This window comes from Chlorocebus sabaeus, chromosome 12 (assembly GCF_047675955.1).
Source record: "Chlorocebus sabaeus isolate Y175 chromosome 12, mChlSab1.0.hap1, whole genome shotgun sequence".
Classification (NCBI taxonomy): domain Eukaryota; kingdom Metazoa; phylum Chordata; class Mammalia; order Primates; family Cercopithecidae; genus Chlorocebus; species Chlorocebus sabaeus.
In genome coordinates this window covers 4,433,465-4,505,553 of record NC_132915.1, presented here as the reverse complement: position 1 = coordinate 4,505,553, position 72,089 = coordinate 4,433,465, and the positions used below count along the sequence as shown (strand labels likewise).

Sequence of the window (72,089 nt, the reverse complement as noted above, 5' to 3'; positions counted from 1 at the left end):
TTTAGTCAGCATATAGTGAATCCCACCAGGACTGGGTCTTTGCCTTCCAAGCAGCAGGTTCCCTCTGGCACAGGGTGTGCCTAGAAATGTCATCTGGGAGCTTGGGCCTGGAATGGGGGTCCCATGATTCTGCCTGGTACCCTATCCTATTGTGGTTGAGCTGGTCTCTTAGATGCGAGACAGTCTTCTTTACTCCCTCCTCTCCTCTTCTCTAGGGGAAAGGAATCACTTTTGTTGCTGTGAGCTGTGCTCCCTGGGGAAGGATGTAGGGTGGTGCCATCACTCCCTAACTAGCTGGTGTCTCTCTAGGTCGTGTGCCCCAAAATATCCACTGGCTCCGAGCCCACCACAGCACTAGGACTTGCCTAGGAATTGTAGTCCTTGCAGCCTAGACTGCCTTTCAAGTGTATTTAGGATCCCAGAGGCCTTTAGCCCGCAGTGGTGAGACTTGCTGAAACTCAGGTTCTGACCACTGGGATGGGCAGTTCCCCCTCAGCCAGGGCTGGTCCAAACTCTCCCTCTGTGAGTGAGTGTTGACTGAGTTTAGCCCCATTTTGCTTTCTGCCGTGACAGAGAAGCACTGAGTTCAATGCAGGGTCCCATAATCACTGAGCTCTCTCTCCCCTAAGTGCACAGATTCTCCATACCACATGATCACTGCCAGGGGATGGGAGAGGGGTGGCGTCGGTGATTCAAGATTGTCTTTCCAACCTTCTTCATTGTCTCTTTTAGCAATATGAAGTCAAAACCAGGTACTGTGATTATTTGCCTGATTTTGGATTCTTAAGAAGGTGTTTCTTCTGTGTATATAGTTGTTAGCTTTGGTCTTCCTGCAGGACAGACAATTGGTGAAGGTTTCTATTCAGCCATCTTGCTCCACCCTCTCCCAAACATACTTGATTTTGATGAAATCCAATTTATCTATTTTTTGGTTTTGTTACCTGAACTTTTTATGTCATCTATGAAATCTTTGCCAAAGCCAGTGTTGGGAAGATTTTTCCCTAATGTTGTTTTTTAAGAGTTTTATAGTTTTTAGCTCTTAAGCTTAGGTCTTTGATACATTTTGGATTAGTTTTTGTATATAATATAAGCTAAGAATCCAACTTCATTCTTTGGCATGTGGATATCTAGTTTTCCACACCATTTATTGAAAAGACAAATGTCTTTTCCCCAAAGACAAAAGTCATTTCCCCATTGCGTGGTATTGGCACCCTTGCCAAAAATCAAATGACTGCACATATAAGAGTTTATTTCTGGGTTCTCTATCCTATTCCACTGGGCTATGTATCTGTCCTTATGACTGTACCATCTTGTTTTAATCAGTATGTTTTAATGTTTAGAAGTTTGAATCCTCTAACTTTATTGTTCTTTTTCAAGATTACTTTGGCTATTTAGAACTGTTTCCAATTTCATATTAATTTGAGGATAAACTTTTACATGTATGCAAAAAAGGCTGTTGGAATTTTGATAAGATTGTGTTGATTCTATAGATCTCTGGGTGGTATTGACATCTTACCACAATGGAGCCTTTTTATCTATGAACATAAAATATATTTTCATTTGTTTAGATATTGTTGAATCTCTTTTAGCAATGTTTTGTAGTGTTTATATGCAAGTCTCTCACTTCCTTGCTTAAATTTACTCTAATCACTTAATTCTTTTACATATTGTATTAGTCCATTCTCACATTGCTATAAATTACCCACCTGAGACTGGGTAATTTATAAAATAAGAGGTTTAATTGACTCACAGTACCACAGGTTGTACAGGAAGCATGGTTGGTAAACTTTCAATCATGACAGAAAGCAAAGAAGTAGGCACGTCTTCACATGGTGGAGCAGGAAAGAGTGAAGAGGGGAGATGCTACCCACTTTTTAACAACCAGATCTCGTGAAAACTATACCATGAGACAGTGCTAGGGAGATGGTGCTAAACCATTGGAAACCATCCCCATGACCCAGTCACCTCCCACTGGGCCCCACCTCCAATATTGGGAATTACAATGCAACATGAGATTTGGGTGGAGACACAGAGCCAAACCGTATCAGATACTACTAAAAATATCTTATTTTTATTTTGAGTTATTCATTGCTGGTGTATAGAAATACAACTGATGTTTGTGTTTTGATTTTGTACCCTACAACTTTTCTGAATTTATTAGCTCTAGCAGCTTTCTTCTTAGTTCTTTGGGATTTTCTATATATAGAATGATGCCATTTGTGAATACAGGTAGCTTTATTTCTTCTTTTTTTCCCAATTTTGAAATCTTTTATTTCTTTTTCTTATCTAATAGCTCTGACTAGGACTTTTATGACAATGTTAGATAGTAGCAGTGAAAACAGGCATCCTTGTCTTGTTCTTGATCTTAGGGGAAAAGCTTTCAATCTTTCACCATTGAGTGTGATGTTAGCTGTGGGTTATTCATTAATATTCCTTATCATGTTGAACAATTTTCTCTATTCCTAGTCTTCTAAGAGTTTCTTTTTAATCATGAAAATCTATTGAATTTTGTCAAATGTCTTTACTACATCAATTGAGATTATCATGTGGTTTTGTTTCTTCATTCTATTAATATGATGTATCACACTGGTTGATTTTCTTATGCTGAACCACCCTTGTACTCCTGAGATAAATCTCTTTTGGTCATTGCTATAATTTGAATGTTTTCTCCTCTCAAACTCATATTAAAAGTTAATTGCTATTGTAACAACACTAGGAGATGGGACATTTAAGAAATGATTAGACAATGAGGGCTCTGCCCTCATGGATGGGTTAACACCGTTATCATGAGAATGGGTTTGTTATTGAGAGACAGGCTTCCTTATTAAAAAAAAAGAGTTCCACCCCCCTTTTCTTTGTTGCCCACTCTTTGGCCTTCTGCTATGTGTTGTTTCCATCATGTTATGACACAACAAGAAGACTCCAGATGGTGGCAGCTAGAACTGTGAGAAAATAAATGTATGTTTTTAAAAATAAATTTCCCAATCTGTGGTACTCTCTTATGGCAGCACAAAACAGACTAAGACAGCCATGGTGAATAATTCTTCCAATATGCTCTTAGATTTAATGTGCTAATATTTGGTTAAGGATTTTAGCATCTGTATTCATAAAGATTTTTGTCTGTAATTTCTGTTGAAATCTTTATGTGGCTTTGGTATCAGAGTAATGCGGACCTCATAGAATGATATAGTGTTCGCTCTTTTACTACTCTTTGGAAGACTTGGAGAAGGCTTGTATTAATTTTTCTTTAAATGTTTGGTAGAATTCACTGGTAAATCCACCTGGTCCAGAACTTTTCATTGTTGGGAGATTTTTGATTATTGATTAAATCTATTTACTTGTAGTAGGTCTGTTGAGATTTTCTATTTCTTCTTGAGTCTGCCTTATAATTTGGCATTTCTTCCAGGTTATCTGATTTGTTGGCACACAAGTGTTTGTGGCGTTCTCTTATAATTCTTTTTGCCTCTGCAAGATCAGTAGTAATAATTGATTTCAGTTATTTCCATCTTTGCTCTTTTTTTGTCAGTCTAGCTTAAGGTTTGTCAATTTTGCTGATCTTTTCAAAAAACCAGTTTCATTGATTCTTTTTTTTTAAGTATTTTGAATATTTTTTAGAGACAGGGTCTTCCTATGTTGCCCAGGCTAGTCTCAAAACTCCTGAGTTCAAGCGATCCTCCCACCTTGGCCTCTCAAAGTGCTGGGATTACAGATATGAGCCAATGCTCCTGGCCAGTTTTATTGATTTTAAATATTGTTTTTCTATTATATTATCTATTTTATCTTCACTGTAACTAGTATATTTTCTTCCTTCTGGCAGCCTTGGATTTAGTTTGTTCCTATTTTATTTTAGTTCCTTAAGATGTAATGTTAGGTTATTGATTGAAATTTTTGTCTTATGTAGGCATTATAGCTACAAATTTCCCTTTGAGTGATGCTTTCATTCTATCCCATAAGATTTGGCATGTGATATTTTCATTTTTAATAGTCTATATGCATGTTCTAAATTTTCCTTGTGATATCTTCTTTGACCCATTGGTTGTTTCAGAGTGTGTTGTTTAATTTTCACATAGTTATGAATTTTCCAGTTTTTCTTCTGTTATTGATTTCTAACTTCATCACCATGTGGTCAGAGAATATACCTTGTATGATATCTAGCTTTCCAAATCTTGAGACTTATTTTGCAGTCTATCCTGGAGAATGTTTCTTGTATACTTGAGAAAAATATATATTCAGGTGTTGTTGGGTAGATTATTCTGTATATGTCTATTAGGTCTAGTTGGTTTACTGTGTTCTTTAAGTTCTATTTTTCTTTACTTGTCTTCTATGTAGTTGTTCTACCTATTATCAAAAGTGAATTATTGAAGTCTCCAACTATTATTGTAGAAATATCTATTTCTCCCTACAATTCTGTTCATTTTTGCTTTATAAGTTTTAAGGATTTGTTATTAGCTTTGTAAATGTTTATAATTATGATATCATCTTGCTTTATTGAACATTGTATCGATACAAAATCTGCTTCTTTGTCTCCTGTAAACTTTTGGGATTTAAAAGTTGTTTTTTGTCTGATATTAGATCCCAGGTCTCTTTTGGTTATTCTTTGCATGATATATCTTTTTCCATTCTTTTACTTTCAAACTGTTTTTGTCTTTGGATCTAAAGTGACTATCTTCTAACAGTGTATAGTTGGATCATGTTTTTTTATGTGTTCTGCCAATCTCTTTCTTTTGATTGTGTAGTTTAATCTATTAGATTTAACGTGATTATCGATAAAGTGGAACTTTGCCATTTTGCTATTTGTTTTCTAAGCACCTTATGACTTTTTTCTTCCTCACTTCCAGCATTATTGCTTTCCTTTGTGCTTATTTGGTGTTTTGGTAATGATTCTTTTTTCATTTCCTTTTGTATCTATTCCTTAGCTATTTTCTTTGTTGTTATCAAAGAAACTTAATTGCACTTAACATCCTAAAGTAATAACAACCTAATTTCAATTAATACTACCAATTTTGATAGCATGCAAACAATCTCCTCCTATACACTACTTCTGTCTATCCCTTTCTAATATGATATCACAAATTACATCTTTATACATTGTGTGCCCAATATATAGATTAGTAGTCATTGTTTTAAAACATTTGTTTTTTAAATTTTTTAGGGAAAAAAGGGAACTGATCATAATCCTGAAAGACACAATCCCAAACAACATAAACCCAAATGTTGAAGTCTTGAAAGATCAAAATCCCTTAAGTCTAGAATCCCCCAAATCTCAACCCCAAAAGGTCAAAATCTTAAAAATATAATTCCAGAAAAAAATAATTAAAAAATTTATTAAAAGATATTTATTTACTTTTTGAGCCTTGTACAAAAAGGCTCAAAAAGTTGTACAAAAAGGAATTTATTTCAGAAACATAGGAAAACATGACAGAACAATTTATAGGCCACTTTACACAATAAAATAGGCAATATTAACATACACATTTTTGCAAACATAAACACTCAGGCATACTAATAACAGCCACATAAGTAAATCAGTTATGAGCAGATAAATTATATGCATAAAGAAATAGATCAGAAAGAGAAATATATAAGTGCATATAACTATGATTGGTAATTGTGTGCACTCAGCTTTACAACTGTGGTCATCTGAAATGCTGTGACGGACAACATAAACCTTTTGAGGAGATCAGTAAAAAATCATGATGGTTCTCCACAACGTATGCTGCCACTCAAAGAGCTGATATCTTGAGGTATTTTATCTTTCACACATGCAGATGTACAAAAGGACATCTCTTCATTTACTGAGGAAGTTTGAATGTTTTTATGTGCATGCATTATGCTTACACACAGTCAACACTGCGACAACACACTTTTGTGGAGTCAAATTTCTGATTTCAAGCAGCAGAAGAAAAAGCTGCCCAGCTCTCAGAGAGAGATCAACTTGCCTTTTGTATTTGTTGTCATCAGATACCTGGCTGATGGGATGGTGTCTGCCAAAATTGAGTATAGATCTTTCCCATCCAGTCTGCTCAGACTCACACGTTAATCTCCTCGGTGACATCCTCAGAGATACACCCAATAGAATACTTTACCAGGTTTATAGGTATTTCTTAATTCAGTCAAGTTGATATTGAAAATTAAGTCCAAAAGTCCATCCCTTGTCAACTTGACATCCATACATGTTTCCTTAAACTATATTTAATTTTTAGATAAAGACAATAACAATGTAATAGTTCTACCTAACATACAAATACAATTAAAAAAAAATGATGCACCGTGGGGTTGCCTGGGGTTCTTGTGTACAACTCCAAATGCACTAATACCATCCCCAGAACTCAGTTTTTTGGATTTCAACATTTGGGATTTTAATCGTTTGAGATTACAGTTTTCAGAATTTTAGACATTAGAAATTTTAGACTTTAGGAATTTAGACCAGAGATTTTTATCTTTTGGGATTTTTAAAAACTTGGAATTATGACATTTGGGATTGTGTCTTTCAGGATTATGATCCAGATGCACAACAAATGGATTTACAAAGTAAAAATAATTATCACTTTTATAATCACCCATGTATTTGCCTTTACCAAAACTCTTTATTTCTTTATACAGCTTTGAGTTACTGCCAAGTGTCCTTTCATTTTACCTTGCAGGACTTCTTTTAGCATTTCTTGAAGTGCAGATATAATGGTAACAAACTCTTTTGGCTTTTATTTATCTGGGAATGCCTTAATTACTCCTTCATTATGGAATAACGGTTTGCCAGATGTGGAATCTCAGTTGAAAAATTTTCTCTATCAATTCATTGACTATCAGCCCACTGCCTCTGGCTTCTAAGATTTCTGATGAGAAATTAGCTCACAGTCTTATTGAAGAACTTTTTATGTAATGAATTTCTCCTTTCTTGCTGCTTTCTAGATTCTTTGTCTTTTTACAGTTTAACTACAATCTGTCTCAGTTTGATTACAGTGTGGGTCTCTTTGAGTTTATCCTTCTTAAAGTTTGTTGATCTTGGATTTGTAGATTAATGTCATTCATCAAATTTGGGAAGTTGTCAGGTATTCTTTCTTCAGTACTTTCACTTGTCCTCTTTTCTCTCTTCTCCTTCTGGACTAGCTTGATAGTTTCTCAATGGGTCCCCTAGGCTCTGTTTACTTTTCTTCAGTCTTTCTGTTGTTCTTCTTCATTATCAATAATTCCAATCATCATCCTATCTTCAAGTTCACTGATTCTTTCTTTTGCCTGCTCAAATCTGCTTTTGAATACCTCAAGTAAATTTTCATTTCAACTCCAGTATTTCATTTTGGTTTATTTGTATATTTTCTATCTCTTCACTGATATTTTCATTTGTTTATGTATTTGTTTTCCTGTTTGCTCATGTCTTTCTTTAGCTCCTTGAGAGCCTTTAAAACAGTTGTTTTAAAGTCTTTGTGTAGTCAGTCCACCATCTAAGCTTCCTCAGCAATAGTGTCTGTCAATTTAGCTTCTTTGAATGGGCCATACATTCTTATTTTTATGTTTCCTTTGTGATATTTTTGTTGAAAACTGGGCAATTAAATCTTATAATGTGGCAACTCTGAAAATTATATTCTCTCCCTTCCTCAGGATTTCCTGTTTTATTTTTGTACAATGCCTCTGTACCAGGGATCATCCTGAAGTGAAAGCTTAAGGTTTTCTTAGGTCTTTTGTAAGCCTGCATTTTTTTTTTTTTTTTTTTTTTGACTGTGTTGCCCAGGCTGGAGTGCAGTGGCATAATCTCAGCTCACTGCAACCTCCGCCTCCTGGGTTCAAGCAAGTCTTGTGTCTCAGCCACCTGAGTAGCTGGGATTACAGGTGTGCACCACCACACCGGGCTAATTTTTGTATTTTTAGTAGAGACTAAACATAGTCTGTACTAAAATATAGTTTCACCATGTTGACCAGGCTGGTCTTGAACTTCTGGCCTTACGTGATCTACCCACCTCAGCCTCCTGAAGTGCTGTGATGTAGGCATGGACTACTGTGTCTAACAAAGCCTACATCTTTACCTAGGCATGTATGTTGGCTTTCTATAGTTCCCCATATATGCAATTGCTTTTGAATGTCCTAATCCTTAAATGTGTAAGTCTCAAAAGAATAAAAAGGAAAAAAAAAACCAACTCTCAGATACTGCATCTTTAAACCTCTTGGATGGTACTTCAACCGCTGGAGTTGAAACAATGGCAGCTAGCCTCTGTGCATCTGTCCCAATGATTAAAAACACCAATCAGAAATCAGAACACAAAATCCCAATATTTGAAGGATGAGATTCTTGTTTTGTACTCTAGTTCTAGCAAGCTGCACCAAGAACTAGGGAATGTGCCTGGTTGGTAGGGGACGAATGGCTGCTACCACATTAAGGGCTAAAATTGACTGAAATGAACTAGCCAAGCTTTTTTCTGGAAGCTGTAAGTGTTCAAATGGACTCCCAAGTTCCAAAATAATTACTCCAGATAGTTTCTGCCTTTATATTTGTTGTGTAGGTGGAGAGACAGATTCCCAACCTTCCTACTCGGTTGTCTTTCTTGACATCACACCTAGTTGTAGGTTTTTTTAAATAAATGCTTTGTATGGGGTTGAGAAAGTTCCATTCTTTCCCAGTTGTACTGAGAATTTTATCATTAATTGATACTGAATTTTGTCCAATACTTTTTCTGCATCAATTGGTGTAAAATGATTTTTCTTCTTTAACTTGTTGCTATGTTGGATTACACCAAATGATTTTTCTAATACTGAATCAGGTTGATGTCCCTCCAATAAATCCCCCACAGTCATAGCATGTTAGTCTTTTCATACCTTACTGAATTCAATTTGCTAATATTTTATTCAAGATTTTATGGGTCTAAGTTAGTCAGAGATATTGTTGTATTTTTCTTTTGGTGGTTTTTTTTAATTTCATTTTTTTGCCGATTTGGCATCGAGGTAATACTGGGCTTATATAATGAATTGGGAAGTGAGCCCTCTTCTTCTATTTTTATTTCCACTTAGCTTCCTTTACACTCTCCACTTTTTAAATATGATGGTTTTAAGTATGTCCTCTACATAAATTGAGCACTATATCAGACGGTGTTATAACTTTTGCTTCAACAATAAAGTACAATAGCTAGGAATGGTGGCAAATACCTGTAGTTTCAGCTACTCAAGACACTGAAGCAGGAGGATTGCTTAAGCCCAGGAGTTTGAGTACAGCCTGGGCAACATAGCGAGATCTCATCTCAAGAAAACAACAAACAAACAAACAAACAAATATACCAATAAAGTATGATTAAGATACTCAAGAAGTGAGGGATTGTCTATTATGTTTACTTCTACTTTTGCCCATTACCATGTTGTTATTTCCTTTCTGAAGGTACCCAGACTTTTGTTAATATTCTTTTTCTGTTAGAGATATGTTCCTTTACCTATTCTTTCAGGATAGGTGGGTCTTCTAGGAACAGATCCTCTTACTGTTTTTTCATTTTAAAAAATGTGTATATTTCCCCTTCAGTCTTGAAGATAGCTTCACTGGATATAGGATTTGGGGTTTCCAGGTCTTTTCTTCCAGCATTTGAACAGTGTTGTGCCACTTCCTCTGGCCTTCATGGTTTCAGGTGAAAAATCTGCTGTCATTTCATTTGAGTTGATTTTTCTTTATAGGTAATACACAACTTCTCTCTGGTGCTTTTAAAGATTTTTTTCCCCCTGTCTTTAGTTTTCAGAATTTTAATTATGATGAGTCTTCATATTATAGATGAAATGTTTTTGTCCCTCCCTCAAATTAATATATTGAAGCCCTAACCACCAATGTGATAATATTTGGAGGTAGGGACTTTGGGAGGTAATTAGGCTTAAATAAGGTCATGAGCGTGGGGCCCCCATGATAAAATTAGTGTCCTTATGAGAAGAGAAAGAGAGACCAGACCACATGCACACACACACTCTCTCTCTTTCTCTCCCTTTCTGTCTCCCACCCTCCCTCCCTCCTTCCCTTTCTCTTCTCTTTCCTCTTTCTCTTTCTTCATGTGAGGACACAGAGAGAAGGCAGTGCCTGCAAGTCAGGAAGAGGGCCCTCACTGCAAATAAAATCTGCAGGCACCTTGATCTTGTACTTTCCAGCTGCCGTAAGGGTGAGAAATATACATCCATTGCTTAAGCCACCCTGAATGTGATATTTTGTTACTGGAGCTGACTAACACACTAAGTGGAGATTTCTTTGGGCTTATTTTATTTGTGATTCACTCGGTTTTTTAAATCTGTAGGATTAGGTCTTTAACCAAATTTGAGAAGTTTCAGCCTGTCTTCCTTCCTTCCTTCCTTCCTTCCTTCCTTCCTTCCTTCCTTCCTTCCTTCCTTTCTTTCTTTCTTTCTTTCTTTCTTTCTTTCTTTCTTTCTTTCTTTCTTTCTTTCTTTCTTTCTTTCTTTCTTTCTTTCTCTCTCTCTCTCTCTCTTTCTTTCTTTCTTTCTCTTTCTTTCTCTCTTTCTTTTTCTTTCTTTCCTTCTTTCTTCTTTTTTTTTGACAGAGTCTTGCTCTGTTACCCAGGCTGCAACCTCCACCTCCTAGGTTCAAGTGATTCTCCTGCCTCAGCCTACTGAGTAGCTGGGATTACAGGTGTATGCCACCATGCCTGGTTAATGTTTTTGTATTTTTAGTAGAGACTGGATTTCACCATGTTGGCCAGGCTGGTCTTGAACTCCTGATCTCAAGTGATCTGCCTGCCTCGGTCTCTCAAAGTGCTGAGATTACAGGAGTGAGCCACCATGCCCAGCCCATTATTTCTTTAAATACATTTGCTGTCACACACTCTTTCTTCTCTCCATTTGGGACATCAATGATGAATGTTAAAACTTGTTATTCTTTCACAAACACTTGAAGCTTTATGTATTTTGTTCAGTCTAGTATCTCTTTATTATTCACATTGTGTGAATACTACTGTTGTCTTCAAGTTCTCTGATTCATTCTTCTGTCATCCCTACTTATCCATTAAGTACAGTTAACAAGTTAATTTGGCTATTGTATTTTTCAGGTTAGTTGCCTGTCCACAGAAGTGATGATAGTATTAACAAGTTTTCCAGGAGTTCTTTGGATGAAATTCAGTTCCTCATCTGTGTGTAGAGGTGATCATTGTATCTCTCAGTTCCTCATGTTGCATTGGGGTGGTAGCATGATTTGCTTTCTTTTCTCTATGTTGAGTTGATAGTAGTACCACTTCATTCATTCTCTGTACATTGGAGTGAATGCAGTATCACTTGGGATTTCATTCATATACTAGGTTAACAGTATCAATCACATCTTCATCTGTACATTGCTGTGATCACAGTATTACTCAATTCATTATCTGCTCCTTGGGGTAATAGTAGAGTCATTAAGTTCATTAGTTCTTTGGAGTGATGATAATATCGCTGTGTTCCTCATCTGTACATTGGGTTGATGGGGCAACATTTGATTGATAATCTATGCCTTGGGATAATAGTAAGATTACTTGATTTCTCATCTATACCTTGGGATGGTAATAGGATCACTCTATGTCTCATCTGTACATCAGATTTGGGAATATTTGCATTGTATACTTGCCAGTTGAGCATCTCAAATCAAAAAATCCCAAATCTGAAATGCTCCAATGAGCATTTCTTTTGAGCATCATGTTGGTGCTCAAAAAGTTTTAGATCATTTTGGATTTTAGATTTTCAGATTTGGGATGCTCAACCTGCAGTAGAACCACTAGTTTCTCATCTGTACATTGGGTTGAGTGGCATAACTTAGGTTAAGCGATATCACTGGGATCAGCATCTGTACAGTGAGGTAGTAGCAGGATCATTCATTCCCTCATCTGTATATTTGGCAGTAGTATCACTGGATACCACATCTGTGCTTAAGGATGATGATATAACTTGGCTTATCTTCTGTGCTTTGGGGTGTGTTTCACAGTGAGAAGGCCTATGCACACCTTTCCCAAAGTCAGAGGAAGCTGATAGGCCAAAGAAAGAGGCCAGTTTCTTGGAAACCCAGTTTCTTGGAAAGAAATGTTTAATAGGGTCTTACTAACAGAAACCATGTCTGTGTCTTTGACAGCAGGGAGACAAGATGGTGGATCCCAACACCATTACCTTAGATCCAGGGCTTACATACTATAAGGGAAGGGTAATTTAGCAGGGATGGGTAGAACAATTGGGGCTATGGGTTTTCAGAGCTTGAAGGCACTGGTCTGAGGCGGTGGGGTAGGAGTCCTATTGTGTACACTCAGGCATGTAATCCACTTCTATGAGCCCCACTCTTCTTCCCACTTGCTCAGGCATTCCAGGGGACAAATGTCATATTGTTCTGGGTGGGCACATCTGAGCACCATCTGTCTCTGGTTTTGAGGTCACCTCCTAAAGAAGCCTTTACCAACTGTCTTCTCTGATCCTGAAAGCCTTTTGCACACCCCAGTGTTTGGGTCTGTCTGTTTGCAGGTCTAACTCTGTCCTGGATGAGACTGGGAGCTCCGTGAAAGCCATGCTTCAGCCAGGGTCTGAGGGGTCTCATTCTCCCATGACGCAAGAAGCTGAGATGGCTGGAAGCTATCCTGCCTCCCGTGGAACCAGGCCAGCCAAGCCAAGATGGAGGCTGCTCAGGGGCCAGACACCCAGCAATCAGCAGCTGCCTCTTCCAGCTGACACCTCTTCTGAGTCAGGGAGATGCGCCAGCCAAACCCTGATCTACCCTCTCCTGATCATGTGACACCCCCACTCTGACCTTAGTCTCCCCAGCTGCAGAACAGGGTCATAATTACACGAGAGCATGCAGTGGAAGTGTTCAGCGCACAAGAAGGGCTTAATCACCATCAGCCATCATTGCGGTTGTCGTCATCCCCTTCCCAGGCAGAGACGTGCCTGGCCTCTCCTGTTGGCCCTTGGAGGGTGCAGTGGCAATGGCCTCAGGCCCGCCCTCCAGACTCGTAGTTAATGAGGAGCTGATAAATGACAGGGCCATGTGGGCTCCGCTTCCAAAGCTGTCCCTTGCAGGCTGTCAAAGCAGCGAGTGTTTACATGCTCAGAACAAGTGTCCTGAGGCCTGCACTTTGTCAGACACTTTAACATTTGTGGCAGGGCTGGATGGCCCAGCTTCATCCCCAGTCTGGCTGGCATAAAGGCGACTTACTGGGAGAAAGTACAAGGAGTGACACCTTGAACTGGTGTTACAGGGCAGGATGAAGACAGCTCTTATCTGTCTGGGTACTGGAAGTCCAGGTGTCCGGCTGCAGGGGACTCCCTGAGACAATGGCACCTGACCAGTGTGTGTGTGGAATGGGACAGTCCCAGCTCTAATGTTGGCTCTGCCACCTTGGCCGTGATCAGCCTGAGCCTCGAGGTCCTCAGCTGCACATGTGCCAGCCTCATAGTCCTTACATGGGGGTTTGCTGTGTGGTGGGGCGGGGCAGGCCTGGAAGCTCAGGGACCTCCACTTTGCCTCCATTCTGCACATGGTAATCATAGTGGTGGTAATGGCCCACCAGCCTCACACAGTAAATGCTAGGTCCCCGGCCCTGCTTTGAAGCCCTTCAATATATTATTGAATCAACACAAAATCCCATGAGGCCAAAGCACAAAATTATTGAATTTTCAGAAGAGCTCAGGGAAATGAAGTCCCTCCATGGGGTCCCACAGCTGCCACCTTTAAGCCTGGGAGGTGCACTGGTCTCCACCACCTAGTCAACTCAGGAATGGGCTTGAAGATTCAGACAATGGAAGCAAGGCTTGAAAAGGCTGAACGACTTCTCCCCAGGCAGAGATCAGACAGAAGAGGCTCGGCCAAGATCGGAGCCTAAAGCCCATTCATTCTGTGGACTCCAGGAAGAGTGGTCCCCGTGTCCAGGCTGCCCAGGCTGCTGTGGGTGTCATGCAATCAGCCCCACAGCAGCAGCAGTTGTGGTCACAGGGACAGCCCTGCCCATACCCGCTGGGTGTTGGCCTAGCCTCTGTCCTGGAGCCTCTTAGGTTTCTCTCTAGCCTCTCTTGGAGTTCATGACATCTTCCAGGGAAGAGGTTCTGCACTCTCTCCCTGTGATGGGGCCAGCTCTGAGTTCATGGTGTGACCCTGCTTGCTGGGAAAGTCTGGGATGACTGCACCATTTATGATTGGTGACTTCCTGGAACTGAAGGTCGCCTTAGTCCCACCCTCCTAGAGTCCTGGGTCCTCGGGATGCCCCTAATGCAATCCAGGCATGCCCCACCCTCCACCTGCTCACCTGGCCCTTCCCTGGCCTGCAATTTGACCGTCCCCACCCTCAGCCCCTCCATGACCTATCACTACCATTCAGGTCCCCAGCTCCTCTGATCCCTCGCCAAGCCACTGGTTCATCCCTTCCCATGCCCGGAGCTGGCAGGACCAGAAGCCTCTGCCCATCACGCCCTGTCTGTGTGACCCTGGGCAGCACCACCATCCCTGAGCCTGCAGGTCCCACTTGTATGCCAGTGATGATGTTGAAAAGACCTTGCTAAAGTCTCAGGATACAAAATCCATGGGCAAAAATCATGAGTGTTCCTTTACACCAACAATAGGCAAGCAGAGGGCCAAATCATGAACGAACTCCCATTTGCAATTGCTACAAAGAGAATAAAATACCTAGGAATACAGCTAACGAGGGATGTGAAGGACTTCTTCAAGAAGAACTGCAAACCACTGCTTGAGGAAATAAGAGAGGACACAAATAAATGGAAAAACATTCCATCCTCGTGGATAGGAACAATCAATATCATGAAAATGGCCATACTGCCCATCAAACTACCATTGACATTCTTCACAGAATTAGAAAAAACTATTTTAAATTTCATATGGAATCGAAGAAGACCCAGTATAGCCAAGACAATCCTAAGCAAAAAACCTGGAGGCATCACGCTACCTGACTTCAAACTATACTACAAGGATACAGTAACCAAAACAGCATGGTACTGGTACCAAAACAGATCTATAGACCAATGGAACAGAACAGAGGCCTCAGAAATAACACCACACATATACAATCATCTGATCTTTGACAAACCTGATAAAAATAAGCAATGGAGAAAAGATTCCCTATTTAATAAATGGTGCTGGGAAAACTGGCTAGCCATTTGCAGAAAACTGAAACTGGATCCCTTCCTTACACCTTATACAAAAATTAACTCAAGCTGGATTAAAGACTTAAATGTAAGACCTAAAACAATAAAAACCCTAGAAGAAAACCTAGGCAATACCATTCAGGACATAGGCATGGGCAAAGACTTTATGACTAAAACACCAAAAGCAATGGCAACAAAAGCCAAAATAGACAACTAGGATCTAATTAAACTAAAGAGAGTCTGCACAGCAAAAGAAACTATCATCAGAGTGAACAGGCAACCTACAGAATGGGAGAAAATTTTTGCAATCTCTCCATCTGACAAAGGATTAATATCCAGAATCTACAAAGAACTTAAACAGATTTACAAGAAAAAAGCCCATTGAAAAGTGGGCAAAGGATATGAACAGACACTTCTCAAAAGAAGACATTTATGTGGCCAAAAAACATATGAAAAAAAGCTCATCATCCCTGGTTATTAGAGAAATGCAAATCAAAACCACAATGAGATACCATCTCACGCCAGTTAGAATGGCGATCATTAAAAAGTCAGGAAACAACAGATGCTGGTGAGGCTGTGGAGAAATAGGAATGCTTTTACACTGTTGGTGGGAATGTAAATTAGTTCAACCATGGTGGAAGACAGTGTGGTGATTTCCTCAAGGACCTAGAACCAGAAATACCATTTGACCAGCAATCCCATTACTGGGTATGTACCCAAAGGATTATAAATCCTTCTACTATAAAGACACATGCAAATATATGTTTATTGTGGCACTGTTCACAATAGCAAAGACTTGGAACCAACACAAATGCCCATCAATGATAGACTGGATAAAGAAAATGTGGCACATATACACCATGGAATACTATGCAGCCATAAAAATGAATGAGTTCTTGTCCTTTGCAGGGACATGGATGAAGCTGAAAACCACCATTCTCAGCAAACTAGCACAAGAACAGAAAACCAAACACTACATGTTCTCACTCCTAAGTCGGAGTTGAACAATGACAACACATGGACACAGGGAAGTGAACATCACACCCTGGGACCTGTCAGGAGGTGTGGGTGGGTAGGGGAGGGATAGCACTAGGAGAAATACCTAATGTAGATGATGGGTTGATGGGTGCAGTAAACCACCATGGCATGTGTATACCTATGTAAAAAAACTGCACGTTCTGCACATGTATCCCAGAACTTAAAGTATAATAAAATTTTTTTTTAAATAGAGAAAGAAAATGGTCATACAGCCCATCAAACTACCATTGACATTCTTCACAGAATTAGAAAAAACTGTTTTAAATTTCATATGGAATCAAAGAAGACCCCGTATAGCCAAGACAATCCTAAGCAAAAACAACAAAGCTGGAGGCATCACACCACCTGACTTCAAACTATAATACAAGGCTACAGAAACCAAAACAGCATGGTACTGGTACCAAAACAGATATATAGACCAATGGAACAGAACAGAGGCCTCAGAAATAACACCACACATCTACAACCATCTGATCTTCAACAAACCTGATGAAAACAAGCAATGGGGAAAGAATCTCCTATTCAGTAAATGGTGCTGGAAAAACTGGCTAGCCATTTGCAGAAAACTGAAACTAGACCCCTTCTTTACACCTTATACAAAAATTAACTCAAGATAGATGAAAGATTTAAATGTAAAACCCAAAACCATAAAAAAAAAAAAAAAACCCTAGAAGAAAACCTATAAACCTAGGCAATACCATTCAGGACATAGGCATGTGCAAAGACTTCATGACAAAAATGCCAAAAGCAATTTTACAATAGCCAAAATTGACAAATGGGATCTAACTAAACTGAAGAAAGAAAGAATCATCAGAGTGAATAGGCAACCTACAGAATGGGAAAAAAGTTTTGCAGTCTACCCATCTGACAAAGGCCTAATATCCAGAATTTACAAGAACTTAAACATACTTACAAGAAAAAAAAAAAAAACATCAAAAAGTGGGCAAAGGATATGAACAGACACTTCTCAAAAGAAGACATTTATGCAGCCAACAAACATTAAAAACATTAAAAAGAGCTCAACGTCACTGATCATCAGAGAAATGCAGATCAAGACCACAGTGAAATACCATCTCACATCAGTCAGAATGGTGATTATTGAAAAATTAGGAAACAATAGATACTGGCTGGGCTAGGGAGAAATAAGAACGCTTTTACACTGTTGGTGGGAACGTAAATTGGTTCAACCATTGTGGAAAACAGTATACTGATTCTTCAAGGATCTAGAACCAGAAATACCATTTGGACCAGAAATCCCATGACTGGGTATATACCCAAAGGAATATAAGTCATTGTACCATAAAGACATATGCACATATATGTTTACTGAAGCACTATTTACATTAGCAAAGACATGGAACCAACCCAAATCCCCATCAATGATAGACTGGATAAATAAAATGTGGCACGTGGAATACTATGCAGTCATAAAAAGGAATAAGATCACATCCTTTGCAGGGACATGGATGAAGCTGGAAGCCATTATCTTCAGAAAACTAACACAGGAACAGAAACCAAACACTGCCTTTTCTCACTCATAAGTGGGAGTTGAACATTAAGAACACGGACACAGAGAGGGGAACAACACACATCAGGGCCTGTTGCAGGGGGTGGGGGGTGAGGGGAGGAAACCTAGAGGATGGACCAGTAGGTGCAGCAAACCACCATGGCACATGTATACCTGGGTAACAAACCTGCACATTCTGCACATATATTTCATTGGTTTTTTTAGAAGAAATAAATAAATATATTAAAAATTTTAAAAAAGGAAATACTAGGTTTTCCTAAAAGGAAATTGCTAGGTTTCCTTCTGCTTCATAGCAGCCTGAACTTGGCAGGGGAACGTGCTCAGTCCTGTGGCTCTGGGAAGAGGGTCAGCTCTCTGCTGAGGTGCTGTGTGACCCCTGGTAAGTTAATTAGGCTCTCTGTACCTCAGCCTCCTCTATAAAATGAGGGTGATAAGAATGCCTACCTCAAAGCTTTGTTCTGAAGGTTCAATTAGCTACTATATGTGAACAGAGTGCTGGACACACAGCAGGTGCTACGTCAGCGCTTCCTATCATTAGAGTGACTTTTAGCTGTACTTTCGGGTGTGGCTGTGATTAGTGCTAAGAAGTGGAATAGGCCTGGACTCACCTTCTCTCCCTGCATGGTGCCCATTAGGGCCCTTGTCCCAGTTTGTCACTCAGCCAGGGAGCCGGGTGCCCAGGTCTGCCTGCCTACATCCACAGAAGAGCCACCTCGGCCGGCCTCGCCCCTGAGGAATGAGCCTCGGCTGCAGGTTTATCTCCTCCTGGGTAGTGGGCATCCTGGGCCAGCCTGAGGATTCCTGGCCCCTCCTAAGCCTGCCCTGGGCAGATGCTCAGCTCACACCATGTAGAGGTTTCAGAGGGGGCAATGCCACTTTAGACTTGGAAACCTAACCTGCTTCCAGCCTGGTCCTACAGTGACCAGCAGGGCAGTGTGGCCACCCCCTTCCCCAGGGCACCAGTCTCCACCTCCCCTGCCCATGGTACCGCCAAGTCCCAGGCAGGGCAGACAGACATGCTGATGTCACACAGTAGGCGCTCAAACAGGACAGTCACCGACAGTGCGCTGCTGGAGCTTCTGAATCCTCCCCTGCCAGCTGTCCCTTCCCCTCCCATGTGTCCCCTCCCCCATCCATTGTCCCCTCCGCCTGTGGGGAGTGACTGGTGGTTGTGTTTAAGTGAGTAATTTGGCCCCCGTTTAAGAAGAGGAAGCAATAATAGCGGCCGTAATTGTCCAAATTACTGCTGCCCCTTCCAGTTTGACATCTGCCTAATGACGGCGGATGGAAACCTGACCCGTGGCCGCAGGCGGGTGGGTGGTGATGGCTGCTTGGAGCCGAGCGTCCCATCCCCAAAGCTGGCAGAGGCCCTGCTGGCCTGTGCTGGAGGCTCCAGGGCTGGGGGCTTCAGTGCGGAGTCCATGGGTTCCTCTCGACTGAGTGTGAGGGATGGGCCCAATTCATCTCAGACACTCAGAAACTAAAGCCCAGAGGGACAGCAACTGCCCCACAGCCTCAGAAGGTGGCTGGATCAGGGGATGGGATGAAGACTGTTCACTGTTTGCCATTTAGTATTTTTCAAATTTTGAACCAGATACTGCGTTATCGATCCAAAATTTAAAACAAACAAGATAGTGCCTCTTCACCTGCAGCTTGGATGGCTCCTGACAGTCAAAGACATCTGCTTTGATGTAAAAGCATCTAGTGAACAGCAAGGGGCTCTCCTGTCACCAAGGCCACTTGGCCAGGACCTCACTGTGAGGACACAGGGCATGAACCAGCCTCAGTCTGTTGACCCTCCCCTCTGAAGGCTCTTAGGGCCAGCAGGCCCAGGAGCTCCTAGTCACGGGGTTTCATGGACCTGTCACTTTTTAAAAGCTAGGAAGAAGCCTCCTCAGGGCTGCTCACTCTGTGTCATCAAGGACAGACCCAAATGGCCCTGACACGAGCCCATTGCCATTTGTTATCTCCAAGCAGCAGAGCTCTCAGCACCAAGGACTTTCTAAGAAAGGACCATGGTAATGGCTTTATGACCTGCCTGGTAAGAACCCAGCTCCACTGTGAAAGGACAGAGGGAGCTATTGGCCATGGGCTGAGAAGTCAGGGTGGGGGTGGGGTTTGCTGCAGGTGCAGCAGGTTCCAGCTACAATATCCTTGAGAAAGGCTCACTCTCCACCTCATGGTCGCATCCCGCAGGTCTTCGGCAAGCTCAGGCTGTTGGGGACGAGGAGAGGATAAGGCAGCAGGGTTTATAGAGGATTGCGGCCCTCCCAGTCCTCCTCTGCAGGAGCCAGGAGCCCCAGCTGCTCCCACTTACATAGTCGGGTTGCTTTGGGATGGCAAGGAGCTGAAACTATTGGCTTCTCGGGGTCCCTAGAGGATCAGGGCCCATTGCTGGGGACCCCTGCAGATTGGGATACCAGTACTGATCTGACTCAGTGGGATGGGGTTCGCCATCAGGATTAGGACGATACTAAAAAGCTGAAGAATATGCTGTTTCTTCCACTCCTGAGTGGCTCATAACAAATATCCCTTCAGCTGCCTTTCTGGAAAACTCTGAGCTCTGTGTAGGCCCTTGCCTGGCGTTGGGTCAGCTCTGTGCTGTGGATCGAATGCTAGACCATTTCCAATTTCCTTTTCCAAGAGGAGCTTCTTTTTTCATTCATTTAGCAGGCACTTAATGTCTGTTGGCTGAGAGTTCATGCTGTGTGGGGTGGTGCAAAGAATTCTAGATTTCGAGGCAGAGGCACACAGGTTTGAATCCACAACTCTGCCCCTTTGACATCTTGAGCAGAGCTGTTCACTTCTTGTCCCTCAGTTTACTCCTCTATAAAATGGGAATAATAATGCCAGTGTTGCGGGGTTGCCTTGAGTGCACGTTGGGTCCCCCAGCCTCGCACGGGCCTGGGGATCTTCCTGTAGGACTCTTGCCTCCAGTGGCTCCAAGCTTGAGGCCCCTCCTCTCCATGGGTTCATTCAACCCCTGCCCCGGGGTTTGTTGCACATTATCTTACCCTTACATTTTTGGGCTGCCCCAGAGCTGTAGGGTAATAGGCTGATGGACTGAGAGGATCCCAACACCAAGGTGGTCGGTGGGCTGAACAGACTTGGGTGCTGGCTGAAGAGAGAGCACCAGACCTGTGAGGATGGACGAGTCCCCTGCCCTTGACACTCAGATGGCTGGGGCCTTTGCTGATGAGAGTCCTCAGCCCCAGCGGTCCTCTCCCTACTTGTGGCCTCAGGTGGCCTGAGCCTCAGGTTCTGGCGTGTGAGCTAGAGACTCCATTCCCCATCCACTGCAGACCTGGGAGAGAGGGAGGGAGGGGCATTGAAGGGGAGAGAGCTAAAATGTTAGTGAGCACCCACTAAGTGCCAGCCCCATTGTAAGAGGGTCTCACCCACCCCTACGCCGTACCAGAATGGGCCTCCTGTCACAGGCAGGTCAGGCCCAGGCCTCCGAGCATCTGTGTTATGGGATGATGCTCAGCACCCTGAGGCTGTGACAAGCTGGGCGATCCTCAAACCTGGCTCAGGCAATTGGCCCACAGCCCTGCTAGGGGCGGCCTGAGGGGCCCACGTGGGGAACTGGGCTGGACCCGCCACTGACCTGGTCCCGCTGGCTAAGTGTGCACAGAAACCAGCTCAGAGTGCCCAAGCAAGCCAACAACGGCACCTGCAGGTGTCTCCAGAATTCCTGTAGAGGAGGGGCTTGGAGCTGACTCGGGTTGCAGAGGGGGCCCAGGCTGTGCCTCCATTCCCGCGCCTTTCTCAGGCTTCCTCAAAGCAGCCACTTTCCAGCCACTCGCTAAGAGCCCTGCGTCCTTCCTTCCGGCCTCACGGCAGTTGGGGCCTCGGAAAGAGCATAAAAATGTCTGGATGACACTCTTTCACCTTTATTATATACAGAGGCCCCTCATCTCCTGCCTTTCAGGAGCCCCCCTCCGCTGGCCCTGCAGGGGCGTCCGCAGCCCCCGCGTTTATCTGCGGGGAGGAATGTCTGCGAGGCCGGCGGGACGGAGCCTCCTCCATCCATCCATCACCGCCTGCCAAGCCCCTGACTATGCCGGGCAGGCCACGGTGCGCCTCGGAAGGCCGGGCTTGGGGGGCGCCGGAGGCCTGCTCAGCCAGTGCCCAGCCCCAGCAGGGGGGTTTGCCCAGTCTGACACCAGGGGCCCCCGGCCTTGGGCCCGGGTAGGCCCGGCCCGTCTCCTGGGTGCCGGGGGACTAGGATCCAGCACCCCAGTGGGGGCAGGGCTGCTGCAAGAAGGGGCCGACGGGAGACAGGTCTGGGGGTCCAGAGCAGGGGCAGGCTGGAGACCAGCGGGGGCCCTTTGAGAGAGACTGAGACACTGAAGGTGCAGGACTCCCAGTGCCGGGGCCAGCTCAGCGTCCTCCCCTAGACAGGGTCCCACACACACCCACCTGGGGAGAGTACACGTGGAGAGTCAGTATCCGTGCCTGCGCTCCTGTTTATACACTGTTTTATACAAAAACATGAGTGGTTTTTCCATGGTTCCCATGTACTCTGACTTTTCCAAGAATGCAATGCCTATGGGAGACGTGGAACAGCCATACCCTACTTCGTAAAGCCCTGCTGGGTCTCCTGGGAAACAACAGCTTGCCTGGCACTGTGCAAGGCCCGCACAGATGCACTGTTGTTACCCAGCCGTAATTCCCAGGTTGTACATGCCTAGAGAAGGTGTTGGCGGGACACAGTTGCGCCTCTGACTTCCTTTAATTCCGACATCTACTTGCCTCATTGTGCAGGCGTCTGAGGGCCACCTGACGTCGTCTGGGGTCTCCACGCCTTGACACTTGTCTATTGAAATACAATTTTTTTTTTTTTTTTTTTTTGAGACGGAGTCTCGCTCTGTCGCCCAGGCTGGAATGCAGTGGCGCGATCTCAGCTCATTGCAATCTGCAACCTCTGCCTCTCAGGTTCAAGCGATTCTCCTGCCTCAGCCTCCCGAGTAGCTAGGGCTGCAGGCAGTTGCCACCACACCCAGCTAATTTTTGTGTTTTTAGTAGAGATGGGGTTTCACCATATTGGCCAGACTGGTCTGGAACTCCTGACTTTGTGATCTGCCCACTTTGGCCTCCCAAAGTGCTGGGATTACAGGCATGAGTCACAGTGCCCAGCCTTGAAACGCACCTTTTAAAAAATTAAGTGTTAATTTCCTTTGCCTTCCTCAATTGTAGTTGAGGTATTATGTGGTAACAGGATGTCAAAAAATTCATCAGGAGGTGCGTGCTGGTTCTTACTGGGCAGGTGGGCAGGCTGAGGGGTCCACAAACTTCTCCCCTTTCCCTCCCACTACTTGCGGGCTTGCAGCCTCCAGGTAGTCACTGTGCTCAGCTCACAGACCTCCCTTCCCAACTCCGACAGGAACACAGGAAGCGGGAGAGCCACCTAGTGATGGTCCCACCTGAGCGCACTGTTGCAGGCACAGTACTCACTCATTCACTAAACAAATATTTGGGCACCTGCTCTATGCCAGGCGCTGCTCCAAGTAGCAGAGGTACACATGAGCAAAACAAGTGCAACCTCTGAGCCCCTGAACTGCTGTTCCAAGGAGGAAAGCCAAAAGGAGACATCTAGACAGAAAACAATCCTTTTAAAGAGAGAGCAAGTTGAAGAAAGTCACACAAGTCATGGGCCAGGAGGTCAACAACTTTGGCTCAGGTGGCCCAGGAGGGCTTCCTGGGGAGGTGATGTGGGTCAGAATCCTGTGACACGAGCCAGAGCCGGGACTCACACAGCACCGGGGGATGCAGCTATTCTCCCCATGAGGCTGCCAGGCCAGGAACTCTGAAGTACTCTTGGCCTTTCCCTCATGGGTATGAGGTGGCTGCCACAGCTCCAGACATCACATGTACACAGGACCACAGCCAAATGCAAGGACATGGAATGTGTGTATCTGAGGCTGGAGGTGGCACCTGGAACAGCCTCTTTCATCTCCTTAGGGAGGATAAATCTCTTTCAGACTCCTCCTTCACAGGGAGTTTTTTCTACATTGTCTCACTGGCCAGAACTGCCTGCCCCTCTCCCACCCTCCTTGACTGGAAATTAAAGCGAGGGTCTGGCTCTCTTGCCCTTCCAGTGAGAGTGGGGAGAGGACATGGGGCTGGCTGTGGGGGTGGGCTGGACCCATCAGAACCTGTGATGCTTACCTCCAGGCATTTCCTAAAGGTATCTCCTTTTTTCTCCAAGAGCATATGGGACCACATTCTGGGGACCTCTGCCCTGGGGAAACATTGCTCAAGGTGGTAGGAGCCTCCCGCTGGCTCTTCTCAGGGGCACAGCCCATTGGGGCCCAAGTTTGAGAAGAGTTCTCTTGAGTGCTGATGGCCTGGAGCCCAGGAGCCCAGGGAGGAGCCCAGGAGCCCAGGGAGAGGCCCAGGAGCCCAGGAGCCCAGGGAGGAACCCAGGAGTCCAGGGAGAGGCCCAGGAGCCCAGGAGCCCAGGGAGGAGCCCAGGACCCCAGGGAGGAACCCAGGAGCCCAAGGAGGTTAGGTTCCGGGAAAGAGGTGGCCCCAGCAGATTCTCCAGACGTTTTTGACACATGTAATTGTGGTTGGAGAAGAAACAAAACACTTCACAGCTCTTAGGAAAGCAGTCACAGATCTGATGGACTAGGATTGATGAAGTTCAATATTCCTATGGCTTCTAGTCAGGGCTAGCAAATTACAGGTGAAGCCAACTAAAACCACGTTTCCTATGAGATGGAATGGATGGAACGGGATCAGCCCACTAAGCCAGGAGCTTCTCCAGGGCAGGAATCGAACCCTCCCTCACTGGACTCTGGTCATGTTAGCTAGCCTTCTCACTGTTCCTTGAATCCCCCAGGCTGGTCTTTCCCCAGGGCTTTTGCATGTGCTATTCCCTGGAGCACTCTTCCCCAGATGTCCATTCACATAGCTCCTTTCCTCACCTCCTCAGGTCTTTGTTCTAAGCTCCTTGCTCAGGAAGCTCCCGCCCCATGTCAACATGTCTCCCAGCATCTTGCACCCCATCAACCACCACCTTACCGTCCAACATACAGTTCCCTGTCTTGTTTGCAGCCTCCACACAGAGCCTGGCAAATGGTACATGTTCAAGAATTCATTCGTTCCTTTATCCATTCATTCAAGAAACACTGATTAGTGCTGACGGTGGGAGGTGGAGGTCATTAAAATCCCTCAAGAACCGCTCAGTCTGGTGCGGAAGACAGACTTGTAAACAGACCATCATGAAGCCGCGCTGTAAGTGCTGGGAGTGGGGGCACAGGCTGATGAGAGACCCTGGAGGAGGCATCTGAGTGCCCCCTTGGATGGGGGGAGGACAGAGAAGCTGCCACGTGAAGCCCAGCTGAGTTGAAATGAACTGGACACCAATTTCGTGCAAAGATCTCTGCAGAGTGTTCAGACCAGGAGGTGGGAGAGGATTCGGGGCATCAGGACCCTGCAGGGTGTCCCCGCAGGCTCGGAGCCTCCATCCCAGGTGCTGACGGGAGCACAGGTGTGGTTGAATTGGTCATATATTTCTACCTGGCTCTCTCTGTGTGCAGCCACACACCCTGATGCGGCACCTGGCCTCGTCACTGTGCCCAAGTGCTGATGTGGGCAGAGCACAGACAGACCCTGGTGTGTGTTGAGGGAAGGACACCCAGCGACTGCGGCAGCTGCTGGGCCAAGCCCTCCCGGCTCAGGTGCACAGGGTGCAACCCCCACCTTCCTCGCCCCCCTTGAGCTCCCTAAGCCCTCTGTTTATACAAGCAACAGCCAGCAATACAAATCACCTGCCTCCACTAATGGACCAGCCGCCTGCCGAGGCTGGCCTTCTGACAGCTGCAGGATGCTTTCAGGAAAGGCTTTTGACTCCCGGTGACACTAGGCTACAGTCTCTTGCTTCAAGCCCCCACCCCCACCTGCAGAGTCACACAAAGGATGGCTCCGAGCAAAATGCCCTGCACGGAGGCAGGGAGAGCTCTGCTCCGCCACACTGGGGGCTTCTTCATTCTCCGGTGGGACGTGGATGTTCTCAGGAAGGGGAGCAGAGGAGCACAGCAAACATCCACACCCACAAAAGAAGTGCTTCAACTTCATGAGAGGACATGGAGGGCCCAGTTGGGTCTAGCACTGGCAGCACCTGGCATGCAGCCCTGAGTGGGTCCCCTTCCCTCTCTTTCTGGTTTCTCTGACCTCGGTGCTTCCTAGAGTAGAGAACTGATGCCCGTGACATTGCCCATCAGCCCAGAGTGCACAGACACAGGGCGTCCTAACAGTGCGGTCCCTGCGGAGGGGGCAGCACCCCCTGCCGACCCTCTGGGCCCCTCTGGGAGCAAGCCCGAAGCAGTGGATCTCTCAGGCTCCAAGCTCCGCAGTGCTAGAATTTAATCTTATCGTTTGCTTCCTGTTGTCTTCACTTTCCTGGCTATGCTTCAGTTTATGGCAAGTTCTGTTGGGTTTTATAGTAGTGGTAAACAGACTCCTTTGAAGTAAATTCGATTAAGGAAAAGAAAGAAATCCATGGAAGGGAAAAGGGGTGAATCATAGTGGAGGGTGTGGCGGAGGCTGCAGGGGCTTGTGACATGAGGCATAGACAGTGGTCGGTCACCCTGACCTCCCAAGCTCCATCAACCTGCATCCAAACCCAGTCTGGGACCCTGATTTGCACAGTGGCCCAGCAGAAGGGGTACGTTCCTCTTTCCCCTTTCCACTGGCCCATTGCCCTCGAGCCCTTCCTCACCTCCCTTCCGTGTGGGAGACGGAGGTGGAGGGGAGAAGCTGGCGGGTGTCCCTCCCTCTCATCTGTGCCCAGAGACGTGCATGGCCCAAGCACTCTGCAGTTGCCCTGGATGATCTGAACCAGTGGTGCCACTGCTCTCTGTCCTCCAGCTTTGGTGGCAGCAGCTTCCTGCTGGCACTAAGTGCAGCCCACCTTTCTCTAGGATGTTCAACCAGGTCTCTGCCTTAAATGCCCTGTATTCTAAGCACACGAGGGCTTTCTGTGACTCCCTCTGTGGGCTGAGCCCCATTCTCCAGCCCCTGCTGGCCTCAGGTATGCTGTGAGAGGCCAACGCACGGAAAACGGCTGTCCCGCTCAAGTCCTCCGTGGGCGTTTTCCTCTGCCGTAAAGCTTTCCCGTCCTACCTTTTCAAAGTTTTCATGATCTTCTGCCTAATCTGTGGGCCACCCTTGACTTTGCCACACCCCCTGGGATTTAGGCTTCCTCTAATTTCTGTGAAGCTTGTTTGACATGAAGAGGTGGACATAGCTCAGAAAGGGTTATGACACCATGGCCATCCCCAGCCACGCCACTCACCCACTGGATGTTCCCAAGCTGGCCACGACCTCTCTATACCTCGGTGCTCTGATTTGAAATGTGGAAAGGGTCTGTTGTTCCTCCAACCCTAAGATAGGTCATCATATGCATACAGCTTCTTGCTTTTTAAGTAATTATGATAAGACAAATATTCTCCAGAGGCGGATTACATTGCCAAGGACTGTGAGCACTTGGGAGGGCTGCTTCCAGTGTTTTTAATGTCTCCATTGCAAATATTGCAGCACGCTAAACTCACGTATCATTGTAGGTTCTGAGGGACAATTTTTCCCTTTATTTATTAACCACATGTGGGCTGGTCTCTCTGTTAAAAAATTCCAAATAGTCATTAATTATTCCCAATGATTGCAGGGTTTTGAAGGAGGTTTGAAACCAAATGGTGGAGGAATCCCTACTCCCCTATAAAATCCTGCAGCCCTCACCCACCTGACAGCAACTTGCAGCCAGAATGAAAAAAGCAGGAATTGTCAAAAATGGCTTTGAGGCACTGCCTAGCACCAGCTCGGATAACTACTTTTTAATAGACATAATAGCTTTATTGAGATATAATTCCCATAACATAAAATTCACTGTTTTAAAGTATACAATTCAATAGCTTTAGTATTCAGAGTTGTGCAGTCATCATCACTAATTCCAGAGCGTTTTATCCCCTTAAAAGGAAACCCCATGCCTGTTAGCAGTCACTCCTAAATCAAACCGTGTCCCCAAAGCTCCTGACAACCCCCAGTCTCCTTTCTGCCTCTATGGATTTGCCTATTCTGGACATTTTGTATACATGAATCGTATGCTATTTGTCCTTTCGTGCCTGGCTTCCTTCACTTAGCATGATGTTTTTAAGGTCCATTGATATTGCAGCATGAATCAGCACTTCATTCCTTTTTGTGGGCAAATAATATTCCATTGTATGTGTCTGCCACATTTTCTTTCTCCAGTCATCTGTTGGTTAACTCTTGGGTTGTTTTCGCCTGTTGGCTATTGTGAAGAATGCTGCTATAAACATATGTATGCATTTTTATGTGGATGTTTTCATTTCTCCTGGGCATGCACCTGGAAGTGGATTGCGGTCATACGGTAACTCTTTTTAGCATTTTGAGGAATTGCTAAACTGATTTCCGTAGCAGCTGTACCATTTTGTGTTCCCATTGGCAATAGATGAGGGTTTCACCTTATCTGCATCCTCACCAATGCTTGTTGTCATGTGTCCTTTTGATGTTAGCCACCCTCGTGGCTATGAAGTGGTATCTCAGTGTGGACTTCATTTGCACAGTGCTATTGAGCATGTTTCATGCACGTATTGGCATTTGTATTGCCAATATTTGGAAAAATATTTGAATAAATACTTATTCAGATCCTTTGCCCACTGAAAAAAATTGGGTTATTTGTCTTTACTGTTGCGTTCTTCTTATATTCTGGACAAAAGACCTTTATCAGATATATAGTTCGCAAATATTTTTTTCCCACTCTGTGAGTTCTCTTTTTACCTTCCTGATGGTGTTCTTTGAGGCACAAAAGTTTTTTATTTTGATGAAGTCCAATGTATCTGTTTCTTCTTTTGTTGCTTATGTTTCTGGTGTCATATCTAAGAATCCAAGGACATGAAGATTTACTTCTAGTTTTCTTCTAAGAGCTTTGTAGTTTTATCTCCTACGTTTAGGTCTTTGATCCATTTTGAGATAATTTTTGCATATGGTGGGTTTGTATATTGTTCTTTGTAACAAATTTCTTTCTGAAGCTGACTACCTTAAAATGGCACTTTATGAGAAACAGTTGTGGTGTCTGGCTCATGTTGTTTTTATTAGGAACAATACTTGTTGGTTTTACAAGGCAGCTCATCATGAGGAAATCAATGGTACACCCACCATCTCATTCCCCGCTCACCCAGCCCTATACATGTTAGCGACTCCACTTCACACATGGGGACATGGAGACTTGTGAGGAGGAGGTAAAATCAAAGAGACAGAGTGAGGTGAGCCTATGTTCTTTCTTTAACCCTCCTGCCCTCCTCCCCAGGAAAAAACAAGCTTTGCTATGAAGTGAGGTGACCTCTTTACTCACCAGATTCTTTCTTCCTCAGAAATCCCAATCTACTGACTTCTTTGGGCTGTTTGAGGTGTAGGTAGTGACTTTGGGCTAGATTTTCTACGCTCTCTGTTTCCTACATCAATAGCCTCATCTATCAAAAGGAAGGAGGGAGGGAGGAGGAAGGAGGGAAGGGAAGGAGGGAAAGAGGGAAGGAAGGAAGGAAGGAAATAGGAAGGAAGGAAGAAAAGAAAAGAAAGAAAGAAGGAGGGAAGGAAAGGAGGGAGGGAGGAAAAGAAAGAAGGAAGGGAGGGAGGGAGGGAAGGAAGGAAGGGAAAGAGGGAAGGAAGGAAGGAGGGAAGGAAGGAAGGGAAAGAGGGAAGGAAGAAAAAAGGAAGGAAAGAAGGGAAAGAGGGAGGGAAAGAATGAAGGAAGGAAGGGGAGGGGAGGGAAAGAAGGAAGGAAATAAGGGAAGAAGGAAAGAGGGAAGGAAGGGGGTAAGGAAAGGGAGGGAAAGAGGGAAGGAAGAAAGGAGGGAAGGAAAGGATAGAAAGAAGGAAGGAAGGGAGGGAGGGAAAGAGGAAAGGAAGGAAAGGAGGGAAGGAAGGGAGGGAGGGAGGGAAGGAAAGAAGGGAGGCAGGGAAGGAAGGAATGAAAAGAAGGAAGAAAGGAAAAGAGGGAAGAAAAAAGGAAGGAAGGAAAAGAGGGAAGGAAGGAAGGAAGGGGAGGGAAAGAAGGAAGGAAGGAAAGAAGGAAGAAAGGAAGGAAAAGAGGGAAGGAAGGGAAAGAGGGAACAAAGGAAGGGAAAGAGGGAGGGGAGGAAGGAAGGAAGGAAGGAAGGAAGGAAGGGGAGGTCATTTCCTCGAGGAAGTAAAAGTGCAGCTCCTCTCTGGGCTCCCCTGAGTAGAACATGAGAACATGACTAAATCAAAAATCCGGTATGTCTCTAGAGGGAGCTCGTATATCCAGGTGGACAAGCCCTCCATTACTACAAGTGCCGGAGACAAGCTAAGGCCTGGGTGTGTGCACAGGAGACTGGAGGGCCCTAGGAGCCCTGGCTGGAGGTGGGACCAGGTTCAAGCCCATCTTCTGCTCACAGCCTGGGTGATCCTGGCAGCCACGTGCCCTCCTTGCTGGGGCTCAGGTGCCTCATCTGTCAAGCGCCGGTGGCTGGGACGGGATCCCTCAGCCTGATAGGCTAAGACTCTAAGTGCTGCCGGAGTTAAGGCGGCAACACAATCTCCAAGCCTGTCAGGGACCCCTGGTAGCCGGGTGAGTGATGGTCCCGGGGGATTGGCCAGCTGTTTGGGTGTCCCATAAACACAGCCTTAAAGTGGCTGGTTACGCCCATCCATCTTGCCCTGGGGGCCGCGCCCTGGCGGCTTTCAGAGTGGCCCTAGTTGACATCGGCGTTGGCCCCTTCCGGGTGGCGCTGGGCCGTTGATGGGCTCTGTGATGGATGGGTCTCCACTGTGGAGGTGCCACCGCTCAGGACGCCCGGAGGGTGATGCCGGGGGCTTCAGCAGGATCATCGGGGTGGAGGCAGAGCTGTTCTGCTGTGGCTGCAGCCCTGAACGGTGGGATTCAGAGCTGAGAGTGAGGTAATGAGCCAAGTGCTTCCAGGGTCTACAGACGGAGGTGGCCCAGACACGTTGTACAGTAGATTTTCTAGAGTTTCCTTAGTTCCACAGAAACCTGCTCCCTCCCCGGGGCTGTAGGCCTTTTGTATCTCCCCTGGTCACAGATGGAACACCAGCCCAGCCAAGCACAGGGCTTTCCTTGGGGCAATAGAAAGTGGGGATACTACGGCCAGCCAGGCCACTCAGGGGTCTGCATTCAGAACGGCTGTTTTTTCTGATTCCTCCAGGGACCCCTGTACAAACAACAAAGTTATTTCTGTGCAACCTCCGGGTCTGACCACGGGTAACCGGCTGATTCCTCCTCCTGGCATTCAGGGTTGTAGCCCTGTGTTCTGGACTGAGGGCTGGAGACAGAAATGACAAACCCACCGAGCTCCACTGACTGCCTGCTGCTGGCCGCACATCACAGCCCGTGGGTAGCACCGTGGCCTGACTTTGTGCAGAGCCGCTGACATCCCCAAGGCACTCAGGACAAGACTGAAACATTCTGAGGCCATGCCCCATGGTGTTAGAAGGGATGGTGTGAGCAGCCCGTCCTCTGCTCGTCCCTGCAACATGCCTTAGGGTCTCTCAGGGGCATTGTTCATGGCGGGAAACTTGGAGGGCCTGGCCACAGACAGAGGCGACCCACAGTTACTGAGTTGGAAGGGTGGCCCCCAAGCTGGGGAGAGGTAGAGGACTGATGGAGATGGCTAAGGTCATTCCTCATTTACCCCCAATGGCCCTAGTTTTACTGCCCTTCCCACTACCTGCTTTCTCTGAACACACGCTCCCTCTCTTACCTGGCTCTCCCCCACCATTCTCACTAGAAATGTACTCTGGGAGAAAGGAAGGGCCCTTGGATCCCAGAAGTTCCTCTACAGCTTCCCTAGATGTTGGGCATCTGCTGCTCTACTTGCATGCCCTGCATGACAGGGAGCTCATCACCCATCAAGCAGCCCTCCTCATTTTTCTGTCCTTACTGCTGATCTCTGCCATGCTCCCACCCCTCCCTGGGACCCAGTTCTGCTCTCCTAGCCCTAGGACTCCATCAGCTACTCCTGCCCCAGGACTGGCCCTCAGAGACAGGGGACAGTGAGTAGATGTCACTACTTTCTACTTAGGCTGTTAGTTGAGTCTAGCAGCCCCAGTTCCCCAGGCCCCTTGTCACTTTAGCTGCCTGCTGCGGACATGCTGGCGTCCCTCCCCAGGGTCCCAGTCCCAGGCCATTCTCCTTCCCACTAATGATCATTTAGCTCACCTACCTGCCCACTTCGGCCACTTGGGGGCAGAAAGCCTTGCTGGTCTGGAATCTGTCACGTGCCAGGCCGAAGTATTACTGCTAGACCCTATGGCGCATTCCCAGCCAAACATTGGATGGACAGCTGTACAGGCTGCAAGCTTCCTTCTGTCCCTGTGGCTGTCTTTGCAGCTATTCCTAAACACCTGCTTCTCCCTTTCATTCTGGGCATGTCCCTAGTCCCTTTGAAGTTAGGTGTGGCTGTGTGACTTGCTTGGCAAATGAAATGTGGGCAGAAGAAACATGTGCAGCTTCAGGATAGAAGCCCTGTCCCCTTCCCCTGGGTGACTGATCGTGTAACCGTGAAGGCACATCATGTAACTGACTGAAAAATGCATTTTTGTATGTGCAGACATGAGATGTTGGGCTTGTTTGCTACTGCAATGGAACCCAGCCCACCCTGACTGTTAGACCCTTAAACTATAATCAGGGCAAATCTCTGCCCCTCTTCATAGCAGAACGTTCTCCATCTACCTAGTGACTGTTCCCAAAGCACTAGAAGCTCTCTCTGCACCATCACCTTTCCCAAGTAGTCCAGGACATGAGAGGGGCTCAATATATATTTGTTGAATAAGCAAAGGAGGAACTTTGTCTCACCCAGTGGCATCCCTGGGGTTATGGGCAGCCACCTATTGCCTCTATTGCACTAAGACTAAATCCCCAATTCCCCACCAGGACCTGCCTGGTCCCCACCAACATCCTCAGCATCATTGTCTCCCTGCTTCTCCTCCCCACACCACTCTGTCTCAATCACAAGCACACCCAACCTATCTTCCCACCCCAGGGCCTTTGCACATGCCATTCCCTTTCTCTGGAGCACTGGATGATTTTTTCTCATGTTGCAGGCCTCTGCCCAAATGTTTTTCCTCAGAGCATTCATCCCTGACCACTTGCATCTCAAGGCGCCCCCTACTCACATCACTTTTTAAAAAACATTTTATTTGAAAACAATATACAATTTATGGAAAATTTGCGGGGAGGAGAATGGGACCAAAAACACCTGCGTACTCCTCACCTACTATTAACTTTGTATTATTTACTGTGTGATTTGCTCTTGTTCTTTCTCTCTGTCTCTATCACTGTGTCTCTCCTCTGTGAGACACATTTTGAGGGTAAATTGCAAATGTCATAGCCCTTGACCCCGAAATACTTTGGTGTGGGTTTCCCAAAAATAGAGTTATGCTCTTATGTAACTACAGCTCTGTTCTTGACTTTGGTGACATTTAAATTAACATTAACATTGACAAAACACTTTAATCTGCCATCCATGTGCCAATTTTGTCAACTGACACAATGCTGCCCTGATGCAATGCTGCCCTTTATAGCATGTCTTTCCCCTCCATCACCCCATCTGATCCGTGGTCAGGTATTGTATTCAGTTGTTTTGTCTCTTTGGTCTCCTTCAGCCTGAAATGGTGTCCATAATCTTTTGTCGTCTTATATTGCATTGACATTTTTGAAGAATACAGTGTTTTTAGTGAAATGTTTCTCACTTGGAGTTTGTCTGCATTTCCTTCTGTTTGGGTGTGGGCTGTGCCTTCTAACCTGGTGTCAGTGGTGTTAGGGATGTGCACTTCTAGGGCATCACAACTGGTGGCCCCCGATGCCCACCTGCCCCCCCCCCCATGGTGGTCAGTGGTCAATTTTTGTCACCCTGTCAGGGTGGGTCCTGATTTCTCCACTGTATAACTTTTCCCCGCTCCTTGCATTGAATACCCGGTCTATGAGGAGACACTTACAGAGCGTGCAAACACCCAACTCCTTGTCGAAGCTTTCTACCAGATTTATCAGCCATTTATGACTTTTGCCTGAGCCAATCTTTGCCACAATGCCTGCAAAATGTTGATTTTCCTACCCAAATCCTCCCCCAACATTTCCCAGCTGGCTCTCAACTGGGAAACAGAGGGGTAGAGAGTCTTTTTTTTAGAGCCACAAGCCTGCCACACTTTTGTCAAGTGACACAATGTTGCCCTGATGCAATGCAGCCCTTTATTGCATATCTTTCCCCTTCACCACCACATCTGGTCCAGGGTCAGGTATTATATGCCTGTATAAACAGTGTATAATCTTCCTTTTTTAGTGTATAACAACATGTTCCAGGCTAATAACATATTGTTCCTGCCCCAAGTTTGGAATCAGCCATTTCTCCAAGGAACCCTGGATCTCATTCCCACGGATGGTATTAGAGACCAACATCGGGGTACAGGGTGTGCTCACTGCCACTGAGGTGTCTGCTTCAGAGCTCTCTCAGCAGACAGAGCCAGATATACAAGATGTGTGCATGCATTCAAGACCTTACATACACACAACACATCATATTCTATAATAGCTTGTCATTCCATCATGCTTTTTTGTAGGTTGAGCTGGAGTGATCTGGGTGACTAATCTGACACCTGTTTATCCTCCCTCTCCCTGATCCACTCCTAAGTGCCCTAGAAGTGGGGATTGGCCTCCTGTCTTTTCTTTTGCTGTGTGCCCAGCTTGGAGATCTTGAAGAACATTCAAATGAGTGAACCCACCTCTGTAGGCCCCATAAGGCTTTGCCTGAGGCTCTCAGGTTTCCAGCAATGGTCAATGGAACAAGTTAGCTTGTTGGACCATGTGGTCTCAGGCCCTGGCTTGTGGCAGCAGGCAACAGCCCTGTGACCCTGCTACCTGTCTGCAGCCCTCCTCATGCCATCCCTCTAGGGACAGAGCTGCTCCCAGGCCCCTCTGTGCCCATTCCTTGACCCTCCACACTAGCTACAGGTGCAAGGCAGCACCTGGAGTCCTCATAGCAGCCCTGCTCTTTCAGGAATCAGAGCCCCATTTTGCAGATTAGGAAACCAAGGCTCAAAGAGGCTCTGGCATCTCTTTGGAAAGAGACTGTGGAGCAGATTTCTGCCCAAGAAAATCATGAACTGCCCACATGAACCAAAGGTTTTGTGTGTGCAGAGTGGAACATCTGAGTCTGTCCATTTCTTGGTTGGACATGTGAATAATGTTTTCAAAAGAATTTTTGATTTGATGTCCTGGCCTAGCAGGGCTGCTGTGGGTGAGCCGCATTCCACCTGACTCACCTGGTCCCAATTCCAACAGTGTGAGAATTCCCCAGGACTGCCTTCCTGCTCCCTCTCCGGCACCCAGACTGAAGCAGAAAAAGCTCGGGGCTGACTCATGCTGCCTCACATCATTCCTTGGTGACCTTCAGCACATCCCTCCGAGCCTCAGTTTCCTAATCTGTCACTGGGGCTAAGTATCCTCCCCCTTGCAGAGTTGTTGAGGAGGAAGAGTCTCACCTCCCCCAGAGGCCTTGGGAATGCACCCCACGGAGGTCCCATTGCTGTCCTGCAACTTCACAGGCTGTGTGACCAGCAGACACGAGAAAGGGGAGGGCAGCTCATTTTTCAAACAAAACGGTATCAGATGTGTGATTTGGTTAAAAAAATATATATTTCTGGCAATGGCTTCAGCTTTGCTCAAGAGAGAACTGGGGTTGGGGGAGGAGGTGGAGGGGAGGCCGTTCCAGTGGCTTAAAAAACCCCAGATAAGTGTACGGTGATTAAGCGCAACCATTAGCTCTAATGGGCAATAATTGGTGATGAGAAATAATTTTCTAGGGCACAACTACCCCTGGTGCCCCCACGCCCGGCCCCAGCAAGGGGACGGCCAAAGGGCTGATTAACTCCCAGGCTGGAGGAAATGTCGGAGGCACAAAAAGTTTCCAGATTCGAGGGTAATTGGGAGAAGTTATTTCACTTTCCACATCAGGCTGATGAGGGGCCACCCACCTGCCGGCGAGGGAGGGGCTCGGCCGGCTTCCTGCCCAGGAATGGAGGGCCACTGTGCAAGGGGCAGGGGTGGCCAGCATGGTTAGAGGGTGGGGGCAATTCCCACCTGTGTCACTGCTGGCCCTGTGACCCAAGGCATGTCACCACAGGGTCCCTTCTCTGTCCTGACTTGCTCCCCAAGCAATATTTGCACAGGCCCTGGTCCTTTTTGCCTCAAAATTCACAGACAGACAAACCCACCAGCCAGCAGTTCAGTCTTCCCGAGTGCCCTCCCTTCCCCCAGAGCCTGCCCAAGGACCTGCTAGCGTTAGGGTACCTTTGTGGGATTCAGGGGAAGATGCCCCTCTTGGCCGCAGGCTACAGCCTTCCCTGAGTGTGTCCAGCAGGAGCTGGCTGGACTCCTTGGAGCTCCTGTGTGCAGTGCACAACCTGCCCAATAACCCTCTGCAGCCTGGCAGTGCTCATGTCTTTATCTCCTTCCTCCTCACTCTGTCCACTCAGCCTGTCCCCAGAAAGAGCTCTTGGTCACTTCAAATGGGTGAAGCCAAAGGCCCCAACTCTCTGCCCCCCATCTGCCTGCTCCTTCCTTCTTCAGCTCTGCTGCTTCCAAGACCTGCCTTCCTGTCTGCCTCAGCCTCACTCCCCTCTTCCCCAGCCCAAAGCACAAATTCTCCCAACTCCAACCCAATCTCTCTGAAAGCCCTTTGCCCTGGGGACTTACTGCACACCCTGATCATCTCCCTCCCAGATCTGCACCTTTCCCCGGGTCCATGAGTGGGCCTCTCTCTTCTCTGTCTTACTTTCTCTTCCTCTCCCTCCTCCTCTCCACGTGTGTGTGTGTATGTGTGTTCAGTGTGTTCTTCACAGTGATTGACCCAAGTGAGTGAGACAAGCATGGTTCCTGAAGCTAAGGAGACTTTGTGCAATAGGAAGTCCTTTCCCTCCCCTGACTCAGGGCTGCAGTGCTCTCCCAGGCATGAGACTGAACTCCCCGTCACAGGAGGCATGTAACCAGGCCCTGTATGGCTGCACCCCTAGGATGCTGCAGAGAGGAGTCCTGCCCTTTGAGGGCCCAGGTGGGATAATCGAAGGAGGTGCTGGCCTAGGATGAGCTGAGGCCTCTAGGCTGACCCCAAGGCAGCCACCTCTAGCTGTCCTCTCTGCCCTCTGCAGGCCAGGGCCTCAGCTCCCAAGCTGCAGGTGAGGCCAGCCTCAGGATACCTCCAACACTGACCAGCTGCCAAACCTCTCTGGGCCACAATGTCCTCCTCTGAAAATGAAACTCGTGGTGTTACCAACCTCGCGGGACTGACTGAGGATGAAGGCGCTGGCCACAGAGGTGCTTCCAGGACTGACTGGCGCCCAGAAGCCTCCAGGACAGCAGCTGCTGGGATCACCGCGTGGGGCAGTGAGACATGGGGGCTGTTCCGGCTGCAGGACTGCCCCGTCCCAGGTTGTTGCCCACAAAGTCCCCTCTTTATGCGCTGCGCCCCCAGAATTGCACAGCATCAGTTATAAACGTAATACTCTGTGGCCGGTGCCGTTGTAAGCACTGTAGATGAGTGTGTTTATTCTGTTTCTCCACACCTCTGTGAGGTGGGCATTCTTGTGACCCCTATTCCATCGGCGAGAATCGGGGGCAGCCAGATCCAGTAACTTGCCCCAGGCTAGGTGGGCACTGAGTGCTGCGCCTCCTCTGAGCCTAGCACTCTGGCCTCACAGTCGGTGCTCGTAGCACTTCAGCTGTATGACTCTAACAGCAATTACAGTCATGGCCTTCGCCGCCGCCACCATCCCCGTTCGGGTTGGAGAACACAATGCACCGCGCACAGGCTGTGCCAAAGCCCACACGCACCCTTTGGCCTCCATCGTGCCCTCTTCACAGATGAGCAAACGGAGGCCAGACGTCACCGGCAGGCGGCGCTGCGGAGCGCGGGGCCTCGCACCTGCGCGCGGAACGGCGGAGGAGACGCAGGTAAGGTAAAGCCGGACCTGGACGCGCACCTGCAGGGAGGGGGTCTGCGGGAGAGGGGGTCTGCGCGGGGCGGGTTGCAGCCCCTCCCGGCGGTGCGGGCGGAGGCAGGGGCGGGCGGGGGCTTTCAGCAGCTCGTCCGCGGAACATTTGCATGTAATTTGGGAGCGGGTCACATGTGGGAGTCATCAGGCGGAGGAAAGGCTCAATCAGGGCCTAATCACTGTCTGTTTGGAGGGGTCTGGGCCCAAGTGAAAAATGAAAACGGGGCTATTTTGCTTGAGTGACAGCCATCAGTGGCCACCTTTGACCTCCCCACTCGGGCTGGGTCTGCCCGAGCTTTAAAAACCAATCATCAGGGAAAGGGTAGGAGGGGCTCCCTCTCCTCGGCTCTCCCCTCCCCCATCCTTTTCCCTCCCTGGACCTGGGTTTGTAAAATTCATTCATTCACTACTCTCATTCATTCTTTCCACAACCCATCCTGGGGCAGCAGGACTCCCTGGTCAGGGCCCCTGGGACAAACGCCGGATTTGAGTTCTGACTCTGTCATTTGCCAGCCGGCAGCCTTGGTGAGGTGACTGTCAAGCGTCAGTGTTCCCATCTGCGAAATGGATGCAGGGCGCACGCAGAGAACGGTTTATGTTGTTGAGGAGCTGAGGGAGGCGGGGCCACAGCGGCAGGGGGCGAGCCCTCCTTCAGCCCTCCTGCTAAGGGACAGGAGCTTTGCAGAGGAGGGCCAAGAGATCAGGTAGGGTGCAGTGGCTCTGCTTTTTGCATGAATGCATACCCTTCCTCCCCACACCCTGTGCACAAGGCGCAACCTGGTTCCCAACGTACAGAAGAGGGACCTCTGCCAGGTGAACAGAAGAGAGTGCACACGCAGGCCAGGGAGACCGAGAGAGCAGGGAGGTGCCGGACTGCCCACGGGCAGTGAAGGGCAGTGACTACTCTCTAAAGCAGCCATGAGCCCGGACTTGGTTCACCCCGGCATGGAGGGACTCAACCCACTCTCCCAGAATGGTCTCCAGATCCCCAGAGACCCAAGGGCCTGGACCGGGTGGTATAGAGTGATCAGTGCAATGGCGGCCTGCAGGCCACTGGGGGCAGCAGAGAGGAGCCGCGACTGGCTCAGGCGGGACAAGCTCAGCCAGCAAGCTTCTGCCAGCACAGCCTGTGGGGGCCAGCTGCGCCCCGCTGCACCGGCTGCCGGGCCACTGTGCCTCTGCCCTCCCTGCCACGCAGTGGAACCCTTTTGCCCCAAAGGGGCCCTAGGAGTCGTCCTCCCACGGCCGAGGCGGGGAATTCCAGGCAGCCGGTGCAGCTGCGGGTCGGTGGCCCTTTCAGGCCTGAGGAATTGCTCCGGGGGCCGGGGGGCGGGCTGGGCGCCCGGTACATTAGCGCCTGCTTTGCTCGCTGATGGTGTTTATAGGGATGTGGAACGGGCCTCCAGGAAACCGTCTGGCAGGCTGGGCTTCAGCAAATGGATTGCCAATTAATCAGCATCTATTTATGAGAACGTTTAAACCATTATTAATGTAGTGTAAATACGGAACCGCTGGCGGCCCAGGGCGGGCGGGCGGGCAGGGGGCCATCTGCCGAGGCTGCCATCACATTCCTGGGGCGTGTTCCCGCTCCCACCCTCCTGGGGAGGGGTCCCACCCCTTGCCCTCATCCCCGGCCAAGCCTACTCCAGGTGCCGGCTTCCTCCTGCTGGGCCCTGCTGGTTCTGAGACCCGCGGCTGCAGCCTGCCAGGTTCTCAAGTTTTTCACCCAAGAGGCTGAAGAGGGGCGTGAAGGTTGAGTCCCGCCTCAGTCACTCAGCGGGGGTCCGCGGCAGCCCCTGGCAGGCCGTGGGGGGCTCTTTTCCACCCAGGGGAAGACTGGGCAGGTGTCCCACGCTGGGCCTGGCCGCCTCTTCCCCTCCTCCTTCCTGCTCTGGACAGCGGATCTCAGCCTCACTCCGACAAGGCTCAGCCCCTGGAGGCAGGGGAGGAGCAGTTGGGGCACTTTCTCAGCCCCTCCCTCACCTATGGGTCCCAGTTCCCAAGGCTTCCCCCACCCTCAAGACCTAGGGGCTCTCAACTTTCCCCCCAGGCTATCCCAAGGACAAAACAAGGTGATTTGTGCACCCTGCTGGCACCTCCACTTCTCTCCAAAGATACCAGCTGAGCCGTCTGCCTCCTCCCTGACCCGTCTGGCCCTCCAGCATACATTAAGCCAAGCTGGGTGGCCTCTCGGAGAGCTGGTGCTGACCAAGACACCAGAGCCAGCCTGTGCCGTGGACTGGGGGGCTCCAGGGCTTTCAGCCTGCTCACCTCAATGTCCTGATGATCCTTCTTCCTCAGTGTCACCTCAGATGGCTTTTTCTTTACCAACTGTACCCATTTTACAGATGAGAGACTAAGGTTTAAAATGGAGAAGGAGCTGCCTGAGGCCACAGAGACAGGGAGCCAGAACTGAAGCGAAGCACCCCCACCCACTACCCACTACCCGCCACCCACCGTGTCCTGTTCCTCTGCAGGCCTCTGAGTTTCCTAAACTACATGACCACGTATTTTGAGACCTCTGAGTTTTTACGAATGCTCCCCAGAGTTTTCCAATCTCTATGTTTCATTAGCTGCGCTCACCTGGGCCTGCCTCCTTTCTCTGAACGCTTTGCATGGAGGTGGCCACACACCTTAATCCTGGATGCCAAGCAAGAGCAGTTAGCTTGAGAGTTCACTCTGCAAAAAAGGAAACAAATAATGAGTCTGAGCTTTGATGCTGGCTGTTATCAAACATCTTTAGCAATTCCGAGGACTTTCCCTGCTCTGGGAAATTGAGGTGTTGGTCTAATGGGAGCCCTTGACAAGGAATGCCATGAGGAGGTGGCAGCACAGTGCTGAGGAGAGGGCCAAGCCCTCCAAGGCAAGTGAGCTGCTACCTCCTCTCCCCACCCTGGGAACAAGGCCCTCCCTCCCCAGGCGTGTGCCCTGTGCCATGCTGCTAACACTTACGGTTGGTGTGTTGATTTCTTCACTCAACTCTGTGCCCCTTGAGGATGGGGACAGCATTTTCACCCCCATTACATCCTGGTGCCTCGAGAAGATGCCAACCAATGTTTGTTGACTGACCTACCACTTGGGAAATTTCTGCTTGGCACCGCTTCCCCAGGCTCTCCTCTTTTCTCTCTGGCACCGGCCCATCTGCCTTGCTGGCTTCAGCCCTGGTCACTCCACCAAATTCCAGAGCCAGCCTAATGCCCAGAAGCATGGAGGGGTTCAAGGAGCTGGGACTAGACCAGACAGCCTTTAAGATAGACGCCGCATCTATCCCAACCCACCCCTGTGGGAACACCAGGCCTCAGGACAGCCACCTGCCTGTGGTCACTCGGCACGCCAGGAAGCTGAGGTTTCTGATGTCCTGAGGGGCCCCCAGAGCTGCCCCACGCCCGGGTCCCGGGCCCCCCAGCCCTGCTGCACTGGCATGCTGGGAGGAAAGAGAACAAAGACGAGGCGTGTGCCCCTATTTCCCGGCCCCGCTCCCTGCCCCCCATTAGCCTAGTGAGGCTTGTTTATATTACAGCAGGAATTATTCCAGCCCTAATCAGAGGCCCTGCGAGGTTTCGGCATTCGAGGTATTTCTTTACCCAAGGACACTCTCCAATCCTATAATTTCCATTTCCCCAGACGCCCCTGATTGAAAGCAAACATTTTATATTTGGAAAGGAAAAGGGCTGTGTGCTATTCATAGACCAGCCTGGCTGTCCAGAGCTAGGTCCTGGGGGGCTGAAGGCCTGAAGGGATGGACAGATCTGGGAGGTTGGCAGGGGGCATGGCTAGGTCCCAGGCAGGAGAGGTGTGGGGAGATCACAGCCCAGGGGTGGGGAGACCAAGGGACAGAGAGAGAGCCCCTTGCCACCGACTGCCAGGCCAGGGATGTCTGGCACTGCACATCCTCCCTGGTTGAGGGGCAATATGTGGGAAGGGGGTACTATAGTAGCAGAGCCTTGGGCTGGGAAGACAGTGGGTGGGGGTGCAACTTGAACCTCTTCCTCCTCTGCACCCCCTTGCCAGGTAGCTTCACTGCCTCTTGCAGGTGAGGATAGGAGGCGCGTTGCAGCGATGGGACAGAATACATTACTAACAGTGGGCCTGGGGACAGAGGCCAGCGTTTGCCCGAAGGGACTTTGAGAAGTCTACTGTCCAGGGGACTCTGTCTCCACTTCGGGCCCCTCCGTTGTCTAATATTCAGCTCCCCCTTCTCCTCCAGGTGCTGCCTATCCCTCTCGAGTCACACTCACCCATCGCTCCACAACTTCTTAGGGGCTGAGAAGCACATGGACTCCACACCAATCCCAGGCCAGTCTGCTTCCCTCGCCCTTCCCTTCTGAGTTCTCTCCTCCCTCCCTCGATATGGAAGTCCAGGCGAGGACCATGTGCCCTTCACGGGAGGACATCGGACCCCCACTTACTCGAAGCTTACTAAGCAAGCGTTTTGGAAAGATGCCTCCATCAATCCTTAGAAGCAGATATGATTATTCCCATTTCATAGATAAAGAAACCAAGGCTTGTTGAGCTTGAGTTGCCATTGTCCCATCTATGTCCCTTGAATCTCAGTGCCTCAGCACTCCCTCCTGAGACCAGCGTAAATAAACTCAGACATGGTGTACTGGAGGTCACAGCCTGCTGACACGCGCTGAGTGGGGCACACACTATTCTTATTGGAATGAATGGATTTCAGGGAAGCAGGGAAATGAAAAGCGACTGCAAGTTTCTGCACTGTATCAATCTGTATGATTGGAATGATTAAGGGACTGCATTTGGAATTTAATTTTTTCCTTACAATCTAATTTTTATTTTTATCAAAGTCATGCATTGTAGCATTTTGTTAACTGCTTTATTGAAGCATAACTGATATGTAGTAAAATGCAAACATGTAAAGTAGGAAAGTTGATGAATTCTTAAAACAGTTTTTTTGAGATATAATTCACATACCGTACAATTCACCCATTTAAAGTGTAAAATTCAGTGATTTTTGGTATATTACATTATTAATTGTTTTAAATTGTGGTAGAGTATATGTAACACAAAATTTGCCATTTTAGCTATTTTAAGTGTATAATTCAGTGGCATTAAGTAATACACATTGTTGTACAACCACCACCCCAAACAGAAGTTGTACCCATGAAAGAGTAACTCTCCATTTCCCCTCCCCTCTAGCCCCTGGTAAACTCTAATTTTTGTCTCTATGATTTTGCCTATTATAGCTATTTCATGTAAGTGGAATCAGAGTATGTGTCCTTTTCTGTCTGGCTTATTCCACTTAGCATGTTTTCAAAGTTCATCTGTGCTGTAGTATGTATCAGAATTTCCTTCCTTTTTCTTGTGGAAGAATATTCCATTGTATGGATAAACCACATTCCTCTGTTGATAAAAGGGCGAGCTGTTTCCACCCTTTGACTAATTGTGAATAGTGTTACAATAAACACTGGCAAACAAGTATCTGTTCAAGCTCCTGTTGTCAATTTTTTTAGGTATATAGCTAAGACTGAAATTGCTGGGTTATATGATAACTTTTATGTTTAATTCTTTGAGGAACTTCAAAACTTTTCCATGGTGCTGGTACCATTTTACATTCTCACCAGGCATGTATGAGGGTTTAATTTCACCACCTCTTTGTCAACACTTGTTACTTTCTGTTTTTTAGGTTATAGCCATCCTAGTAAGTGTAAAGTGGTATCTCATTCTGGTTTTGATTTGTATTTTTCTAATGACTGAGGATGTCAAGCATGTTTTCATGTCTTGTTGGCTATTTGCCCATTATTTAATTGGATTATCTTTTTGTTGTTGAGTTGTAAGGGTTTTTATGTATTCTGGATATTAAACCCTTATCAGATATGTGGCTTGCAAATAACTTTATTCCATCCTGTAATTTGTCTTTTCACTTTCTTAATAAAATTGATATGCTTCTGTACATATGTGTGGGTGTTTGTGTCTATCTATCTATCTATCTATCTATCTATCAATCAATCATCTATCTATGGAACCCTCACCACAATGAAAATACTGAACATATAAATCACCCCCCAAAATTTTTCATGTGTAGCTTTTTTTCACTCAGCCTAATTGCATGGAAATTTATCCATGCTGTTGCATGTATCAATACTTTATTCTTTTTTATTGATGAGTAGGATTCCATGGTATGACTACACCACACAGTAGTTTGATCATTCACCTGCTAAAGGATACTTGGGTTGGTTCCAGTTTGGGGCTCTTAATTCCGGTTATTAAATAGTTTCTCTGAACACTCATACGCAAGTCTTCATTTCTCTTGGGTGTATACCTAGGTATATAATTGCCGGGTAATATGGAAACTCTAATATCTTGAGGAACTGCTAAACAGTTTTCCAAAGCAATTGCACAATTTTGCTTTCCCACCACCTGTGCATAAGGGTTATAATTTCTCTACAAACTTACTATTGTCTTTTAAATTCTGGTCATTTTGGTGGATGTGAAGTGGTATAGCTCATGATTTTGACTGGCATTTGTCTGATGACTAATGATGGCAAACATCTTTTTATATTCTTAATGTCTATTGTATATCTTCCTTAAAGAAATGTCTATTTAAACCCTTTGCCCGTCTATAAATTGGGTTATTTGTCTTTTTGTTATTTAGTAGTAATTTTTTTTATATTCTGGATGCAAATCTCTTATACAATATACGATTTGCAAATATTTTATCTCACTTTGTGTGTGTGTATTTTTTTACTTTCTTGATGGTGTCTTTTGAACTGTAAAAAGTTTTAATTTTGATGATGTTCAGCCTATTTTTTTTTTTTTTTGCTGTTTGTGCTTTTGATGTCATATCTAAGAAACTATTTCCCATTAAGATTCTGAAGATCTACACCTGTGTTTTCTTCTAAGACATATAGTTTTAGCTTTTACATTTAGTCTTTGATTCATTTTGAGGTAATTTTGGTATATGGTGCAAGCTAGGGATACTCCTTCATTCTTTTGCATGTGGATATTCAGTTGTCCTAGCACCATTTGCTAAGAAGACTATTCTTCCTCCATTGAATCATCTTGATACCCTCATCATAAATCAATTGACTATAAAAGTGAGAGCTCATTTCTGGACTCACAGTTCTATTCCATTTAAATAAAGATCTTTCCTATACCACTGCCAAACTGTCTTGATCACTATTGCTTTGTAGTAAGTTTTGAAATAGGAAAAGAATGACTCTTCCAACTTTGTCCTTTTTCCAAGATTATTGTGACAATTTCAGGTCCTTTGAATTTCTTTATAAATTTTAGGATCAGCTTGTCAGTTTCCAAAAATAAATCAGCTGAAATTTTGATAGGTATTGCATTGAATCTGCACATCATTTTGGATAACATTGCCTTCATGACAATGTTAAGTCTTTGGTCCATGAATATGGGATGAATATGGGATATTTTTCCATTTATTTGGCTCTTTAATTTCTTTCAACAATATTTTGTAGTTTTGAAAGTAAAAGTTTTGCACTTCTTTTGTTAAACTTATTCTCAAGTATTTTATTATTGTTCATGTTATTGTAAATAGAGTTGTTTAGAAATACATTTGATTTTTATATATCAATCCTATATTCTGTAACTGTGTTGAACTTGTTTATTAGTTCTAATAATAGATTTTTAGTGAATTCCTTAGGAGTCTATGTATAAAAGTTTATTTCTTCTTCAAATAGAGATAATTTTATTTCTTACTTTTCAATCTAGATACATTTTATTTTTTCTTACTCAATTTCTCTGGTTAGAACCTCCAGCAAAAGTTGAATAGAAGTGGTGAGAACAGACATCCTTGTTTTTTCCTTGATCTTAAGAAAAAATAATTCAGCTTTTCATTATTATATATGAAGTTAACTTCATGGAGTTTTCATTGGTTTCCTTCTCTTCCCAGTTTGTTGAGTGTTTTTTATCATAAAAAGGTGTTAGATTTTGTCAACTGTCTTTTTTTCATCAATTGAGATGAAAATATGGGTTTTCCCTTCATTCTGTTGATGTAGTATATTACTTTAACTGATTTTCAGATAATAAGGCAACATTGCATTCCTGAGATGAATCTCATTTGGTCATAGTGTATAATTCTTTTTGTACATTGCTGGATTCTATTTGATAGTGTTTTGTTGAGGATTTTGGTGTCTACACATAAAAGTGAGAATGAATGAAACATGGTTTTCCTGTGGTGTATCTGTCTGGTTTTGAAATAAGGGCAATACTGGTCTCATAGAATGGGGTAGAAAGTACTCCAACCTCTTTTATTTTTGCAAGAGTTTGAGAAAAAATAATATCAATTCTTCTTTAAGTGCTTGGCAGAATTAACCAGTGAAGCCATTTGGTCTTGGGCTTTTTTGGCAGAAGTTTCTCTGATTACTAAGCCAGACTCTTTACTTGTATAAGTATATTCAGATTTTCTATTTCTTCTCAACTCAGCTTCAGTTGCTCTCTTTTCTAGTAATTTGTCCATTTCATCTAAGTTATATAATTTTTGGCACACAGTTTTTCATAGTATTCCATTGTAATTGCGTTTATTTCTGTAAAGTCAGTAGTTATATCTCCTGTTTCACTTCTGATATTGGTATTTTGAGTCATCTCTTTTTTTCTTAGTCAGTCTAGATGTAGTCATTAGTGTAAAAATGATTTATACTAGTCCTTAGTGTAAAAAGGAATTTACACTACTCCTTAGTGTAAAAGGATTCATGACTAAGTGTAAATTTTGTTGTCTGTTAATTTTGTTAACTTTTTTTGAGAACCAATGCTTGATTTATTTGATTTTCTCTATTATTTTTGTATTCTCTGATTCATTAGTTTTCACTGTAATCATTATTTCCTTTCTGCTGCTTACTTTGGGCTCAGTTTGCACTTCTTATTCCAGGTTCTTAAGGTGGAAGGATATTGATTTGAGATCTTTATTTTTATTTCATGTAATTCACATCTATAAATCTCTCTCTAAGCAATATGTTAGCTGCATTCCAGAAATTTTCATGTGTTGTGTCTTCATTTTTACCTATCTCAAAGTATTTTCCTAATTTCCTTTGGGATTTTTTTGACCCATTGGTATTTCATAGTATGTTGTTTAATTCTCACATATTTATGAATTTCTCACATTTCTTTTTGTTATTAAGTTTCAATTTCACTCCATCGTAATTGGAGGTCCTAATTTATACAATTTCAATTATTTTAAATTTAAAATTTATTTAGGCTTGCTTGGTGATCTGCCCTGTTGTCTGTCCTGTAGAATGTTTCATTTGTGCTTCAGAATAATGTGATTCTGCTCTCGATAGGCACAGTGTTCTATACATATCTGTTAAGTCTAGTTTGTGTATATTGCTGTTCAAGTCTTCTATGTCCTTGTTGACCTTTTGCCAACTTGTTCTATCTATTATATAGAGTATTGAAGTTTCTAATTATTATTGTTGAATTGTCTATTTCCACCTTCAATTCTGTTAGCATTTGCTTCATATATCATAGGGCTTTGTTGTTAGGTGCACATACGTTTATAATTGTTACAACTTCCTGATGGATTGACACTTTTATCATTATAAAATATCCCTATTTATCTTCAGGGAAAAAAGTTAAAGCTATTTTATATGGTATTAATATAGCTACTCCAGCTTTCTTATGGTTGCTATACGCATGATATATCTTTTCCATCCTTTCACTTTCAACCCATTTGTATCTTTGAATCAAACATATCTCCTAAAGTCAACATATAATTGGATCATGCGTTTTATTCAGTATGACAATTCTGCTTTTTGATTGGATTATTTAATCCATTCTAAGTTAATGTTGTTATTGATATCGTTGGACTTACCTCTGACATTTCATTTTTGTTTACTATATGTCTCCTTTATTTTGTTCCTCTATTCCTCCTTGATTTCTTTCTTTTGTGTGGAGTTAATATTTTCTAGTATAACATTTTAATTCCTTTAATGATTTTTTCTCTATGTTAAAAAATTTGTTGACACATAATAGATGTATATATTTTGAGGATATATGTGATAAATTAATACATTTATATAATTTATAAAGATGAATTTAGTATAACTGGAATATTCACCACCTTGAATATTTGTTTTTTCATTACGCTAGAAACATTTGAATTATTCTCTTCTAGTTATTTTGAAATATGCAATAGATTATTAGAAACTACTGTCACCCTACCAACCTGTCAAACATTAGATCTTCTTTCTTCTGTCAGATTGTATATTTAGACTCATTAATTAAACCCTTTTCTCCCGCCTCCACCTTCCCAGCCTCTGATAATCACCAATGTACTTTTTATATTTATGAGACCCACATTTTTTGACTCCCATATATGAGTGAGAACATGTGACATTTGTCTTTCTGTGCTTAGCTTATTTCACTTAACATAGTGACCTCCAGTTCCATCCATGTTGCTGCAAATGACTGGATTTTGTTCTTTTTTTATGGCTGAATATATTCCATTGTGTATATATACACCACATTTTCTTTATCCATTCATCCATTGATGGGCACTTAGGTCGGTTCCATGTTTTGGCTATTGTGAACAGTGCTATTGTGAATGTGGGAGTTCAGATGTCTTTTTGATATATTAATTTCCTTTCTTTTGGATATATACCCAGTAGTGAAATTGCTGGATCATGTGATAGTTCCATTTTTAGTTTTTTGAGAAACCTTCATACAGTTTTCAGTAGTGGCTGTACTAATTTACATTCCCACCAACAGTGTAGAAGGGCTCTCCTTTCTCCACATTCTTGCCAGCATCTGTTAATCCCTGTCTTCTTTATAAAAGCCATTTTAGCTGGGGTGAGATGATCTCTCACTGTGATTTTGATTTGAATTTCTCTGACAGCGAAGTTGAGCATTTTCTTCATATACTGTTGGTCATTTGTATGACTCCTTTTGAGAAATGTCTTTTCAGATATTTGGCCCATTTTAAAATTGGATTATTTGGAGTTTTTTGCTATTGAGATATTTGAGCTCCTTATGTATTCTGGTTATTAATTTCTTGTATGATGAGTAGTTTGCAAATATTTTCTTCCATTTTGTAGGTTGTCTTTTCACTTTGTTGATTGTTTCCTTTCCTGTGCAGAGCTTTTTAGCTTGATGTAATCCCATTTGTCTATTTTTCTTTGATTGTGCTTTTGCTTTGATTGTGCTTTTGAGATCTTACACACAGAAAAATCTTTGCCCAGACCAATATCCTGGAGCAGTTGCCCAGTGTTTTCTTCTAGTAGTTTCTTAGTTTCAGGTCTTAGGTTTAAGCCTTTAATCCATTTTGATTTGATTTTTGGATATGGTGAGAGATAGGGATCTAGTTTCATTCTTCTGCATATGATTATCCAGTTTTCCAGAACCATTTATGGAAGAGGATGCCCCTTCCCCAGTGTATGTTCTTTGTGCCTTTGTTAAAAATAATAGACATATATGTGGGTTCTCTGTGCTGTTCCATTGTTCTATGTGTCTTTTTTAAATGCCAGTACCATGCTGATTTGGTGGCATATTTTGCTCTATATACTACCATGCTGATTGTAGTATGTTTCAAAGGCCATATGATGCCTCCAGCTTTGTTCTTTTTGCTCAAAATTTCTTCATTGAATAGATGTGGCTCCATGTACATTTTAGTATTTTAAACATTTCTATGAAGTACGTCAATGCTATTTTATAGGGATTGCATTGAATCTGTAGGTTGCTTTGAGTTGTATTGTCATTTTAACAATATTAATACTTCCAGTCCATGAGTATGGAATATCTTTCAATTTGTGTGTGTGTGTGTGTGTGTCCTCTCCAATTTCCTTCATCAGTGTTTTATAGATGTCCTTATATAGATCTTTCACTTCTTTGGTTAAATTGATTCCTGTGTTTTCTTTCTTTTTTTTTTTTTTTTTTTTTTTTTGAGACGAAGTCTGGCTCTGCTGCCCAGGCTGGAGTGCAGTGGCCGGATCTCAGCTCACTGCAAGCTCCGCCTCCCGGGTTTACGCCATTCTTCTGCCTCAGCCTCCCTAGTAGCTGGGACTACAGGCGCCCGCCACCTCTCCCGGCTAGTTTTTTGTATTTTTTAGTAGAGACAGGGTTTCACTGGGCTAGCCAGGATGGTCTCGATCTCCTGACCTCGTGATCCACCCATCTCGGCCTCCCAAAGTGCTGGGATTACAGGCTTGAGCCTCCGCGCCCGGCCAGATTCCTATGTATTTTATATTTCTGTAGCTATTGTAAGTAGAATTGCTTTCTTTTGTTTGTTTTCAGATTGTTCACTGTTAGCGTATATAAGTTCTACCAATTTTTGCATATTGATTTTGTATCCTACAGCTTTACTGAGTTTATCAGTTCTAGAAGTTTTTTGGTGGCATCTTTAGGTTTTTCTAAGTATAAGATCATGTCATCTGTGAACAAGGATAATTTGACTTCTTACTTTCTAATTTGGACCTCTTTTCTATATTTCTTTTAGCTAATTGCTCTGGCCAGGACTTCAAGTATTATGTTGGATAAAAGTGGTGAAAGTGGGACTCTGCCTTGTTCCAAATCTTAGAGGAAAGGCTTTCAATTTTTCCTGATTCAGTATGAGGTTAGTTGTGGGTTTGTCATATATGGCCTTTATTATTTTCAAACATGTGTCTTTAATACCCAGTTTGTTGAGAGTTTTTAACATAAAAATTCTTAACTCTTAACTTTTTAACATAAAAACTTAGCATAAAGGGATGCTGAATTTTATTGAATGCTTTTCAGCATCACTGAAATGATCATATGGTTTTTATTCTTGGTTTTGTCAATGTGACGTAACGTGTTTATTGATTTGAATATGTTAAACATCCTTGCATACCCAGGATAAATCCCAGTTAATCATGGTGAACAATCTTTTTAATGTGTTGTTGAATTTTGTTTGCTAGTATTTTGTTGAGAATTTTTGCATCTATATCCATCAGTGATATTGACCTGTTATGTTCTTTTTCGTTGTATTGTCTGGTTTTGGTATCAGGGTAATTCTGGCCTCAGAGAATGAGTTTGGAAGTATCCTCCTGTTTAATCTTTTGGTGAGTTTGAGTAGAATTGGTATTAGTTCTTCTTTAAATGTTTGGTAGAATTCAGCAGTAAAGCCATCAGGTCCTGGGTTTTTCTCTAATGCGAGACTTTTTATCACATCTTCAATCTTGTTACTTGTTCTCGGTCTGTTGAGGTTTTCTATTTCTTCATGGTTCAATCTTAGTATATTGTATGTGTCCAGGAATTTTCCATTTCTTCTAGGTTTTCCAATGTGTTGGCGTATAGTTATTTATAATAGCCTCTAATGATTCTTTGTAATTCTGTGGTCTCAGTTGTTATGACTTCTTTTTTGTTTCTGATTTTATTTATTTAAGACTTCTCTCTCTTTTAGTCTAGCTAAAAGTTTGTTGATTTCATTTACCTTTTCAAAGAATCAACTTTTCATTTCATTGATATCCTGTATTTTTTTAACTTAGATGTTTCTTTGCTAATTATCCGTCTGGATAATCGGCCCATTACTAAGAGTAGGGTGTTAAAATCCCCTACCATTATTCTATTGCAATCCATCTCTTCCTTTAGATCTATTAATGTTTGCTTTATATACGTGGAAGCTAGAGTTAATTTGGTGCATATATATTTATAATTATTATATTATCTTACTTAATTGATCCCTTTATCATCATATGGTGACCTTCCTAATCTCTTTTCACAGTCTCTGATTTGTAGTCTATTCAATCTAATATAACTGTAGATATTCCTGCCCTTTTTTGGTTAGCATGTAGTAGCTTTTTTGGTTAGCATAAAACATCTTTTCCCATTTCTTTGCTTTCGGTCTATGTGTGTTTTTATATGTGAGGTGAGTTTCTTGTAGGTAGCATATAGTTAGGAATTATTTCTTTATCCATTCAGCCACACTATGTCTTTTAATTGGAGAATTGAGTACATTGACATTCCATGTTATTATTGATTAAATGTGGACTTATTGCTGCCATTTTGTTGCTTGTTTCCCGGTTGTTTTGTAACTCTGCATCCTTTCTTCCTTTCCTATAGTCTTCCTTTGTGGCTAAGTGATCTTCTTTGGCATTATGTTTTAATTCTTTTTTTATTTTTAGTGCATCTATTATAGGTTTTTGCATTCTGGTTACCATGAGGCTTACAAAAAAATCGTATATATAAAACAAATTATTTTGAAGAGATGACAACTGCTGTGCACAGTGGTTTTTGCCTGTAATCGCAATACTTCAGAAGTCTGAGGTGGGAGGATTGCTTAAGTCCAGGAGTTTGAGACCAGTCTGGGCAACATAATAAGACCCTGTCTCTACAAAAAATGTTTTTTTAAAAAACTAGCCAGGCATGGTGGTGTGTGCCTGTAATCCAGCTACTTGGGAGGTTGAAGTAGGAGGATCACTTGAGCCCTGGAATTTAAAGCTGCAGTGAGTCATGATCACACCACTGCACTGCAGCCTGGGTGCCACAATAAGACCCTATTGAGAGAGAGAGAGAGAGAGAAAGAGAGAGAGAGAGAGAGAGAGAACACAGAGAAGAATAGAAACAAAGAAAACATTTTTTAAAAAACTCTACAAATTAACTCCATTCTCTCAACATTTTGACTTTATGTTGTCTCAATTTACATATAATGCCTATCTCTTAATAGGTTTCTATAGCTGTTGTTTTTTTTGATAGATTTGTCTTTTGGGCTTTATACTAGGGTTAAGAGTGCATTGCACACCACAATTAGAGTATTAGAGTATTCTGGGTTTGTATGTGTACTTAATTTTACAAGTGAATTTTATACATCAAAATGTTTTCATTCTGTTCATTAGTGTTTTTCTTCTTTCAAATTGAAGAACTCTCATTAGCATTTCTTGGAAGATGGATCTGATGGTGGTGAATTCTGTTTTTGTTTGTCTGAGGATGACTTTATCTCTCCTTCATACTTGAAGGGCAGCTTTGCTGGGTACAGTATTATTAGCTGACAGTAATTTTTTTTCTTTCAGCACTTTGAAAATGTTATACCATTCCCTCCTGGCCTGTATGGTTCCTTTTGAGAAATCTGTTGCCAGACAAATTGGAGTTTCTTTATATGTTATTTGCTTCTTTTATGTTGTTATTTTTTGGATCCTCTCTTTGTCCTTGACCTTTGAGAGTTTGATTACACATTGGAGTAGTTTTATTTAGGTCTTGCTCTGTCACCCAGGCTGCAGTGCAGGGGCATGATCATAGCTCACTCTATCTTTGACTTTGCAGGCTTAAGCAATCCTCCTACCTTAGCCTTCTGAGTAACTGGAATCACAGGTATGTGTCACCACATTCAGCTAATTTTTTAAATATTTTGTAGAGACGAGTCTCACTATGTTGCCTAGGCTGGTCTCAAATTCCTGGGTTCAAGTGATCCTCCCACTTTGGTCTCCCAAAGTGCTGAGATTATAGGGGTGAGCCACTGTACCTGGCCTATTTTGAACTTTTGATCAGAAATTTCACATATTGCCATCTCATTAGGGTCAGTTTCTTGTTTCTTGCTTTGTACATCTAGAGAAATCATGGGTCCCTGTTGGCTGTTGTTTCTTGTTGATGTATGTCTATATCTTTGCATTGAAGGCTTAGTTATTTGTTTCAGTCTTATCTGGCTTGTTTGGTTGTTTATTGGATATGTTTCCTCAGAGATTCTTTGTAGTTTACCCATTGATTTTCTTTCTTGTTTTCTCTGCTAGGTTTCTGCCTCCTTCTTTGCACTAGATGGTACCTTAAGCCCAGGTTTGCCTCAGTTCTAATAAACAAGTAGTGTCATGCGTCTCAAATAGGGGAGGTCTCAAAAGGGATGACTCAGTGGTGTGGGACTGCTGTCTATAGGCTCATGCCCAGGGGACCTGTGGATGAACCTCCTACAGCATGGTGCTGGTGAACAGCCCCTGTGATTTGGTGTCTCCTTTGACCAAGTTACAGGGTTAAGTTTCCAGGGCTGGGGTTGGTAGTCTAGCCTCCCTCTTTTGTCTCTGGCTATCCTCAGGAATCTTTCTCCTTTCAGGCACTCCTGATACCTCCCATGGTTGAAACAGGAATGGGTCATCTGCCAGTGAACCCAAGAGGATAAGGAAGTTGGCTTACCACCTTGATCTTATTTTTTCCAGTATTTTTCCAACTGTGAGTTGGGGAAAATTTTCTATGCACTAGGTGCTGGATGGATTGTGGGGAGGGACATTGTGGATATGAAAATCCAATTTCCTTACTGTCTGCTCAGAGTTTGTTCACTTCTCTGCGGCTAAGGGAACCACATATATTCTCCTGATATTTGAGTTCTGGAATATTGCTGGTGATAATGTCAATGCTGTCTATTTGTTTCTAGTTTTCTGTGGGAGGAGGTAAAGCCAGCTTGCTTCTATACCACGATTTTGGAACCAGAAGTACTCCAAATCTCTATATTTTCTGAGTTATTTCTTTGGTGGTTGCTCTAGGGCTTCCAAAGAGTCTAAATGTATCAGAATCTACTTAGAGTTCTTCTAATTTAATTTCAGTGAACTATAGAAATGTTGCTTCTAGAAAACTCTGTGCCCTCTTTTCCTTTTTGTGCTACTATTGTTACATATATTACATCAGAATATGTCATAAACCTACCAATACACTGTTATAATTATTACTTTATATATGGACACTTCTGTATAGAGAACAAGTAAATTTTTTTAGCTTATTATATTTGCCTTTTTATTTATCATTTCTGGTTCTCTTTATTGGTTCCTGTGGGTTTGAGTTACCATCTGGGATCATTTCCTTACTCCAGTACCTGCCCACCTCCTTTGTGCTGTTATTGCCAAACAGATCACATGTATAGGCCTAACAATACCTATATGTTAATGTCATACATATGTATACATGTATATACATATGTATGCATATATACATTCTGTTTCATACAATTGCTTTTAAAATCAGGTAAGAGAAGAAAGCAGAAAATATGCATTTGTTTATTTATTAATATTTGCATAACTACCTTTAACAGGGCTCTTTTTTTAATGTGGGTTCAAATTTTCATCTGGGTTTACTTGCTTTTAGCCTGACTGATTTCCTTTAATATTTCTTGTAAGGTGAACCTGACAGCAGTAAATTCTCTCAAGTTTTGTTTATCTGGGAATGGTTGTATTTCACCTTCATTTTTGAAAGATGCATTTGCTGAATATAAGATTCATGGTTAATATTTTTCTTTGAGTACTTTAAATATGTCATACTACTAAGCAGTCAACTGTTCATCTTATTGGGGTTCCTTTGTATGTAATTTTTTCTTCTTGCTGTCAAGATTTTATCTTTGGTTTTGGCTTTCAGCATTTTTACTATGTGTCTAGGTGTGGCTGTCTTTGTATTCATCCTAATCAGATTTTGCTGAGCTTCCTGGATATGCAGATTAATGTTTTTCAGCAACTGGAAGTTTTCAGCTATTATATTATCTCTTTTCTTTCTTTCTTTCTTTTTTTTTTTTTTTTTTTTTTTTTTGAGACAGAGTCTTGCTTTGTCACCCAGGCTGGAGTGTAGTAATGTGATCTTGGCTCATTGCAACCTCTGCCTCCCGGGGTCAAGTGATTCTCCTGCCTCAGCCTCCTGAGTAGCTGGGATTACAGCTACCGCTACCACACCTGGCTAATTCTTGTGTGTGTGTGTGTGTGTGTGTGTATGTGTGTTTTTTTTTAGTAGAGACAGGGTTTCACCGTGTTGGCCAGGCTGGTCTCGATCTCCTGACCTCATGTGATCCGTCTGCCTTGGCCTCCCAAAGTGCTGGGATTACAGACATAAGCCACCACACATGGCCTCAACCATTATTTCATCTAATATTATTTCTGTTCATTTCTTCTCTCCACCCAGTATTTCTGTTATATGTGTATTTGTGTGTCTAAAGGTGTCCCACATTACTCTGAGGCTCTGCTCATTTTTTTCAGTCTGTTTTTACTCTGTTCTTCAGATTGTATGGTCTCTATTGATCTATTTTTAAGTTCACTGTGTATTTCTTTTGCTAGTTAAAATCTACTGTTGAGCCCCTCTAATGAATTTTTCATTTTATTTATTACACTTCTACATCACAGAACTTTTGTTTTTTTATAGTTCCTATCTCTATTAATATTCTCCATTTGATGAAACATGATCTTCCTAGCTTTCTTAACTTCTTTAAGCATGCCTTCCTTTAGTTTTCCAAACATATTCCTAATGCATACTTTGAAGACTTTGTCTGTAAAGTATAGCATCTGGAGTTTCTCACAGGCAGTTTCTGTTGCCTACATTTTTCCTGTGTATGGGTCCATGTTCCTGGTTTTTTGTTTTGTTTTGTTTTGTTTTGCATGTCTTATAATATTTTGTTGGAAATGAAAACATTTCTGGTAATATAGCAACCTTGGAGACTGATTGCCCTTCTCCCTCTCTGAAGCCTAATTTTGTTTGCTTATGTGTTTTATGACTTGGCTAGACTATCTTAGTGAAGTCCATTTCACTCACAGAATGAAGTCTTTGGTGTTGCTCATCAAAAGGCACAGCCTGGGACATGCACACAGTTATCTTGGGATGAGGATGGTTTTAGCACACTCTCTTTGTCTCTTTTCTGATCTCTCTGTTAAGCTGTCTGTTTCATTTGATATTACTCTCCATCCTTTAAACCAACTGATTGCTTTATGTCTTTTTTGACAATGCCCGGAAACATTGATTTCTGAGCAGCCTAATCCAATTAAATTTGGAGAGGGCTAGATTTTGAGCTCAGTCTTTAAGGTTTCTTCTGTACCCAGGGGAAGTCTTCTTAGCTATCCTTTCCCAGATTCTCCCCGGTGACATAGATGGCCTATGGTTTAGCTTGTTCCTCTTAATTAAGAGCAACTATTGATTTTGAGAGCATCCTTAGGCTTAAACTTCTCCAGTCTCTTTCAAATAATGTCAGGTCCTTTGTGGAGAGAGTTTTTTCTATGTGCTGCCTCTCCCCTGGCACAGTCTCTGAGCCTTGAATGGGCCTATGACCTCTGTCTTCATTGCTTTCCTATTTTGGTGTAAACACTGCCTTCAGCTGAGGCAACGGTGGTTAGGGTGCCAGTATCCTTGGCCTGATGTGCTAGGGTAGAACTTCTGTCCTATTGGTAGAGGAAGGAAGCTCCGTATCTCTCAGCCACATTCACCAGGAATTCTTCAACTTGGAATTGAAGGGGATTAGAAATGCAGGTGGTCTGCCCTTCTCAGTAAGGCATGGAATGACTTGGTTGGGAGGAAGAGGGAGAGGGAGCACCATATTTTGATCACACTCACTCAGAGTGGAGCTTCTGTGAAGCTGAATAGAGAGGAAGCGGGAAGGGGAGGGAATGGGTCATGGCTCAATGCCACAGATTCTTGCTATTCTTACTGAGTTTTAATATGTTTTCTTGAATAAATATTTCTTCATTTGCTGTATGCTGCAGGACAATTTCCAGAGACTTTCAATGACTTCTTAAAGAAATGTTTTTTTAAAAAGTAGCTGTTGACAGTCTTCCTTTTCTGGTGATGGGGTTTTGTGATGTTGCCAGGCTGGAGTAAAGTGGCTATTCACAGGTACAATCATAGTGCACTACAGGCCTGAATTCCTGGGCTCAGATGATCCTCCTGCCTCAGCCTCCCAAGTAGCTGGGAATTCAGGCGTGTGCCACCATACATGGTCTAGTTTTGCTTTTTCCACTGGAAGTGAGTCTGCAAAGATTCGTATTCTAACATCCCACTATCGCTTCTCAGTAAACTGACAAATTGTTTTCCTAAGTGTTTGTACCCTGTTACATTCCCACAGTTCTAGTTTCTCCTCATTCTTACCAACATTTCATATGGTCAGCCTCTTTCCTTTTAGCCATCCTAATAGACATGTAATCTGACAAGGAATTAATAACCAGAATATATAAAGAGCTCAAACAACTCAAGAGGAAAACATACAATAATCTGATTTAAAATGGGCAAAAGATCTCAATAGACATTTCTCAAAAGAAGACACAAATGGAAAACAGGTATATGAAAAGGTGCTCAACATTGTTGATCATCAGAGAAATGCAAATCAAATGCAATGAGATATCATCTCCCCCCACTTAAAATGGCTTTTATCCAAAAAACGTACAATAGCAAATGCTGGTAAGAATGTGGAGAAAAGGGAACCCCCACACACTGTTGGTGGGAATGTAAATTAATACAATCACTATGGAGAACAGTTAAATAGAGCTACCATATGATCCAGCAATCCCACTGCTAAGTATAGACCCAAAAGAGAAGAAACCAGTTTATCAAAGAGATATCTGTACTCCCATGTTTATTGCAGCAATGTTCACAATAGCCAAGATTTGAAAGCAACCTATGTGTCCATCAAGAGATGAATGGATAAAGAAAATGTGGTACATATACACAATGGAGTCTATTCAGCTGATAGATATGTAGTAGTAGTATCTCATTGTGTGTGTGTGTGTTTGTTTTGTTTGTTTGTTTTTTGAGACAGAGTCTCTCTCTGTCGCTGGGCTGGAGCACAGTGGCACAATCTCGGCTCACTGCAACCTCTGCCTCCCAGGTTCAAGTGATTCTCCTGCCTCAGCCTCCTGAGTAACTGGGAGTACAGGCACATGCCACCACACCCGGCTAATTTTTGTATTTTTGGTAGAGACGGGGTTTCACCATGTTGGCCAAGACGGTCTCGATCTCTTGACCTTGTGATCCACCCGCCTCGGGCTCCCAAAATGTTAGGATTACAGGCATGAACCACCATGCCCGACCTTCGTTGTGTTTTTGATTTACATCTCTTGATGATTTCGATGTTGGGCACCTTTTCATGTGCCTATTTGCTATCCATATATATTCATGGGTGAACGGCCTGTTCAAAGCTCTTGCCTATTTTTAAATTCGAATTTTTCTTATTTTTTAGTTTTGAGAGATGCTTTGCAAAGTTTTTTCCCCCCCAATCAGTGGCTTATGTTTTCATTCTATTAACAGTGTCTATTGCACTGCAAAGGTTTTTAATTTTGATGAAGTTGAATTTAGCAATGTGTTATTTTATGTATGGTGCTCTTGCTGTCGTAGCTGGTAAGTCTTTGCCTAGTCCAAGGTCACAAGGTTTTCTGCCATGTTTTCTTCTAGACATTTTATAATTTGGAGGTTTACATTTCAGTATATTTTATATGAGGACTAAATTTGGGGTATAAATTTTGGGTTGAATTTTGGGTTGAATTACTTGATCCAATTTTTCCAGCGCCATTTTTTGAAAGACTGTCCTTTCTCCACGGAATTGCCTTTATCTGTAGTCAAAATTCAGCTAAATACATTTGTGAGAATTTGTTTCTGGATGTTTTCTGTTCCACTGATGTATTTTCTATCTTTGTGCCAGTGACACAGTTTCTGATTACTGTGGACTTTATGATGAGTTTTGTAATCAGATAGTGTTTGTCCCCCAATTTTTTCTTTTTTAGAAAAAAGTTTGATTTGGTGTCTTTCTTATATTTTCCATGTCTTTACTTAAACTTTTGAACATACAGAATACAATTACAATAACTGTTTTTGTATTCTTTGCTAATTCTAGCATTTGTGTCCCTTCTAGGTCAGTTTTGACTGATCAACTTTTCTCCTCATGACAGGTTGTATATTCCTGCTTTTTTCATGCCTGGTAATTTTTTATTGGGTGATAGTCATTGTGAATTTTACTTTGTTGGATGCTGAATGATTTTTTATTCCTGCAAAGATGAAGCTTTGCTCTGAAACACAGTAAAGTTACTTGGAAGCAGTGTGACAATTGGGGTCTTGCTTTTAAGCATTCTTAGGTGGAGACAGGGCAGTGTTCAGTCTGTAGCATATTATTCCCTACTAATGAGGCAAGACTTTCCTGCATAGTCTGCGTAATGCCCTGTTCATTGGCATTTTCCAATCTGCCTGGTGGGTACAGGCACTATTCCTGGTCCTGTGTGAGTACTGGATATTGTTATTGCTAATCCTTTCAGGTGATTCTTTTTCCATCCTTCAGTAGTTTCTTCATGTGCATGTGCTGATCCAGACTCTATTAAATACTTCAGAGAGACTCTCCGCAGTTCTCTGGAGTTCTCTATCTGTGCAGCTTTCTACTCTCTACTACTGTGTCTTACAAACTGTAGCCACCTAGTCTCTGCAGACTCTTAGCTCTGTCTCTCAAGTCAGTGAGACCTCAAGACTCCATGCAGTTCCCTCTTTCTATACCATGGCCTGGAAACTCTCAAGGACAGTGATCTGGAGTAATTGTAGAGTTTGCCTCCTTTATTTCCTGGCTCCTATAGATCACTGTCCTTCAATGCCTGATGTCCTGTGTCTTGAAAAACCATTGTTTCATACATCCTGTTTATTCTTTTGGTTGTTTCAGGGAGAAAGGTAAATCTGTACTATCACTCCATCTTGGCCAGAAGCTGAAGGCTTTTTATATAATTTCATAAGTTTATTTGTATAAAGAATGATTGCCTTGGAGAGGTATGGGGGTGTGGACTGGAAGGCTAGAGTTTGAGGGAGCAGGACCAGACGTAGAGGATTTCATGGTCACTGCTACAGCCCTGTGGCCCAGGGTGGTTGGAGACCTGGCAGGAAGGGCTCTGCATAGGGCTCTGGCTGCCTCCTCCCTGGGGTAGGGCATCTGTGACTCCTCTCAGACCTTTTTGGTGTCCAAACAAGGCTCTGTCCTAGGCATATCCTGTCCCATGTGTCTGTGCCCACTTCCTACCTGCTCACCTGCAGGTGGGCAGGAGCACCTGAGGTCTGGTATATGATATAGCTGTAGCTGGGTATTACCAGCACACCCCAGCAGTCACTGGAGGCTGCCAGCATGATCTTGGTAGCCACCAAGATCAGTGACTCATAATGCCTATTCATATTAGCAGTTCTGGATGCAGGGCCCTTGGCTGTAACCTTGAGATGGGCCAAGAGAGCCCTTGCTCCCCAGATTGCCTGGGACTGTGTGCTGGCTTCCCAAGAAAAAAGTCAGTGCATTCTTTGACCTCAGACATCCATTCTAGGAGTTTGTCCCCAGCTAGCTAGACTTGTCAACAATCACAAGAAAACCTACAATGAGTTTCACCGTGATGGCATAAGAACAAAAGATTGAAAACGATCTGTGTCCTCCAATAGCAGCAGTAAATAATTTACACTCCTTCTGCCCAATGGAACACCATGCTACTGATGGAGACGCAGAGGCAGATCCAAACATCCTGATAGGGACCAGTGACCAGGATGTATTGTGAGGTGGAAAAGACTAGGTGCAGACAGAGTTCAACACATGCTGCATTGTATCAAGCCATGCAAATCCCTGTTTTTCACTTTCATATGAATGGAGTCATACATTACGGAGTCTGCTGTACCTGGCTTCTTCCCCTCAACATGATTTTTCTGAGATTCATCCCTGTTGCTGCATGTGTCAACAGTTGGCTCCTTTTTGTTGCTGGGTGCACTGTGTGGTTGCACTCCACTTTATCCAGTCTCCTGCTGATGGGAATCTAGGTCATTTCCAACATGGGAGAATTCTTAACAAAGTTTCTATGAACATTTTAGACAAGTCTTTGAATGGATAAGTGATTTCATTTCTTCCAGGCCAGTGCTTGGGAATCTATTGCTGAATCATGTGGGAAATATACTTTTAACTTCATGAGAAACTGCCAAACCTTTCCTAGCATGATTTTACTGTTTTACATTCCTATCAGCAATATATGAGGTATGCAATTGCTCTACACCCTCACCTACACTTTGTATTATCAGTTTAGCTTTAGCTAGTCTGGTGGGTGTGTAGTAGTGGTATCTCATGTTGTTTTTAAAGTGAGGAGCACTTTCACGTTTTTGCTGACCATCTGTATATTTTCTTTTTTTAGCCTTTTACCCATTTTTATTGGGTTATTTTTATTGAGTTGTAATGGTTCATTATATTGGATATATTAACAGTTGAGATAGAGAAAGAGATCAATTTTATAGATCTTTTCAAATAACCAACTTTCAATTTAACTGATTTTCTCTATCTTTTGCTCACTTTTTATTTTATTATTTTAGATTCAGGGGGTACATGTGCATGTTTGTTACATGGGTATATTACATACTGGTGGGGGTTGGGCTTCTAGTGTACCCATTACCCAAATAGTGAACCTTGTACATGATAGGTAATTTTTCAACCCTTGTTCCCCCTCTCATCCTCCCCACTTTTGGAACCCTCAGTGTCTAGTATTTCCATCTTTATGTCCATGTGTACCCATTGTTTAGCTCCCAGTTAAAAGTGATAACATGTGGTATTTGATTTTCGTTTTGAGTTGGTTCACTTAGGATAATGGCCTCCAACTCCATCCATGTTGCTACCAAAGGCATGATTCCATTCTTCATTGTGGCTGCATAGAATTCTGTGGGGTGTGTGTGTGTGTGTGTGTGTGTGTGTGTGTGTGTGTGTATAACATTTTCTTGATCCAGTCAACCATTAGTAAAACACTTAAAAGTTGGTTCTATGACTTTGCTATTGTGAATAGTGCTGCAATCAATGAACATATAAGTGCAAGTGTCTTTTTTTACACAATGATTTGCTTTGGGTAGATACCCAGTAGTAGGATTGCTGGGTCAAATGGCAGTTCTATTTTTAGTTCTTTGAGAAATCTTCATACTATTTTCCATAGAGGCTGAACTAATTTACATTTCCACCAGTGGTGTATAAACTTTCCCTTTTCTCTGCATTTACATCAGCATCTGTTTGTGGTTTTTTTTGTTTTTTGTTTTTTTAACTTTTTAATTAATAGCCATTCTGACTGGTGTAAGATGATATTTCATTGCAATTTTAATTTGCATTTCTCTGATAATTAGCGATGAGTATTTTTTCATGTGTTAGTTGGCCTCTTATATTTCTTCTTTTGAGAAATGTCTATTCATGTCCTTTGCCTAGTTTTTAATGAGGCTTTTTTTTTTCTTGTTGAGTTGTTAAAGTCCCTTGTAGATTCTGTATATTAGTACTTTGTTGGAGGCATAATCTGCAAATACTTTCTCCCGTTTTATACATTGTCTGTTTACTCTTTGTTTTAATTAATTAATTAATTTATTTATTTATTTTTTTTTTTGCTGTGCAGTATTTCATTGATTTCTGTTCTTTATTTCCTTCTTTCTATTTTGAATTTGATTTCTTCTTTTTCTGGATTCTTAAGGTGGTTAGATAATTGATTTTAGGCCTTTCTTCTTTGCTAATATAAGCATGTAAAGCTATAAATTTCGTGTTAAGCACAACTTTACCTGCATTCCACAAATTTTGATAAGTTCTGTTTTAATTTCATCAGTTCAGAACATTTTCTAATTTCCCTTGTGATTGCCTCTTTGATCTGTAGGCTATAGAAGTGTGCTACTTTAAAATATTTGAGGGTTTCCTTAGTATCTTATTATTATGGATTTCTAATATAAGTCTGTTAAAGCTAGAAAACATATTCTATATGCTTTAAATTCTTTTACCTCATTGAGACTTGTTTTGGTGAATGTTCCAAGTACACTTGGAAAAAATACATATTTCCAATATAGTTTTCTATAAATGTCAATTTGGTTAACTTTGTTCTTAATGTTGTTCAATTGTTCTATATCTTTACAGAATTATTTTTTAATCAGTTACTTAGAAAGGAAGGTTAACTCTCCAACTATGTTTGTTAATTCGGTCTATTTGTCATTAGTTTTGTCATTTAGTCCTGTCAAAATGCTTCTCTGCATTTTGAGTGTCTGTTACTAGGTGTGTTTGTGTTTAGTGTTACTAGTTCTTTTTATAGAATTAACTCTTAGCATTATAAATTGATTAACTTTCTCCAGTTTCCATGTCTGTTACATTTTCCCACATAGTTACCATTCCTAGCATTCCTCATTTCTTCATACAAGTCTGTTTCCACCTGATGTTATTCCTTTTCAATTCAAAGAAACTTCTTTTAACATTTCTAGTAGGTCAAATCTACCGGTTAAGAATTCTGTCAGCTTTGGTTCATATGAAAATATCTTTATTTTTCCTTTATTTTCAAGGGCTGTTTTTGCCGTCTGTAGAATTCTAAATTGACAAGTTTTTTTTTTCTTTTAGAATTTCAGAGATAACATTCTATTGACTCGCCTTGTTTCTGATACTCAGCAGTGTTTTGGGTTTTTTGTTGTTGTTGTTGTTTTTCAAGTCTTTGGCTACCCCATATTATAATTGTGTCTTTTGCCTGGCTGAAAGTTTTCTCTGTAACTTTGCTTTTTAGCCATCTGAATACGATGAGTCCTGGTATGGTTTTCTTTCTATTTATTCTGCTGGAATTTAATTCAGTTTCTTGCCTCTATTGGGTTTATAGTTTTTATCCAATTTCGAACATCTTCTCCAACATTTGTTCCTGTTCCAGTCTCTTGCGTCTTCTTTTGGGAACTCAGCTGCATGCATGTTAGATTGATTGACATTGTCTCACATATCTCTGAGGCTCTAGATGTTTTTTTTTCTGGTCTTTTCCCCACTGTATGCTTCATTTTGAATAGCTTCTTGCCTTTCTTCAAGTTCAAGCCGGGTCTTTTCTTCTGACATGTCCAAATTTCACTTTGCAAATATGTTATTTATCAGTTCTTGAATTTCCACTTGATCCATTTCTGTAGTTTCAGTTTCTCTGCTGAGATTTCTCATTTGTTCACTCATTGTGTCCATTCCCCTCTTTAAATTCTTGAGCATAGTATAACTGATTAAAGTTTTTGTCTGTCAATCCAACAAATGATTTATTTCTATCTCTTTATGTTGACTTTTTTTCCTCATGATTGTGGGTTCCCTTTTCCCTGTTTTTTTATTTTGTTTTTGCATATCCAGTAATTTTTTGTTGCATTTTAAACATTGTGGATGCTATGATATTGAGAGCCTGGGTGTTGTTTGTCTTTAAAGAGTGTTGACTTGTTTTCTGATAGGCACTTAGTTTACTGAAGAATGATTGGTACGTGTTGTTAGGCTTTTTATGGTGGGCCTAGAGTAGTCCTTCACATTAGCTGGGCAGAATTCCAGTGTCTCCAGGAATTGTCCAACCTCTAGAATCTCCATTTACCTCTCAACCATCTAGCAGAGGTTCTCTGCTAAATCTAGCAGAATCTCACCCTAATGCATTTGCAGCTTAGCATTCTGCTAGAGACTCAGTTCTTCTGTACAGAATTCTACTACTTCTCTGCATAGCTTCCTCCTTCCCAGTACCCTGCCCTGCAAACTCCATCTGCCTCAGAAGTCCCAACCTCCAGTCTTTCCTCTGCCCATGGAACTCGCTTTGTAGGTTTATATCCCTGTGCCACAGTTTGAAAAATGCTCCCAGGCAAAAAGCCAGAGCAAATGCGGAGCTTGCCTGTGTGTTTCCCTTCTCCCAGGCATCACAGCTCTGCTTTGTCTGCTGACCAATGCTTGAAGGCAATTGCTTCATATGTATTTGGTCTAGTTTTATAGCTGCTTATGATGCTTATGGATAGGGTAAATCTGATACTCTGTACTCCAGCATGACCATAACTGGAAGTACAGACTCCATCTTTATTGTTCAAATTTTACATTTAAATTTTTCACCTCATGTATATATTATTTTTGTATTAACTTCTTCAAATGTTGGTGTAAACATCCCCAGTACAGGCAGTGCATGACTCGCCTGTTCAGCTTATGCACTACCGCCTCACAGCCTGCCAACTGCTCTCCCTCTCCCTCTCACCAGGCGTCTGAGAGTTTGAAATGAACTAACCCTTGGTGTGCATACTGGCTCAGCCACTTACTAGTTCTGTGACTTTGGGTAAGCTGACTTAATCTCTCTGATCTCCAGTTTCTTTTAGGCAAAATAAAGAGGATAATCCTTCCCTTATAAGACAGTTTTGAGAATTGGATGAAATTATTCCTCTAGAGTGCCTTCTACAAGTCCATACTATCATGTAAGTACTCAAAAATGTTTTTTTTCTTTCTGTCCTCCCCACTCAGTGCTCCAGTAACGGAACCCTTGGTCCAGAGCCTGGGATGTTGCCTTTTGCCCACTGGAATTCCCACCTTGGAAGAGTAAGCACAGGGGATCATCCAGGCAGCCAGGAGGCCAGCAAAGCCAAGTCCTTCAGAACAGCCTGGGAGCCTCCAGGAAGCTGTTAGGAGTTGTCATGATGGGTGCATTTGGACTCACAGAATCTGCCTTCCAATCTCAGTGCTGCTTCTACTCCTTTGCTATGTTAGGTCTCTCATTCCTGTTAAAACTGTCTTCTTATCACAGAATGGGGAAATGTGTTCCTTGAGGATAAAAATAAGAAGTCATTTATGAACATGCTTGCGAAGGATGATTTTATGTTGTTTTGCCCTTTCAGATCTCTGCCTGTTAGCCCCCATCATGACCCTTGTAAAATGTAAGCCTGCTCATTCCCTGGCCATGCCCCCACCCAGCTCCCCACTACTGACAGGACAAGGTCCAAGCTCCTCACCAAGAGCACAATATTCTCCATAAGCTGGTCCCACTCCATCTCCAGTGACTTTTCCCTCCACTGATCTCATGTGCCTCTGCCCCCACCCTTCCGAAGCTAAACATTTTGTGTGAAAACTTTTGGTTCTTTCCTGCCTTCTCAGGCTTGCACAATATGTTTTACCACACAGAAAAAATTCCCTTCAATGTCCATCTGACAAGCTCCTGTTCATCCTTCAAAACCCTGCTCTGGTATACCGTGCTCCTTTCTGCCCTCTGATAAGCCAGGCAAAGTGAGTCATTCCTCTTCTTTGCCATCCTTGGCCCTTCCTTCTTGTGGTCGTCATGACAATCCTGCTGAAAGGGAACTGTGGGGTTATTATCAATCTTTCCCTCTACTGTGAGCCCATTGAGAACAGGGCCCAATATATTTTCCATTTTCAAATGTTCATTTGGGAACCCTGACCCGGAAGGGCAGGAGAACTGATCAGTGCATAATGGATAGTGGGTAGGTGGATGGGTAGGTGGATGATGGGCGGTTGGATAGATGAGTGGGTGGATGGATGGGTGGATGATGGATGGGTGAATGGATATGTCAGTGTGGGAGTTAATTAATGTTTATTCTATCTGCCTATCTGTCTTCCTCTTTAGAGTCTTAGGTCTTTGAAGACAGGTCCATACCTTGTGTGTTTGTATCAGGACAACCACAGACATTGCCAAGAAATGTATCTGTTCTACTTGCACACCTTCACCACCTGGAAGCTCTTTGAGGACGCGGGTCTGGTCCATCAAATTTCTCTCTGTACTCCTCTCTATATTTCCCCATGTCTGATATAGACCCATCAATGGCTCCCTAGAATAAAATCTCCACTCTTCACTGTGCCCACAGCCCCAGTGACCTTGCCACTTCCATCAGAGCCCTCACACCAGTGACCAGACATACAGTCCAACCTCCTGACCATCCCTCAGATGTGCTAAGGCCAGTTCTGCTTCTGGACTTCTGAACAGACACGTTTGGTAAATCCAAACATTTCAGATGGTGAACAGTCTTGAAAGCAAAATAAGACAGGGTAGGGCAGGAAGGACTTCCAGCAATGTCACCCCAGGCTGGCCCCTTTCTCCCTCTGGAGCAGGAAGCCCTTCCTGCAGGACTCAGCTCAGGACCCAGTGATGGAGGTGCCCAGGGTCTAGGGAGGAGTGTAGAATGATGAGGGGCAGAGGGTGCTGCCAGCCATGGGGGGACGTGGCGGAAAGCTCATATGCTTATTTGTTTGTTTATTTGCTAGGATTTTATTAAGCACCTACTATGTATCATGCACCTACTGTTCAGGCACTGAGCAATGTGGTGAACAATTCAGCTAGGTCCCTGTCTTCAGGAGCTTACTGTGCTGTGGGGGAAATATAGTAAACACTCAAGCCATTCAGCACTGTGCATAATATGATGTCAAATTGAGGTCAGGGCTAGGAAGAAAACAAATGTGCAGTGGCATCATGACGATGGCCGGGGTCCTCTGAGGGGAGAAGGAGCTGGCCCTGCAGTGATGGGTTAAGGGTGTCCCAGGCAGAGGAAACAGCGAGTGCAAAGGCCCTGAGGCAGGAACGGGGAAGCCAAAGTGGTGGCTGGGGTGTGGGAGTGGGGGAAGGACAGGAAATGAGAAAACAGAAGAGGCCCAAAGCCCCCTGTGGTCTGATGTGCCCAAAAAGTATAGGAAATGAGTGCTGGACTTGACAAATGAGGGTATTTCACATCAAAAGCCAGATGCCCAGCTTCTTCTAAACACTGGTATTGCTGGCATCTCTGAACCTGTAAACTGGTCATGAGTCTCGCTCCTGCCCCTGCTGGGTTGGGCGGGTGCCTCAGCCCCATAGCTGGAGTAAGACCTATGCTCCCAGGCCTGGTATTTGCACCCACACCCCTGCCGGACTCTCCGTGGGTTTCATTTGTCCCCTGAACCTCACATGCACCTGCGTCAAGCCCTCCCTGGCCCCCACAGGAGAGAGGCCCATCGCTCCCCCTGTACCCCATCCTCCAGGTACAGACTCCAGCCCGGACCCTAACAGGGCCCTCGTTTCAGACTTCTTGCCGGCTGCCTCTCCTGGTCCTCTGCTCAGCTCAGCTGTGTTGGGTGCCTCCTCGGGCCCTAGATGGAGCCACCTCAAGCCCAGTTCACTCTTAGAGGGGCCTTGGCACAGCCTGGGCAAAGGAAATGAGATAGCCCTGGAGGTAGGGGGTCCATCTTGCCCTCCCCATCCCAGAAAAGCTTGGCCTCCCTTCCTGGTTGGACCCAGCCTTCCTGGACACCCCCACCTGATTGACACCCACAGTCTCTGATGCTATATCCATCGCATTCCCTCATTTCATCCTCACGGCAACCCAGGAAGCAGTGCTTTGGTGTCCTCATCTTGGAGGGGAAGAGCAGAAGCCCTTCGAGAGACAGTTCTGTCTGGCCTTGTGTCCCCTCTGGGACTTGTACCTCAGCCACTGAATGAGGCTGCTTCATGTAGGGCCATCCCAGCCTGGGGGTCCCAGCCCCTGCACCTGCCCTCAGAGCTGCATGGCCCTGTTTATGGAGCCAGCCCCCAGACACCCCAGGCTACCATCCTGTGACTTGGGGATTCACACACATCACCCCACACCAAAGCAATGGCCTCAAACAGCCCCTCATCCCCAGCGGCCAGGGCGGCCCGTGAGCAGATCATTAAAACCGAGTAGACTTTATAAACTTGGGCTTAATGTTAAGTACATAAGAAAATCTCTGTAATTTCCCGCCGGGCAATGGGGATGTTGTCTGGTTCCTACAGGCCATAATTTTTGGGGAGAAAAACGTTTTTTTCCCCACAAATGATGGGAAGTCGGTAGTTACGGTTACGGCTGGCTGTTGACGTTGGGAAGCTGTTCTGATGCCCAGAATCCCACCTACCTCAGCTAAATGGTATCTTTATGAAATTAGCAGAACGCGGCTGCACCGAGGGGAGGCAAAAAAAAAAAAAAAAAAAAAAAAAAAAACTTTCAAATTTTAAGTATAATTGGAAAACTGACCTTTGGAAAATATTTTCCCACCCGATCCCCACGCTGAGGAAGAATGGGTGCTTTATGCCGAGGTGAACAGGCGACCTTGAGGAATTAGCTGCCTTCATCTGGAGGGGGAAGTGAAGTTGTGACTGGTTGCCGGGTCCCTCCGGGTGTCCTCGGGTTACAGGGTTTGTGGTCACTGACCCAGGAGGGGCTGGCAATGCTGAGGCCAACCCTGGGCTGGGGCCTGAGGGCCAGTGCGGACACTCCTGGAGCCCGGCACCCTCCTGGCCATTAGCCGTGAAGCCCAGGCTGTCCCTCTTGGGTGGGCACCTGGTGTACTGAGCACACAGCCTGGGGAGCGGCGGCTCCACGTGCAGCAAAGGATTGCACAAATCGGGCCATGCAGTGCTGCCAGCATGCAAACGGGGAGGGGGCGTGACCCGGAGGGGGTGATCAACCTACGTGGGTCGAGGCCTGGAGCCTAGCGGAGGGCGGGGCGGGGCCGCGGGGGGCAAGAGCCAGCAGGGGCGTCTGTCCCCAGGCCCTGAGGCAGGAGCGGGGGCGGTGCGGAGGGCGGGGGCAGCGTGGCGAGCCTGGAGCTAAGTCGCTGGAGTGTGGGAAAGGGCCTGAAGCCTGAAGCAGCGGCCGGGACCTTCGGGCAATGACAGCTAGGGAGAGTCCATCTGGGAGAACACGTCCTCGGTGTGCTGTAAAAGGACCCCTTTGGCTGCTTCGTGGAGGGAGGCTCGGGAGAGCGTGGAATCAGAGGCGTGGAGGCGGGGCAGGGGCTGCCAGGGGGCGGTGGCCGAGGGGGCTGAGGGCATGGACAGGCTCGTGAGTGCTGGCTGGTCCCGCGGAAAGTGCCTGGGGCGCTGGGGGAGCTCTCAAGAGACCGCATGCGGCCTGGGGACCTGGCTCTGGGGGCTGCCATCCAGGATCAGAAAATGTCCCAGAGGAGAGGTTGGGGTGTGCCAACACACAGTGAGCCGTGCACTGGCTTGGGACTGAAGGAACTTGAGGTGTCTTTGATACCCCTATGTGGAGATGCCAAGAAGGTGTCCATTGGGCTTCCAGGACCTGCCAGGCTGTGCACTTGGCGCTGGGGGCTCCGAACCCAAATGAGTAAGACAAACGCTCAGCAACTTGGCAAAAGTCTATCAGAGCCTTGAATGCATGGTTACATCCACCCTGAGCCTCGGTTTCCACTGCTATAAAATGGGGTAATCGCAGGGGAGGAACGACAGGCTGTGGGTTTGGGGATCCCTAACATCCCCTTTCTTGCCCAGGACCTGTGGCATCTGCCCACTACTGGCTGCGGAGCTTGGCCATCCTGGCGTGTTTTGATCCTCCCTCTACATCCCTCTGGGGCAGGCTGTTTCCTATGAAGGACACAGAGGGTGAGTCTCCAACAGCTGAAATCACACTGACCGGAATAGTGGCCCTTTGGGGACAGACCCTTGTCAGGACCCCCATCCCGGAGTGGCCTCTGTCCCCTGCTCCCAGCTGTGACTTGGGCCCATTATGCCACCTGAAAACTGTCTTGCCTGTTCCGTTGGGGACAAACTGAAGCTCCAGATGCTGCAGTTGACTCAGAAGCGGTTTCAAGAAGGAATGTGGCTGGGAGGCTGTCCTGGGGCCTCTGCAGGAAGGAGCCCACCAGCTCTTCCTGGTTGTAGGAGGGCAGGCAGCCAGACCTCTCCCCAAATTTGGAAGCCTGGCCCCTGGTATCTAAGGCTGTTTCCAGATCCTGCAGTGATAGTGCCATTCCTTTGAGTGGGTTTTCCCCACCAGCATGCATCCCCTCGTGGCTTTGTCCTTCCTGTGGCGTCCTCTGGGCCCATCCTTATCATCCAGGCTCTGGGGCTTCCCAGGGCCTCTTGGGCCTCCCTGTGCACAGCCTGCTCTGTGCCTGTTTCTGGGTGCTGTGCTGTAGAATGCACTACCCCCTTTCCATAACCTTATGACAGAGGGATACTCTTGGTCCTGTTTTCCAATGAGGAACCCAGAGAGCAAAGAGACCTGCCCAGTGCCAACAGAAAGTGAGAGGAGGAGCAGGGGTGGACTCCTGCTGCCTGGTTACCCTCTGAAGCTAGCGTAGCTCTTGGCATGCCTGGGGGCCTGGTATCTCCAACCCATGTCACGCCAGAGTCTCAGCTTACCGCAATGCAAAACATGTGCCTTTGTGTCCAGAGTTGGTTCCTTCTAGCATGTTCTTGGTCTTGCTGACTTCAAGAATGAAGCCATGGACATTCGTGGTGTTACAGCTCTTAAAGGTGGCAGGGACCCAAAGAGTGAGCAACAGCAAAAGAACAAAGCTTCCACAGCATGGAAATTGACCCAAGCGGGTTGCTGCTGATGGCAGGGGAAGAGGGCAGTGTGGCCAGCTTTTATTCCCTTATTTGTCCTGGCCCATGTCCTGCTGTTTGCCCATTTTACAGAGCTCTGATTGGTCCATTTTACAGAGTGCTGATTGGTCCATTTTACAAACCTCTAGCTAGCCACAGAGCACTGATTGGTGTGTTTTTACAGAGCACTGATTGGCGCATTTTACAAACCTCTAACTAGCCACAGAGCACTGACTGGTGCATTTTACAATCCTAGCTACAGAGTGCTGATTGGTGCACTTTACAATCCTCTTGTAAGACAGAAAAGTTTTCCGAGTCCCCACCAGACCCAGAAGTCCAGCTGACTTCACCTGTCACCTTCAGTGGGGGCCAAAGGCGGGTGTGGTGTGATACAACACCTTCGTGACTTCAGCTGGTTGCTTTGCAAAGTGCCTGGGATAGGAAGTGAGGAGCAGGCAGCAAGTGCTGGGCCCAGGGAGCACAGCGGGTTCTCCTGCCTCTCTCCAATCCCCTAACCCTGGGAAGTCTGATTGGCTGACATAGCAATGTGGTCCTGCAGAAGGTACAACACTCCACTAGTGCCACCTGTGTCCTGGGAACTGTTAGAAACTCTTGGTACCCTCTGTCGCAGCTCCCTGCAATGTAGGTGCCATCATCACTGTACTTACAGGTGGGGAACCAGGGGCGCCCAGTCAGGTTTGAGGGAGCATAAGGCCCTGCCTCCCAGCCTGGGAAGCCAG

General features: G+C 44.6%; 1 long non-coding RNA gene across 2 annotated transcripts; it reads left to right on the top strand.

Annotated features, from left to right (window-relative positions):
- Positions 1 to 19,440: 19,440 nt before the first annotated feature.
- On the top strand, positions 19,441 to 66,882 carry LOC140713030 (uncharacterized). Of its 2 annotated transcripts, none has more exons than XR_012094913.1 (4): positions 19,441 to 19,673; positions 53,643 to 53,758; positions 65,526 to 65,768; positions 66,648 to 66,882. It is a non-coding gene; the product is annotated as an uncharacterized lncRNA (long non-coding RNA). The 2 variants fall into 2 exon arrangements; XR_012094912.1 differs by lacking the exon at positions 53,643 to 53,758 and adding an exon at positions 36,836 to 37,637.
- The last annotated feature ends 5,207 nt before the right edge of the window (positions 66,883 to 72,089 follow it).